This window comes from Panthera onca, chromosome C2 (assembly GCF_046562875.1).
Source record: "Panthera onca isolate mPanOnc1 chromosome C2, mPanOnc1 haplotype 2, whole genome shotgun sequence".
Lineage (NCBI taxonomy): Eukaryota > Metazoa > Chordata > Mammalia > Carnivora > Felidae > Panthera > Panthera onca.
Genome location: NC_138347.1, coordinates 74,091,244 through 74,162,155, shown reverse-complemented (window position 1 = coordinate 74,162,155; position 70,912 = coordinate 74,091,244). Strand labels below are relative to the sequence as shown.

Below are 70,912 nucleotides of genomic sequence, written 5' to 3'. Positions count from 1 at the left end.
AGTTGATGTACAGGTGTCACAAAATTTCTACCAAAACCCAGTAAATTTTTTATAGATATGGACAAGCTTATTCTAACATTTTCATGGGAAGGCAAACAACTTTGAAAACGAATAAACTGGGAGAAATCATTGTACCTGATTTTTAAGACAACATAACTACAGTAATCAAGAGAGGTAGATATGTAGATGAATGGAACAGAATGCAGAGCCCAGAAATAGACCCACACAAGTAGGGCCAACTGGTTTTTTAATTAAGGTACAGAAGCAATTCAAAGGAGGAAGGCTAGTCTTTTTAATAAGTGGAGCTGGAGCAAATGGATATTCAAAAACAAAAGGAAAAAAAAAAGAACCTAAACTTCATATTTTTTACAAAAAAGTTAATTCAAAACAAATCATGGATTTAAATGTAAAACATAGGGGCGCCTGGGTGGCTCAGTCGGTTGAGTGGCCGACTTCGGCTCAGGTCATGATCTCACGGTCCGTGAGTTCGAGCCCCGAGCCGGGCTCTGTGCTGACAGCTCAGAGCCTGGAGCCTGTTTCAGATTCTGTGTCTCCCTCTCTCTGATCCTCCCCCGTTCACGCTCTGTCTCTCTCTGTCTCAAAAATAAATAAACGTTAAAAAATTTTGAAAAAAAAAAAAAATAAATGTAAAACATAAAATTGTAAAACTTTTAGGAGATAACATAGGAGAAAATCCTCAGGATCCAGAGCTTGGTGAAGAGTTCTTAGACAAAAAAGCATCATCCATAAATTTAAAAAACTGATAAACTGGACTTCATGAACATTAAAAAATTTGCTCTGCAAAAGACACTCTTAAGAGGTTGAAAAGACAAGTTACAGAATGGGGAAGATATTTGCAAACCACATATTTTACAAAGAACTCATATTTAGGATATAAAGAACTCTGGAAACTCAAGAGTAAAAAAAAAAAAACAAACAAAAACAAACAAAAAAAAAAAACACCAACAATTCAGTTAGGAAATGGGAAAAAAGGCTTGAAGACATTTCACCACAGAGGGTATACAGATGGTAAATAAGCATATGAAAAGATGGTAAACATCACCGGCTATTAGAGAAAAGCAAATTAAAACCATAATGAGATATCACTACACCTCTATTAGAACAACTAAAATTTTAAAAATAGTCACAATACCAAAAACCTACAAGGATGCAAAGAAACCAGATCTCTCCTTCATTGCTGGTGGGAATGTAAAACGGTATACAGTCACTCTGAAAAAACAGCTTGGCAGTTTCTTTTAAAACTAAGCACAGGGGGGCCTGGGTGGCTCAGTCGGTTAAACATCCGACTTCAGCTCAGGTCACGATCTCACACTCCGTGAGTTCGAGCCCGGCATCGGGCGCTGGGCTAATGGCTCAGAGCCTGGAGCCTGCTTCCGATTCTGTGTCTCCCTCTCTCTCTGCTCCTCCCCCATTCATGCTCTGTCTCTGTCTCAAAAATAAATAAATGTTAAAAAAAAAATTAAAAAATAAATAAATAAAACTAAGCACACAAACAACAATGAAAACAACAAAAAAGTTTTTAATAAAAATTTTAAAAAACTAAACACACAACCATAGCTGACAGCATTTGCATTTTGGGGCATTTATCCCAGAGAAATAAAAATGTATGTCAACACAAAAAACTATACATGACTGTTCTTAGCCTCTTTATTTGTAACATCTAAAAATTGAAAACAAACAAAATGTCTCTCAGTAAGTGAAAGGTGAAGCAAACAGTGGTATATTCATACTATAGAATATTGCTTAGCAATAAAAAAAAAATTGTAACTATTGATACATGCAACCATTTGGATTGATCTTAAGGGCATATGCTTAGTGAAAAAAGTCAAGCTCAAAGTCAACTCCTTTTATATAACATTCTTAAAATGTAAGGTTATAGTGATAGAAAATTGGTTGGTTGTGTCCAGAGATCAAGGATAGTAGGAGAGGGAGACGGGTGTGATTAGGAAGAGGTAACAAAACAGAGATCTTTGGGATGATGGAATAATTCTGTATCTTGCTTATAGTGGTGGTTATGTGAATACATACATACAATAATGATATACATACACATTGTACCAATGTCAAATTTCTGGTTTGTACTGTGTTGTACTGTAACCATCGGAGGAAACTGGGTGAACAGTAATTTGGGTCTTCTCCCCTTGTAACTTTCTGTGAATCGATAATTATTTCAAAATAAAAAGTTTAATAAAGCATTCACTGTATTTCTATATACAAGTAATGAACAACAGGGAATTAAAAGCTTTTGAACACTCCATTTACAAATAATGTAAAAAATATCTAGGAATAAGTTTAAAGAAAGATGTGTCAGACTTGCACTCCAAAAACTATAAAATACTATTAAAGGAAATTAAAGAAACCTAAATAAATGGAGACGTATACCACATTCATAGATTTCAAGATTCAATATTGTTAAAATGTCCATTTTCTCCAATACAAACCGATCTACAGATTTAATGCAATCTTAATCAAATCCTAGCAAGCTGTGTTGGAGAAAGTGATGAGGTGATTCTAAAATTACATGGAAAAGCGAAGAATCAAAAATAGTAAAAATAATCTTTAAAATACAAACAACTTTTGGGTGCCGGGGTGACTCAGCTGGTTGAGTGTCTGACTCTTGATTTTGGCTCAGGTCATGGCCCCAGGTCATGGGATCGAGCCCCACATTAGGCTCCTTGCTGAGCATGAAGGCTACTTAAGATACTCTCTTTCTCCCTCTGCCCCCTCCCCTGCTCCATCGTGCTGTCTCTCTAAAAAAGAAAGAAAGAAAAAAAAACATATATATATATATGTATAACTTACATTACCTGACTTCAAGTAATCCAGCATAGTAGCATTGGCATAATTACAATTACAAAATATATTATATATATTATATTATATAATTATAATTATAGACCTAGAGAACAGAACAGAGAGTCCAAGAATAGACTTGCGCTTACATAGTCAATTGATTTTTTTTTTGTTTTACAAAAGTGCCATAGTTCTTTAATGAGGAATGAGTAGTCTTTTGTTTGTTTGTTTTGAAGTCGGCTCCACGCCCAAGGTGGGGCTTGAACTCATGACCCTGAGATCAAGAATCACATGCTCTAGAACTGAGCCAGCCAGGCACCCAGGAATGAGTAATCTTCTTAAGAAGTGATACTGGGGATGCCTGGGTGGCTCAGTCAGTTGAATGACTGACTCTTGATTTCTGCTCAGGTCATGATCCCAGGGTCATGGGGATTGAGCCCTGCACTGGGTGTGGGGACCACTTGGAATTTTAGAATTCTCCCTCCCTCTCTCTCTCTCTCTCCCTCTGACCCTCTCCCCAACTTACACTCTCCCCTACCCCCCCCCCCCAAAAAAAAAGTGATACTGGATATCTGCATGAGGGAAAAACTAAATCTTAGATTTTGCCTCACACCATATACAAAATGATCAAAATGGATCATAGGCCTGAATCTAAGAACTAAAATAAAATTTCTGGAAGAAAACATAGGAGAAAATCCTTGTGATATTGTGTTGGCAAAGATTACCTAAACATGACCCAAACAGCGTGAGTCACAATATATATCTATATACAGAGATATAGGTATATATAGATATACCTATATCTATATAGGTGAGATATATATGATGAGATATAGATCATGTGAGATATAGATATGTGAGATATATATATACACATATGTATATATATGTGATATGTGATATATATGTGATATATCATGTATATATATATGATAAAATTAAAAACTTTTGTTCATCTAAGGACACATGTAAGAAAATAAAAAGACAAGCCACGGACTGGAAGAAAATATTTTCAAAATACGTATCTGGTAAAGGGCTTGTCTCCACAATAACAAGAAAGCAAATAGTGCAATTAAAAAATGGGCAAAAGACTTGAACAGATACCTCCTCAACAAAGATATGTGACTGCCCAATATGGACATGACCAATCATCGGGGAAATAAAAGGTAAAACCACAGTGAAACACTATTACGTACCCACTAGGCTGGGTAAAATGGAATGACCATCAACGCCGGGTGTTAGACGGAGAGAAACTGGAGTTTCATACACTGCTGGTGGGAATGACAGAGGTGCAGCCACTTTGAAAAGTGTTTACCAGTGTCCTGTAGAGTTCAACATATATCCATCATACAAGCCAGCAATTTTACTCCCGGCTGTTTACCCAAGAGAAATGAAGACATATGTCCCCACAAAGACTTGGACGTGAAGGTTCATAAGCAACATTATTCATGGCCACAGATGCAAGAGTCCAAATCTGGAAATAAGCCAAACGTCCATCCATTGGTGAATGGACAAGTTGTAGTTATCCTATGAAATACTTCTCAGCAATAAAAAGAAACAAAACATTGATTCAATATAGATGAATCTCCCAAACCTCATGGTAAGTGAAAGAAGTCAAATACGAAAGACAACACGATGTACCATTCTATTTACATCAAACTCTAGAAAAGGCCAAACTACAATGATAAGATTAGCAGGTGCTTGGAGCAGGGGCTCTAGGGAGGGTTCTGATGATGACAGGGCATGAGGGAACTTTGGGGGATGATGGATATTCTCTGTATCTTGATGGTGGTAGTAGCTAGACGACCGTGCACGACTGCCAAAAACTCATCAAACGGCACCCATAAAGTATGTAAATATTGTTGTGTAAACGATACTGCAATTAAAAAAAAAAAAGACTTTGACCTAAAAAATTGAATGTAGTTTTTGGTAACTTTTTATTATCATCAGCTATGCCCTGCTACCATATTGAACGGAGCCCAAACCGAAAGAGAACAAAAGACAGAGACACTTTACATGACAACAGGCCCTGCACCCTTATCTCTGGTTTTTCGAAATATTGGAACGGGTCAAAGAGCCTGGTTCACTACTTTTATGAATCATTGGTGGTCCAGGGACCCCACACTTAGAAACTACAGGAAGAGATGCTCTCCTGCTCGCAGCATTCTCTGAATGTGTAAACACGGAATTGAGAAACAGGACTTGTGCCCCTGGCTCCTGGCCGGAGTGTGAGGTTCATACCATACCATGGACTCGTGCACAAGGGGCATTTTGTGAGCCGGAGCCTGAGCAAGAGCTGCCTTGCCGTCCACTTGGCCAGGAACCATTTCTGCAGAAATTTCCTAACGTCACTTAGGAGGCAGCAAAGGAATGCCTTATTGGGCAGCACTAACCCACTTGGAAAGGAGGCATAATTAAACTGACATTGCCACTACACTGAAGCAATTTTTCAGATTTTCAAATCGGCTGGGATTCAAGGCAAAAACCAAAGATGGATGTGGTTAAAATAAACGTGAAAAGACAAGATTTCATCTTTTCCTCCCCTTCCACAGTCCCTCATGTCCCTCTCTGACACACCGAGTGAGGACAATGCAATTCAAGGGGCGCCTGGGGGCTCAGTCGGTTAAGTGCCTGACTCTTGATTTCCACTCAGATCATGGTGTCACAGCTCATGAGTTCGAGCCCCACATCGGGCTCTGTGCTGACGATGCAGAGCCTGCTTGGAATGCTCTCTCTACTTCTCTCTGCCCCTCTCCTGCTTGCTCTCACTCTCCCTCTCAAAATAAATAAAAATAAAACTTAAAAAAAGAATGCAATTTAAGATTTAGTGCATAAATTACTGTGCATCAGCAGCTGTACTAGGGACCAGGGAACCCCAAGAGGAATTAGACAGTGTTTCTGCAGCTGAGAAGCTCAGAGTAAGCAGGGAGAGAGGTGCATACTAATACAAAACGGACCAATGGGGCAAAGGACAGGACAATGTTTCACAGTGGGGACAGTCAGTTCTGACTGGGCTAAGAGTTTGAAGACTGTGGCTTCACAACAGTGACACTGCATAGGACCCTGAAGGATGAAACAGATTTAATAGGCAGAGGAAGTGGATAGATGATAGAGAGGAAATGGCAGAAGCAAAAATGATGGAGCAGGAAGGACCTCATGTGATGCTTGGGAGAGTGGTGGATATTTTGTGGGGAGGGGCTTAGGGCAGACAAACTGGAAAGCAATGAATGAAGGGCACTCAGTCCCTATTCTAGCTTTTTGCTGTCTGATTATCTCTGTGTTTGGGCCCCAAGGTCCCAGCCCTGCCTGTGCCCACAGGGCCACCCCTCAGGAGATGGAAGTCAGCGAAGCACCCTGTATCTGTTGGTTCCCAGAGAGCTGCCAGATGTTAACTCCAAATGAAGAATCCTCTTTCGAGCCAGACCATCGGTGACATTGGATCCATATAGTCAGGTCCACAAGGCCGTGAAATTCCCCGTGTTCTTTCAGGCTCCAGGTAAAGGGTCAATAATAGTCTTTTATGAGTGTGTGTGCATGTGCATGTGGGTATGCACAGCATAAACCCATCTAGCGCCTTCCACGTTAGTTACAAAGCATTTTCTCACCTGTCAACCAGTCGATTCCACCAATGCTCCCGTGAGTTAGAGACGCCGAGAAGTATGCCCCGTCTTATAGATGAGGAAACAGTCTGGAGCGGCCACTGGGTTCAAGGTTGATATCCCCTGTCACGAAGTGGCCACAGAATATAAACACAGTCTGAAGGGCAGGGGAAGGAGTGATTTGTTGGTCAGGTCTCCTCCTACTTTTTAAGGCTATTAGTCCTCCAACAAAATGTCCAAAAGTCCAGTTTTCTGTGGGCTTCGGAAAAGTTGCTTCTGATCGGATCAACAGGTCCCATGGAGTGTTAAAAGTCATATCCTCGAGCTTTTCCTACTCATGGCCATGAAATTCGCATTCAGTGATCAACTTATTCTCTGGATGACATGCTCTCATATTAATGCTAATTAATAATGCTCTTCTTCTCCTGTTCCTCTTTGGAACATCAAATCATAGGGCATTGATGCTGGAAGGACTTTAGAGGCATTGATAATGTGGTTTTAAAGTTTTTTCATTACTGGATAGACAGATTCTTAAGCATTTATTGTCACATTGACTCATAACCTGCGAAGTGGGTAACTGCCTGGATCGTTATCCCCCTCTTATTTATAAGTGAAATAACCAGGACAAAAAGAGGCCACGCCACTTCCCCAGGTCACAGAGCTAGGCCTGGAGCACACGTCTCACAACCCCACCCAACATTCCATCTACTACACTCAACTCCTCTCCCTTCCACCCTGCAGACTGCATATAAATTAAACCTGTGAATTTCACAAACAGGAACATGCAGGTCAAAGAAAAGCAGAGGTCTGGCCTTGATGGCATCCTGTAGAACGCCCTACTTCTCACACTCCCCACAGAGAGGGAGAAACATAAATACCCCCATCGTGCCACCATGAATGTTGTGGCTTGCCAGCCCTGTCGTAATTTAAATATGAGTCCAAGCCAATATCAAAAGGAAGGAGACCGTGTCTACCTACACATTTATGGGTAGCTGGCCACATTGTGTTGTCCTGGCCACAGCCGAGCCTGCTCCAGGGCATTCTCTTGAAACACATAATAGCATCCCCTGCTGACAGGCAGGCTCTGAAGCCAGCAGGCTGCAGCCAGAAGCAGCTCCCAGCAGGAGCTGGACGAGGCCGACAAGGTTACAGGTGCTTTTCATCCAGCCTCGCAGGAGAGCACCAACTTCCTGCTGCTAGAAATTTGTCTGCAAATTTTTGTCTTCATTCAAATCGATGGATGGAGGCCTGGAGACACCGGGGTGATATGATAACTTGATTAAGCCCCAGGACAGATGACATGGTAGCTCAAAGGCCATGTGCTCTCCTCCTTAACCTCTCCAAGGGAGACCGCTGGCTTTGCTGGTAATTGGCCCATTGTCCCTTCCACTGCATTTCCTACAGAAGCCCCCTAATCACCATGTCCCTGGGCTCCTCTCTAGGGCAGCCTTAAATACTCTCAGACCCATCAGACCCAGTGAACTATGAAAAATACCTGTCCAGTGTGACATACCAGAGCCATAATTTGAGAGGCCAAAAGTGACCCTTACTAGAAACAATTACTTGTTAAGATACCCTTACACCCTCCAGCCTGGGTGTAAAAGGCAACACATTAGGGATGAAAGCCTGAGATGGCTTTGTTTAAAGATGAGTTCAAACTTGTACAATAATTTTATTCTCTGGTGGAAATACACCCCCTCACCTTCCATTCTTTTCCAGTTCAGTGTCTCCTGTTGGACTACACAATATTGAGAGTGTTTTTGATCAGACTTTTCCAGATACTCTGGCAGACACAGAGGTACATCTGCCTTTGGTGAGCCAGTATGTGTACGTCATTGTTTTCTGGAATAGATGTGAGGTGTGGGTCTGGGGAAGCAGAGCACCAACCAGAATCGGGGTGGATAGCTGACAGATTAGATCGATCATTTATCATGGTGATAGGTTTCCCCCCCCCCCACTCTGTTTTAAAATCCACCAGCCTCTGTGCACTGATAGACTTAAAGAACTTTAGAGTTCAGAGGGGGTTCAAAAGGAGTCTCCTCAATCCTCTTTCTTTCTGTTTTCTTTGAGGAATATTGTAAAGGAATAAAATTTGGAAATGGGTTCTTTCTGAGGGAAATCAAGACACAGAACTGTCAGCAGCTCTCTGAAAATAAGGAAAGCACACCCTTAAAAGCTAAAGAAATGTTATTTTAAATTGTGATTCATTATGACTTATTGCCTGAATTTCCCTATAAGAGAGAGGGCCACGGTAAGCCAGCCTCACCATTTCTGTTTCGGTCATGGGAATGGAATGTCTTTTGAACTGCTAAAGGAGATAATTCCATGCCTGGAAGAAAAACGAAGGGAGGGGGAAGGGGCAAGAACGGTAGGGAAAAAAAAAAAAAAAGATCCTCGCGTTTCCCAATAATTGCAAAGGCCAGGAATGTGCCACAGTGGCATTCAGGGAAACGCAACCATGCGTCCCACGGTTGCGTGCGCGCCTCATTCCCCGGGTACCAGGTGGGCGCCTGTGGAGCCGCTCTGGCCATCTGCCAAGGACCCACGGGGCCCAAGCCTTCCGCGACTGCACCATTTTTTAAACCCTCGCTGTTGTTTTAGTGGTGGCCTCGTGGCCCCTATGCGCAGGGCGCGCCCGCGGGCAGAGCCCCGGCCTCGCCCAGGCCTCGCTGCGCCCGGAGCCTCCAAGCCCTGGCCCCGCGGCTGGAAAGGCCTCTCTAAAGGGGGCGTTCCGCTCGGCCCACTGTGCCGCCGGCCATTGTCCCCAATCGCCCCGCAAGGGGGCTGAGGAAGGGGTTTTTAAAAAGGTTTCCCGGGAACAAAGGGGGCCCAGGCTCCCGGCTTCATTACGGGCTCATCGGCCACACCAGCGGGCCCGCCCCTCGTCCGCACGGCCGCCCCAGGCTCGCGGCCGCCGCCCACTTTCCCGACCCGCCCTGCCCTCCTTGTCCTCTCTCCCCCTCCCGTTCCCCTCCTGGGCCCTCCTCCCCTCGCTCTCCCCCTTCGGTCCTCCCTCTCCTTCCCCTCCCCCCTCTCCCCGCCTTCTCCTCCCCACTCTAGCCTCCCAACCTCCTGGAGCCTCCGCCCCCCACCCCGGGAGGCTCCTAGCTGCCTGATAAAGGCCAGGCTCCTGGAGAAACCTCGCCCCGGCGCTCTGCACCTGCTTCCTTGCCCTGGTGGAGAAGCTCTAGGACCTGGAGTGAGAGGGGCATAGCTGCCGGAGGGGACACGTTTCTACGATCCTGGCCCAGTGAACACGGGCTCGGCCTGACCACTATCTGACCCTCCTCTGCCACCATGGCCGAGCGGACTTGGCTGACCATAACCACGAGTGGGGCTTCCGAGGGCCAGGATTCTGACCTAAAATATAGACATATGGCTGACCCCAGACATCCTCTCTGAGCCTCTCGTTGGGCAGAACGGAGAGAGGCAGTTTTGAGGGTGGGCAATGACGTATGCGCTGCTTCTCTTTCTGGTAGGTGCTGCAGAAATCCTAATTACAACGTCATTAGAGCAGGGAATGGACTGCATCCAACAGCAGTCACTTGGGAAGGTGCCTCCAAAGTGATGAGGTCTGGGGGGAGGCAGAGGGCAGGCCCACTGGATGCCCTTTTCCTGAGAGAAACCTTGCCCTAGATTCCCACCCTTCCCCCCACGGCCCCAAAACTAAGCCTGAGACAAGCCCTGTGAACAGGCGCTTCCCTTCCGGAAAACCCCAAAGGCCTGCAGACAGGTCAGATGGGCCGTTTCCAGGAAGCCTGGGTGTAAGAGGAGGAGGCAGACTTCCTGGATGCCTGGGAGGGAATATTCACTGACCATATGCCTTGCTCATTTCTCCCAGAGGATTTGGCCAGGGCCCACACAGAACCTGGGTGAGAGAACATTCACCATCAGAATAAGAGCACAGCCTCCCCCTGGGGAACTTCCCAAAGGACCAAAGAGCCCTTCACTCCAGCTTCTGAGTGCCGTCCTCTGTTGAGTTAGAAGGCTGCCTCTTGGGTGCCCACACAGAGGACTGGTGATAACACCGGCCGATGGGCTTGAGAAGGACACAAGTGGGAAGCACAAACCCGCAAGCAGCCAGGGACACCTAGACCTCCTGCCACTGTCTCAACAGCAGACTGTTTGCTCCTTCACACTTGCAGTGCGCCATGAAGAACGCAATTTGTTGCAGAGTGGAGCAGATGATGGTTCAGGCTGGAGATCGGAAGCCTAAGCCCGGATCCCAGGTCCCAGATCCCAGATCCCAGCCCAGTCAGGACTACCCCCTGGGAGTCTCGAGGGAGAATGTAGCACAGCGACCCTTCAGAGAGGTCAGCGCATGCCTGCTCCTCAATGCTGTTCATACCCGGCGTCAGTGATGCCCGCCATTTGTGGCACACCAGCTGTCGTGCTGTGGTCCCCAAAGGAGAATAGGGAAGGAGGAACAGTGTAGAGGGTCCAAAGCGCACCATCCTTTTCTTGCCGGATTGATTTCAGAGAGACCTACCTACTAACTGGTCTGGAGGTCCATCGCTTTCTTTGATGTGTATATATTTTAACCTCCTGGTATTAATTTTTAATATTTTCCTTTTATTTACACTTCCTCCCTATTTTTCTACAATGACCACGGATTAACTGTGAATTTTTTTTTTTTTTAATTTTTAAAAAAGAAATAAGAACCCCCTGGGTAGTCTGAGAACGTAGATATTCCAGTGACTGAGACTCCTAGCTGAGACTAAAACAGACTTTAAAACTACCCCAAGATGTTGAGGTGTTCGGGTACTCGTGTCCCAGCACGGGTGGGGCATGGACGAGGAAGGGTCGGGCTCCCAGCCCTAGACCCCAGGTCTACAGAGTGTCTCCATTTGTGCCCTCTCACTGCTGAAGGCAAACCTCCCAAAGCCTCCCAGCCTGCTAACTACCATGCAGCCTGTCCGGTATGAAGGGATACCATCCCAGAAGTGCAAGGAAGCTCACTGCAGTCTTCCTGGAGTGGGAAACGTGCCACGCGAGTTTTGCCCCCATCTGGGATGGTGGAGCGAATGATGGTCCCACTGTTGAGATGCTCCAAAAGCATTTGTGGTGAGCTGGCCTCAAACAAGGCGGGCTGCGGCCCGCGATGGATGATGTAACCCTGGCCGCCTCTCCCAGGCTGGCTTGAGAGAGAGGTGGAAGGCTTTCATAATGCGATTCCCAGCCCCGCTCAGTCAACCAGAGGCGGTGAAATTATCCGAGAGCCAGAAACCTTGCTCTGGCTGGTGCTCCGCGCTGCTCTCTTGGAAGGAGAATCTGTTTAATCTGGAGCAACAGGACCTCAGAATGAGTGGTATTTGCGTGTGCCTGGGGAAACGCTTTGGGGAGGGGGGGAAATATGTAAATATTTATTGGTAGTGGTTTTAAAAGTCTGGGGAGGGATCGGCTAAATGAAATTTAACATATATTTAATACTCTAATGCATTGCCTATAATGAAACAGTCGATTTTAAAGTCTCAAGTTTTGGGGTGTTTTTTTTTTTTTTAAAGCCCATGAAAGTTTCCAAATTAATTTTGTTCAACCTCCTGTCTTAACTGGATACTTACATGTTCACTGAACTGGTTTTGAACTCTGATTTTGAACTAGTGAAAAATCGCATTTCATTAGACTGGTTTCTGAAGCCTGTAAGATTTCTCTGTAGTGGGGTAGGGCCCACCTGTCAATTGTGGCTGGATCAGTGCACTGACATATGAGCTGATCTCCACGCCTCAGATTAGTTACACACATAAAACCAGCATTTCAGGTTAACGCCACTTAATTAAAAAAAGAAAAAAAAAACATTGGTCTTCGGCCCAATGCACTCTTTTTTGGAAGCCATAACATATTTGATGCTTAATAGGCACTCTGCGTCAGTAATGTTTGAATGATTGTGGATGATACTGGGCCTCTGGGACTTTAAAAAACAGAGTTAAGTGACCTATGACCTTTCCAGAAAAAAATGTATATTATATCTGTATTCTAGATCTTAATTGATCACTGTGGACTACTCGTCACTCTCTTTATCAGGATTGTCATTCAAAAGCATCATCACGATAAACATTATATTCATTTGATAGTGGCACAGCCCTTTATTCAATATCTACTCTGTCATTTGTGCACTCAGCAAACATTTATGGATTTCCTCCAGTGTGCCAGCTGCTATGCTAGGGACCAGGAATTGAAATGAATGGGCATCATTTCTGTTCTGGGGTCAGTTTTCAGTAGAAGATACAAACATGGGAGCAAATAAAGACGGTAACACATTATAAGTGTTAAAATAAAGAAGTAAACGTGAAGCCACAAGGAAAAAGGTATACACTCTGCCCAGAAGAGGGAAGAGAAAGTAGGGAAGACTTCCTGCAGGAGGTGGCATTGAGAATGTCTCCTGGCTCTCATCGTCACTTTCTGGGACTGTTCCTTCTGAATGGTTTCCCAGAGTCCACACTTTAACTCAAGATATAAGTGAAGGTTCTGACCTTGTGTACGAGGCCCCAAGCCTCCAGTTCTTCAGCAGGAGTGGAAAATAGCCATTCTGATTAAAAGCAACAGCCAGGGGCACCTGGGTGGCTCAGTCAGTTAAGCATCCGGCTTCTGCTCAGGTCATGATCTCACAGTTCATGAGTTTGAGCCCCACATAGGTCTCTGTGCTGACAGCATGGAGCCTGGACCCTGCTTCAGATTCTCTGTCTCCCTCTCTCTGCCCCTCCCCAGCTCATGCTCTGTCTCTCTCTGTCTCTCAAAAATAAATAAACATTAAAAAAATAAAAAATAACAGTGACAGCCAGCCGTCTCTGCAAGACATCCCCATGGACCCTCGGCCATCTACAAATAAAGGAACACATTTATTCACTCAATATTAACATTACGAAGAAAACAATAATGACCCTCAGGAATTCTGACTCCTATGCTTGGCTTGGTGACCCTGAAAGTGAAGTTGCTCTAAGCTTTTGTAACTAGACCACTTAGCCATGGATTTATCCAGGAAACCATCTTGATAACCCTCAGCTGTTGGGTACTCGTGGAACCCTCTCCTTCCTTCATTCATTCTATGGAAGCTCACTGAGCATTTACCACGCAGCAAACATTAGAGAAACAACAATGAACAAGACAGACAAAACATCCTACATTCTAGTGGAGGGAAAAGAACAATAAGCAAATAAATAAGGGAAATGCAGTGCATTAAACCTGGGAGAGTTAGTGGGAGCTGCCCACCCTGATGGGCATTATTTAGAATGGCCAGTACATGGGGCTAAAACCGACTGACCTTTAGTACATTTCATGATTATTCCTAAAGCTTCTACAGATGATGCATCTCCTTATGCCCTGAACACAGGGAAGTTTCCCCACCCCCACCCCACCACTGAATTGCTATGGCAAAATATCAGAGAATAATAAGTACAATGTAGAAAATAGAATAGGGATGGGGGATGGGGAATGAGAGTGGGATAGGTAGCAATTTTAAATAAGGAGATCAGGAAGGACTAAAGCAACGTTTGAGGAAAGATCTGGGAGGAAAAGAGTTCTAAGCAAAAGAAACTGTAAGTGCAAGGGTCCTGAGGCAGGAAAGAGTGAGCAAAGGAGAAAGCAGAGGGAGGCAGTCAGAGAGGTAATAGGAGGACACATCATACAGGCATCTACAGGCCTTGGGATGAATGTGGTTGACACTCGGAGTGAGATGGGAAGGAAGAGACATGATCTAACTTACTTTTGAAAGGGTTATTCTGGAAGCTGTGTGCAGAATAGACTGAAGGCAGGGAGAGGGTTGTGGGGAAGGGTGGAAGCAGGCAGAACCAGTTATGTCTTGTAATGCTCAAGCCAAGACATATTAATGGGTGAGCCCAAGGTGACAGCAGCAAAGGTGATGATCAGACCTTGGAGGTAGAGCTTACAGATTTGATGATTCACTCAAACTGAGCCTAGAAGAAGCCTCAAAGAGGATACAGAGGTTTTTTCGGACTTGCCATTAGCCGAGACGGGGAAAACTGCAGGCAAGAGAGGGTTTGCGTGGGGGAGGGGTAGGTGCGAGCAGGAGCTGGGTTCTGGAAGAGACCAGCATTCAGCTGCCCAGCAGAGATGCCTCATACACAGCGAGCTCCAAGGAGACACAGCCCTGGGAGTCAGCGTGAAAGCGTCATTTAAAGTCACTCGGTGAGTGAGGATAGATAGAGGAGAGTTCTGAGGACTGAGGCTTGATGTCCTTCTTTGTACCTCCTTTTTCAGGAAGCTGTGGAGAAGCTAGGGGAGGAGACAGATGGTGGAGCCAGAAGTAGAAGAGAAACCCCAGGAGCGTGGTGCGCTAGAAGCTGTTTGAGCAGCAGGAAGGGACGGGCCGACTGCGTCTAATGCTGCTGACGGGTCAGGCCCGATGAGGCCCAAGAAATGTCCGCTGGATTTAGCAAAATGAGGACACTGATGACATTGACAAGATGGTTTTGTGAGTGACAGTATGACAGGGGTGGACTCAAAGCAGAATGCAGGAGAGGGTTTGGAGCCACAGGCACAGGCTGCTGTGGTCAGAGTTTAGCTTGAAGGAGAAGAGCACTGAGGCCATTTTTCTCAGGGAGGAAGCGGGGTCCAGAGAGGGTATATTTGGGTGGAAGAAATGACAGCACAGTCCCCCACTGTCAGGAGAGACCCAGTAAGGAGGGAGAGAATAATGGAGCAGCATCCCTGAGCAGCCAGGAGGGTATGGGAGGGCTCGTGCAGGTAGGGGGCCGACCTTGGCCAGCATGGAACGTTCATCCTTCATCCATAGTAACAGGGCAGAGGTGGGGACAAGGGCACCGAGGCAGGCATGGGGCGGGGGGTGTGGTGTCTCTTGTCACCAGAGTTTCTCTGGTAGTGGTGCAGCATGTGTTCCAAAGGCACTTCCTGGAAGATGAATGATTGACTACTTAAATGAATGTTTAACAGGCCGATTATCACAGGACCTGGAACTCTTTCCTAAGTGGTCTCCAGCCAGATGCCCAGTGCCCTGCCAGTGCACTTGCATTCATAGCCATCAAACCTCAGGGCTGTCTGGGCCACTGCGGGACCACAGGCGAGTCCCTGCTCCTCCCTGTTTTGCTGCTGAGGCTGGAAGGGGTTGGCCTAGGCCTCCTGGTAAAACAACCAGTCTTATCTCATTTAAGATTAATGTGGCATATCATGCTTGTCTCCATGCCTCACTCTTTTTCTCTTTCCTGATCACTCTCATGCTGCCACGTTTATTGCCAAGCCCATCAAGGAGGCCACCACGGGACCCGTGTTACCACCTGATTGCACAAGGGAAAGTTCGAAAACCACAACACGTGACCCATTTGCTTTTATAGGCACATTACAACTCAGTGGCTTCGTCAAGCCCCAGGGAATGTTTTTCTATTAATATTACTAATATTCTATTCATATTACTAATAGTTGGAACCGTTTGGAATTTCTGAGTCCATGGAGGAGAGAGTCCTGCCTGGCCATCCTACAGGGCCCTTCAAGCGTGGGCGTGGGTCCTCAGCCAGGGACCACACGGCCTGGAGCCCACCACTGGGAAGCTCCCTGCCCCACTGCAAGCCACTGGGATCACTCAAGGGAGTGCCCAGGACTCTGCCATGTTATCTGGCCCAACCCCCTCCAATGCAGAACTGCTTATGTGGTCAGGTGGTCAGCTGGTCTCCACCTTCTGGGTGAACTATGGGTTTAAAAGCAATCTGCTGGGGGCGCCTGGGTGGCTCAGTCGGTTGAGCATCCGACTTTGGCTCAGGTCCTAATCTCACGGTCCGTGAGTTTGAGCCCTGCGTCGGGCTCTGTGCTGACAGCTCAGAGCCTGGAGCCTGCTTCGGATTCTGTGTCTCCTTCTCTCTCTGCCCCTAACCCACTCACATTCTGTCTCTGTCTCTCTCAAAAATAAATAAACATTAAAAAAAAATGTTTTTTTTAAATAAAAGAAATCTGCTGGAGAAGCAGTTGTCCCTCATGGCTGTGTGTTTCAGTCCCTTGATGTCCTCACTTCGCATGCTGGATTTCAGTCCACAGTCCTTAGGAGAGGGTGGAGGAGGGAGAGAATTGAGCCATCATCTTACAAACATGTGACACCCTGGCCTGGTGTTTGCATACTGGGGACGCACTTCCTCTCCCTAGCCGTCTCTTGGAAACCCCTGCAGAAAGGTGACAATCTTTGCCGCCAGGGCACCAGAAGAGCGGCTGACAGCCAGGGACAAGGCCTTAAATTCCTTTCCCATCGGGTTTGAGAGGAGGCTTGGGGTGGGGGACAAGAATTCAATTATTCAGTCAACAAATATTTATTAAGAACCTACCGTGTGCCAGGCACTGTGGGGAATAAAACCAGTAAAATTCCACATCTGGGGAACTTGCGTGCTAGCGAATGAGGCCAGGGCTCAGGCAGAGAGCATCAGGACAAAACGGACTGGGCCCGGGTTCGTCTCGCATGCACTCAGAGCGAGCGAGTGGCAGCGCTGGACCCCGGCAGACCTCCTGTTCCCTGACAGAGGCCCAGATGCCTCCCACCCCTGGCCTGTAGCACCGGATCTGCAGGGGACATCAGCCAATTCCATCTCCTCAGAGAGGCTCCCTGTCTCTGGCAATCAGTGAGATCAGCACCGGCCACGGTTGGTGGCAAACCCCGGCCTGCTCTGGGGGATCTGTGGGGTCAGCTCCCTGCCACCTGCTTCCTGCCTCAGTAGCCACAAGGGAAATACCGCCTTCTGGGGAGGTAGAGCCCATCACCCAGATAAGCCACCGCTGCCAGTACCAACCCTGAAACAGGAAAACCCACTTGCTGAGAAGCTGCCTCTCTCCTAGCTGTTTTCCTGGCAAGTCAACGCAGCTCGAACACCTGCAGATCGCAGGGCGATGGGTGGATTCAAGGTAACTCTCCTTGCTTTTTAAACACCCGCCGTCTCCTCTAATCCAAGGCCGCTTCCCGAATACAACATTTTTAGAGAAAAAGAAAACAAACTCAGATCTACCACTGTTGGCAAACACCAGACAACTTAGGGTACATCTTCTCCGTGTCAAGGGCAATCAGAAGAGGCCCTTGACATCTGTTTCCTCTAAGGAGCCTGTCAAAAACATAACGCAGGCCCGCATGCTGGCTCCCGGATCAGCAGGGCAACTGCCCACTGCCCGCGGTTCCTGGTGCTGCAACCTCCCAAGCTGGTGAGGAGGGGCAGTTTCCGGGGAGGGAGGGGGGTGTCCTGGGGGGGCTGTCACCTCCCCAACCCCTCCTGTGCAAGCTACTCAGATGGGTTTTCCCCAACCACTCTGACGAAACTTCTTCTCCTTCTTTCAGACTCCGCGAGTATACATTCAGTCCTTAGACACAACTCTGCAGAGACATCTTCAGGCCGGGCACAGGTCACTCTGCGACAGAATAAAATTTCCGAAGCTTAAAAAAAAAAAAAAAAAAAAATCATCAAAATACAAAGAGTGTGGCATGAGCTGAGCCCTTCCAATGCATAATTAGTTCTAGATGAAGGATTTTCAAATAGGGTAGGGTAAGGTAGGGGAAAGACATCATCATCTTTTTAGGGGGTTTTTCAAACCACACAGGCCACCCACACGCCCAGTTCCGGAGATTCTGGCACATGCCTCAGTGGCTCTCCAACATGAGTGGCATTGGAGTCACAGAGGGTCTGGTAAAACACAAACCACTCCGCCCACCTCCAGAGTTTCTGATTTAGTAATTCTGAGATTGGGATCAAGAATGCGCATTTTTTTTCTTTCTTTCTTTCTTTTTTTTTTTAATGTTTAGTTTTGAGAGACCGCAAGTGGGGGAGGGGTAGAGAGAGGGGGACAGAGGATCCGAAGTGGGCTGTGCGCTGACAGGCTGACAGCAGTGAGCCTGACACAGGGCTCGAACTCACGAACTGTGAGATCACGACCTGAGCCGAAGTCTGACTCTTAACCAACTGAGCCACCCAGGCGCCCCAAGAATGTGCCATTTCTAACAAGTCCCCGGGGGGATGCCGATGGTACCGATCCCCAGTCCAGGACCATGCTAAAATTCCTCAGATGTTTCGAGGTAGAAAATGGTGAAGAAGCATCGGTTTCAAAAAGAAACCATCTGCTTCTGTTTATTGCAAAGGAACAAGATCAAACTTCCTATCACTTCTCTTGCTGCTGAGAGATCCGCACACACAAAAAATATTTGGGGACAATGGCTTTGAGATGAGCATATGACCAAGACACTAGCTCCGTCAGAGCCAGTGGCTCTCTTCGTTGCAGACCACGGTCAGGCTGGAAAGTTCCCACTGGTCAGGGGCTGAAACAAGGCTGGGAATCACCAGCTGCTTTTTTAGCCAGAGCCTGGATGTGAGAATAGGGCGGAAGGAGGCCAGGAAGCTTGGCCTGTCCTGTGGCCATGGTCGGGGGCCTCTTAGGGGTCAGTCCTCAAGCCCTAGGGGAAAGCAAGGTGGACGCCCCTCGCAGACAGCCAGTCCCCTGCAGAGCTACCCTGGTCCCTGCAATAACTTTCCCCTTGGAGACGAACGCCACATTCTCAGAATTCAGAGGGGACTTCGTGGCAACCGAACTTACAGCTTTTAAGCCTAAGTCATGCCCTTGACCCCAAGGGTAGCAGTCACGATGATAGAGAAAGGAAGATGGCCTGGGGTTCCATGGAAGGAAAACCACAATCTGGGAGAAGAATTTTTTAGAACTTGCTTTCATCTCCTCTTATGGGCTCATCACATAAGAGGTTGTATTGCCTCATCACAATATGGAGGGGGAATGGATTTCTCCACTTCCTCCAGGGCTGGGAACCACATGGCAGAGCCTCTGGGGCCTAGCGTAGCACCTCGAATACGCTGGGTCCTCGGTGAAAGATAAACAAATAAATCCTTTAAATTTGGTTTACAAGTCAATGCCTCCCCAAAGGGGGCAAAAATACCATCACAGGGCAGAGCTGTGGGGGCCTGTGAGCTGTGTTCAGCTCAGGGGGACTCAGCTCAGTCTAACAAGGAACCCCACAGTCATGGGGCAAAGATTCCTTCTCCCTATTCTGTTGGCTCTCCCGACTCCATTGTAAACATGCAGTAATTGGAGTAATTGAGGCTATCACCCACAGACGGTCACCCTGAGCATTCAAAAACTGTCCTGTTATTCTTCCAAAGAGTTAATGACCTTCAGACCTTGAAAAGACCCTCTACTTTGGCTGGTTATCAAAATTACCGACAGAGGAACTGATTCCAGGAAACTGAGTCTTCTCCGTGGCGGTGTGTATGTTGGGGGCGAGGGGAGAAGTAGGCAGGGGAAGAAGGGCTTGTATTCACATCCACTCACATACATGCATGGCCAAACAAAACTAGTTATTAGCCGTTCAACCAGATGATTCATTTTCTGCTCAGTGCGGTGGGGGAACGGGGCACAGGAAGGAAAGTTGGCCACATGTGGAGTTAGTGACTCCCTGGAGATAAGCCTTTAGTAGCTTGCCTTTCGTCTTTTTTTGCATCTAACTTGAAGTGCCCTTCAGTAAGGAAGGCATGATATACGTGCCAGATGATTTTACCAGTGCTCTTTGGATTTCCCACATACCAGGGGCGCCTGGGTGGCTCAGTTGGTTATGCGTCCGACTGCGGCTCAGGTCACGATCTCACGTTCCGTGAGTTCAAGCCCTGCGTCAGGCTCTGCATTGACAGCTCAGAGCCTGGAGCCTGGTTTGGATTCTGTGTCTCCCCCTCTCCCTGTGCGCCCCCCTTCACACTCTGTCTCTCTCTCTCTCTCTCTCTCTCTCTCTTAAAAAGAAATAAACGTTAAAAAAAATGAAAAAAAATGAATTTCTCACATTCCATTGTACCCCAAGATCCTTCCACTTCCCAGACTAGTCTTAGTGGTGTCCTAAATGCTGGCCAAGATCATGATAGAAAATATTCATGCATTTAGCATAAAACTGTTGCTGACACACTGGTCCACTGTATCACCCTCCAGGAGCCCCTGAAAAAATTAGAACTCAAAGACAAGATAAACTTTATCTCCCCTAAGGAATCAATCTACTTCCTTTTTTTTTTTTTTTTTTTTTTTTTCTAAATTGGCTACTAGGAGCCTCAGAGTTCACTTTCATAATAGTTTTAAGTTTTGTATTTTTACTCCCCTCCTCCTTCCTGTGGTCCTGAAAATAGGACAATTTTAATAACCTTATTGAGTGTGTGTTCTTTGTTCTAAAGCACCCAATTTTTTTCATGTTTTATTTTTGGCTAAATTCAAGGTATCAGTCATCTTAGTGTAAGGCAGAGATAAATGCAAGATCCTACTCTCAGAGAAGAAACCAGCTGCATAAATGACGATTTTCCATAAACAAAAATTCCTGAAAACGATGAAGGGGTCAAAGTGGGGCACAAGCCGATGCTACAACAATAATCTTGTGCAAGGGGGCTATTCCTTCTCCAGACCACTATTTTCTTGCAATTTTCCATGAAGCTTGAGTTTTAGTCTCACACTGGCCTCAGAAGAAGATATTGGTTTTACTAAGACTCCTAGGAAAAGACTGTATCACGCTTAACTGAAATCCTTCTGCATAGGAGAGCTTGTTTAACATCCATTAGACACCTACTGTTGTCAGAATCCTGCCCAAGTTCTAGAAAAGGGAGCATCAGGAGGACAAAGAAAACAGTATAGGTTTTCTCCCACTTGCGGTCACCAGTGTTGATAAACGCCTCTGGAAGCAGGTTTGCCGGCAGCATTTCCTACTGAGAGGGCTGGTCAGCTCCTGGTTGGGTGTCCGAAGGCTTTAGATTCTCTTGTTTGCCCAGGCTTTTAGAAAATTGTCATGTGATTGGACTGGCCTGGTCCCTCAGGACTCCTGCTCTGCACGGCCCAGGTCACACCATTGGCCTGGCCTCAAAAGCATGCTGCGAACTCCCAGAAGGCTGGCGCGAAGCATCACCATAACGTGCAGTCCTGATTCTCTCCTCTAATCCTCCCCAGCCTTCCTTCCTGGAGCTGCCGTGTTGGGGGTTCTGGCACCAGTGGCCATGTGAGCTGTGCTGGCTGGCCCCTTTCCCTGACTTTTTTTTTTTAAATATAAATTTTAAAATGTGACTTTGAGATGAAAGCAAGAATGCCAAAGGAGGCCGATGCTTTCTTGTGTTCAATTACAGCCCTGGGGAGTACCCCACAGAAGGAGCCGCTCAGAGCTCCAGCCAAGATGAAATCTGCTTTTCCAATAAGCACTTCAAACAGCGAAGGAGGTTTTTGGCTACATTCAGCACCTGGGAAGCCAACAGTTAATGGGGCTGGGCACTGAGGCCGGGCTCCCAGCCATCAGGGGAGATCTGAGGTTGCCTTTACCGCCGCTTTCACAGCAACTGAAGTTACAAGACACTTGTCTGCTTCCCCCAGACAAGAGCACGAACCCCACCTTTGGACCTCATTGAGCAGATCTTCCAAGATTAAAGATTTCAGTACCCCAGTTAATTACTCTCCATACAATTTTTCTACGTTATTTTCTCAGGCCAAATTCTTTTATAATAAGTTCTAGGCATGGAATGGGCCACATTAGAAATGCAGATAATAATACAATAAGGAAATTGATGGCAGTGGAGATGACTGGTGAGGGAATGGATGGGCGGATGGATGGATGGATGGACTGATGGGTGGGTGGATGGATGGATGGATGGGTGGATGGATGGATGGATGGATGGTTGGACTGATGGATGGGTAGATGGATGGATGGATGGACTGATGGGTGGGTGGATGGATGGGTGGATGGGTGGATGGATGGATGGATGGATGGATGGATGGATGGATGGTTGGACTGATGGATGGGTAGATGGATGGATGGATGGACTGATGGATGGGTAGATGGATGGATGGATGGACTGATGGGTGGGTGGATGGATGGATGGATGGACTGATGGGTTGGTGGATGGATAGATGGATCGATGGATGGATGGATGGACAGACGGATGGATGGACTGATGGATACACAGACTGGCTGGTGGCAAAGTTGAAGCAGCATAGTGACATAAGTAGGGGAACCTTCAGCAGCTCCATTTCATAAACCTGGAAGTTGAAACTCCTTAAAGTGAATGACCTGCCCAAGCTCACCACAGTCAAGCCCAGTCTAGACCCCAAGTCTTCCAAGTCACACCCTTCTCATGACACCGGCCTGTAGCTTCAAGAAGCTGGGTTGCCCCTCGACTTGACAAAATCAACATCTTGCCCTGCACTAAGGGCTCTCCAGACCAGCTCATGGTCAGGGGTGTGTTTTGACTGCTTGAGTTACTAAATATTGGCCAATTATCAAGTCAGGATCCTGGAGTTTAGCGGCACTCTTTTTTGTTTGTTTTTAATGTTTATTTATTTTTGGAGACAGAGAGACAGAGTGGGGGAGGGGCAGAGAGAGAGGGAGACACAGAATCCAAAGCAGGCTCCAGGCTCCGAGCTGTCAGCACAGAGCCCGACGTGGGGCTTGAACCCACGAAGCGCGGGATCATGACCTGGGCTGAAGTCAGACGCTCAACCGACTGAGCCACCCAGGCGCCCCTCCAGCTGCACTCTTAAACTCCTAAAGTCACACATAGATTTGGGCCAATATTTCCTGAACTGTTAGGTCAGAGTCTTTTGCATGGAGAAAAAGCACCAGGGTGCCAAGCAGGAATTTCACAGTTTTGGTGTGCCTAAGTGACTTGTCAAAAAATACATATTCCCAGACCCCACTCCTGGAGGCTCTGAGTGAGCCGGTAGGTCTAAGTAGGTACAGGAAACACAGGGTCAAGAGTAAAACACTGGCCTCTCAAGTCTTGGTTCAATGCCACCTTCTCAGTAAAGCCTATCCTGACCATTACATTTAAAACCACAACCCATACACCACCTCCCTGGTCCCCATCCCCTCCCCTGCTCCTTCTCCTCACAACACTACACCTTCTGTCACGCCATTGCTGGAGACTGCACGTTTGCGTCCTCCCCACAAATTCATATGTTGAAGTCCTAACTCCAAATGCGATGGTATTTGGAGGGAGGGCCTCTGGGAGGTGATTAAGTTGAGGCGAGGTTATGAGGGTGGAGCCCCCATGATGGGATTAGTGCCCTTATAAGAAGGAGGGAGACCAGAGCTCTCTCCCCGCCCTGTGAGGACACAGCAAGAAGGCAGACATCTGCAAACTAGGAAGACAGTCCTTATCAGAACCCCAAATCTGCTTGCACCTTGATCTTAGACCTCTCAGCCTCCAAAACAGTGAGAAATAAGGGTTCGTTAAGCGACCCAGTGTACAGTCTTTTGTTACGGCAGCCCAAGCTAAGACAACTGTATAACGGATTTGTTTCTTATAATTATTTTGGTCTCCCCAGTAACGCAAGTTCCACAAAGGGAGGACCGGTCTTGTTTCCTGCTGAATCTCACGAGCCTGGATCAGTGCCTGGGTCGGTCCTATCAGTTTAACAGAACTGACTGAATGAAGAAGGGATTCCAACGCAGGGGGCCCGCGACACACTCCTGAGAAACCCTGGTCAAGGAAGAGCATGCTTTGGTATTGGCCAGACAAGAGTTCGGATGTCAACTCTATCCGCCTCCATATCACTTCAGGCTGTGTAAGCCCCCGGAGCATGAGTTCTCTCATCTGTAAATGGAGACAATACCCAAATCTTAGGGTCATAACACAAGGATCCAGTGAGATAACGGGGCTCAGAGCAGTGCTCCGTGCATTCCTTCCTTCCTTCATCCTCCTCTTCTGGGTGGAATTTTGCATTCAATGTCCTCTGAGCAGAAAAGGTGCTTGAAGCCTCCCAGGTGGGAGGGAAGTGTATTCTGCTTCGCATCAGGTGGAGAGAGGCAGGGAGGAAGAGTTCGTAGAGGTCACTGTCGGAGGGAGGTGATAAGTCATCCCTGCTGGCTTCCTCTGCAGCTCAGAGGACACGTGTTCACCGCCCTCCGTCCCCCATCCCTTCCCACCGGCAGAAGTGAACAAGCAGTGTCTGGGGGAAGCGGGCAATAAATCACTAGCTGGGATCAGCGCCCCCAAAAGCAGCACCATTCAAGATCCCAGGCAGAGAGAGCATGTGCTAGAGACAGCAATGTGGACACCCTGAGCAGGCATTCCTCGGGAAACAGCCCAGCCCATTTTCCTGGAGGCCCTTGGAACATGTCCCAGACTCTGCCAGCCCCACCTGGAAGGACTTAAACTAGAGCATGGCAGATTCGGGAGAGGTGGGGACAAGGGTTTCCTGATAGTGATCCTGGAATCGGTGGCTAAGGTCTATAGAATCTCTTTTCTCTGGGTTTTTGTGAAGCAGAGAGAGGATTTGCAGGCAGGCATACCGGAAACAGGAAATGTCTGTGCACGTGCACATGCACATGAACACAGATACATTCATTACAGACCCCAAAGGGAGGAAAAGAGGCAGCCCGCATAGGGTGGGGTCAGGGCCTCTTTCCACATGGGAAACAGGAAAGTGGTGGGACACACGACTCAGAGTCCAGAGCCTGTGTCTAAGCACTGGCTCTAACTGCTCAGGGACCTGGGCCAGCCCCCTCTTGCCACACCCAAATTTCTCACCCATATGCCATGAACACGGATCTCCGTGATCCTTTCCATGCTGATGGCACAGGAGTCCCTGATGCCAGATGGGCTGCTGGGGCAGCAGGGACACAAGTCCAAATGCACCAGTGTCTAGATATCCTTGCCCCCCACCCCCACCCCAGACCCATCTGAGATCCAATTCAAGGCTCAGGCCCTCACTATCAGAGGCTACACTGGAAGGAGCAGGATGTGTACTCCCCTGGCCTTCTGTCCCTCTTGAAGGCCATTGCGGGGCAGGCTAAATTCCCCGAGTCCTGGGGAGGCTGTTTCCACCCACACCCCTGCTGGATCGGTGACTCAGTGTTGCCCCAAGTTCAGGCTAAGCCCAGGAATGACATCTGCTTTGACAAGAGGTCACTCATCTGGATTCAAGGAGAAACTAGATTTCTTCAAATTAAACCCAATTGGTTCCCTTTGGATCCCAGCCACCACTCCCTCAACACTGCCTTAAAATGTCATACCCGGGACCTAGTAGGAGCTCGGAGGGGCCTTGGCAGGGGCTTCTGAGGAATTAGCTTGAAAAGGGCTCTGCCAAGAACCAGTTGTGTGACCTTGAGCAACTCCCTTCCCCTCTCTGGGCCTCTGTTCCCCTCTGAGCTGGCTGGCTCTCCGCCATCGGCCCAGTGTTGACACCCTCCGCCAACGTCCCTCACCAACGTCCAAGCAGCCACCCTCCTGTGGGGCTGCAGGGACACCCACCTCACTGGCTGGTCATGGCCGGGGGTGGATGCTGTGGGACTCAAACGAGAGAAACTAGGAACAGGTACTTGAAGGCAAGGCCAGAGGGAGAAATGAAGCCTGCTTCCTGCTTCCCAGAATTACCTCTTCCCCTCTGAGAAGGAGCTGTCGAAGCCATAACGGTCATGAGGCATCATCCAGACCAGAGGTAGTCAAGCTGTTTTTACCCACACAGTCTTTCTCCAGATGAAATCTCACACCAGTGAGCCCAGACACCAAACAGATTTGAGGGGGTGGGGGGACGTGCAGAAGCAGGGATGAAATGGAACGTTTATGATAAAAAGCAACACTGGCGTGGACGCTGGGAAAAGCAACTCCAGGGAAAGGAAGAGAGTCTTCAGCCAGTGAGGGAAGTTAGGACAGCATCACTGTACCTGCCTGGGCTCTCATCTCCAGAATAAATTCCCGCCTCTGCTTGAAGGGGTACTTCTTTTTTCTTTTTCTTTTTAATTACATCAACAGTCAGAACTCACCCAGCTCCCACCCACCAAGAGAGCCGATGTTGCTTACAAATGGCACTGCCTTATCTGTCATACGAAACCCGTGGCAATCTGGCCCCATCTATGCCACTCCTGCGTACGAAAACACAGTAGCCTGGAATATCTGATCCACACAGCTCAGATAAGACAGAAAAGGGAAGGGCAAGGCAGCAAGGAAGGAACTGAGCAGAGGAGAGTCAAGGAAAAGAAAAACTCCTAAGAAAGGTTTGAGTTGGTTCCTGTCGCTGACCTGGCAAATCCAAGGACTTGGGCCTGGGGGATTTCCTGGGACTTTCGGATCCCTGACAAGGCACAGAGCTGCTGGGGAAGATGGGGAAGGGCACTGGGTCTCAGTCCGAGTCGTCGTCGGAGGGGCGTGAACAAAGGCTCAGTACCCAGAGTGAGCCCGGCATCCTGCTTGGAGGAGGCGCGCAGTACGTGTGGCTGCGTCAAGCAACTTGTCTCGTGGGGCCGCAAAGGCCGCATCTCCGCTGCACGGAGCACTTCACTGACGCCAAGCGCAGCGGGGCCACGGCCTGCACTAACGAGGTACAGATGCCCGGGAGAGGACGGCCTCCGCGAGGAGCCGCTCCCGTGGGCACCGACCCCGCAGCCCTGGCTCTGCCCCTGCCGCGGGCGGGGAGGAGTCTGAGCCTCCCGCCGCCTCCCAGGCGGTGCGACAGCGCACTCTAGTGGCCACGGCTCAGGGAGCGTGTCTAGGAGCCCCGCAGGCCTAGGCGTGGAGCCTGACACCTCTCATACCTTCTAAGGTTCATCGGCCTCGCATTAGAGTCGCTTGGAAAGCTTTCAAAAATCTTAATGCCAAAAAGGCACCACATCCCAATTAGAACCCCTGGAAGCGGGACCTAGGCGCCAGTATTTGTAAAAACTCTAAGGGGGTGGGTCAGAGGCTAAAGGCAACCACTCTCGGTTTTTGACACAGGAACTCTATAAATCTATATGGACAAAAATAACTACATAAAAAAAATTTAAGGGGTCCCTGGGTGGCTCAGTCAGTTAAGCGTCCTGCACTTGATCTCAGCTCAGGTCGTGCTCTCCTGTTGCGTCAGGTCAAGCCCTCATCCCGGCACTGTTAGTGTGGAGCCTGCTAGCAAAATCCTCCCCAAAATCTCTGGATCAGAGAGCTGGATGGAATGTTCCAGATTATCTGATCCAATTCTCTTGCATGACGGATGGGGGAAAACTGAGACCCAAAGAAGGGAAAGAACTCGTCCAGGGTCAATCATCCTGGGCACCTCAAATTTCATACATGCATAAACATCCCCTCCTTCTCCCCAAGAGGTCACACTTGTGAGTTCTGATCTTTATCCACAAGTCAGGCACCTCATGAACTTGAGGAGGCCTGTGGAGGTCCACGGCCTTCTTGTCCTGTCTGCTTGGGGTGCACTGAGGCAGCGAGTGGAGACACAGGAAAACTGCAACAGAGCACAGTGGGAGGTGGCCTGTACAAGGTGACCCAGGAGAGGACAGGGTAGATAGAGATTTGAGTGTCAGCCCGATTTTTTGTTCATGATTCTCCTTCTGAATTGTCAAGGAAGAGACATCAGAGGCCGATCTTACACGTACCTATCTTGTAGACAAATGTGCACACACTGAGCAGCCTGTCTCCAGAGCGGGCTGAACGGCCAGCTCTGGCCAAAGTGCACAGTGGGTTTCCATCTTTAGATATAATTCATGCAGGCAGTCTGAGGGGCACACAGAGCCTGGGTGGAGACTAGACAAACACACAAATAAATGACAATGAAATAGACATCACAAGACTGGAGGTTTTGATGTCCATGGGAGTGTTAGGAAGGATGGCATTTGGAACAGGTGGACACTGGGAATGCACAAAGTGGGTCAGAGAAATCCGAGAGGGCTTCCTGGAGGCTGTGTGGCCCTCATAACTGGGGCGTGATGGAGCTTGGACGTGATCCCTAGCTTGTCCGAATTTGGACCTCGCACTTCTAATCGCTCCTCTACTCTGTCCTCCAAAGGTGCAGAGACGAGACCCACCTCATGGCCTGTCTGGAACCCGTACACACGATGTCTGGCTGGAAAAGGTCCAGGCCGAACAGAGAGTGAGGAGCGGGAGGTGGGGCTTGGATATAAAGTTGATGAGTTTGAGCTTTATCCAGGATCCCACTGGAATCTGGCCTGTGATGCAGAAAAGCGACCTTGGTAAAAAGTTCCGGGAAGGCTGAGGCTCTTCAGAGCCCAGCATATTGCTGATGCCTACAGCTCCAGCTTTAGGGGGCTTTACGAGATTATAAAATTTCATTCCCCAGAATCTGGGGGGAGTGCAAACAATCAATTGCAATTGTTAAGTAAAACTGGGTGGGTACTTGTTGTCCTCTGGTGGTCTTTTACATTCCTGGCTACAGCACACTGTTCTCAGCTTCACAGAAAACAAAGAGACTGAAATTAAACATTAACCAGGATCATTGAGAATGTCAGGGAATGGTAAGCCCTGGGGTTAGGAGAAGAACACCTGACTCTCTGGTGGCTGTCGTCCCAACAGGAAAGGGACCTGGGGGCAGGCCCCATCTGCAGGGTGCAGGGGGGCGGGAAGCACACTAGCCCTTCAGACAGAGGGAATCTAATACAGAGGACCAGTCACACAGCAATGTAAAAGCTAAGAAGCCGAACAGGGTGTGGAGGCAGCACAGAGGTTAGCCATGGTGAGAAGCCACCAGCATCATCTAGGGCAAGAAGGACAAAAGAGGGAGGCTTGTACCGGGAGCCAGGAGCCGGGAACCACCGGGTCCTGCACAAACCAAAGCAGGCCTGTGCAGTGCAGTGCGGGCTGAGGCCGTGTGGAGGAAGCCTAGCGCAGGGACAAGGGACGGAATGGCCTGGCTTCTCTCCTCGCCCACCCTCCCACCTCGCGCCTGCTATTGGCCAAGCCTACTTGAAAGCCCAGAGATCAGGACGCCTGGGAAATGTGTCCCCAGCACAGAAAGCAAGCAGAGAAGGCCAGGACTCTGCGTGAAAGCGGCAGGCCAGTGCCTAGCAAGGGCAGAACAGAGTAGGCAGCTGAGGGGAGGACAGTGGGAACACAGAGAGCATGAGGCGCCTCCCCGAAAGGACAGCTAGTCCACACTGAAGACATGGACTGGGAGGGCTAGCAGATGTGGACGGGTCAGCATGGCTCTGTTGGAGGTTTCCCTGGCTGAGGCAACAGCTGACTCACAGCTAGGCCACACTGTCCCAGAGCCGAGCCTCACGGGTGGGGCCGGGCAAGGTGCTGTCTGGTTACTCAGTGATATCAGGGACACCAGACGGTGCTGTGGAAACGGGGCTGTCCTGGAGAGGCTGCTAGGCTCATGGCAGCGGCCAGTCCTGACAGCAACTAGCCGTGCAACTTTGGGCAAGTGAACAGTGCCTCTGGGCCTCGGTTTCCCATATGTGAAGAACGTACCCTCCCGCCTCTCCCCCCAGTGGGAGACTGGAAACCATACAGAGGCACTCTGTGAACAGTGAGGCTCTAGCTACTGCAGGAAGACCCAGAGTGCCAAGCAGATGCCAGACCTGGCCAGGGCTCAATGATGCCACCGAGGCGCTGGGGACGAGGGCTGGGTTGAATCTGACGCACTCCTGGGGCCTCCTGGGACTACCTACACCCGCAGAGAGGCTGGTGCCATCGGCCTGCTGCCGACTGCTGGACTCGAAGGCTAGTTTCTGGTGAGTTTTAACCGCCCGGCCACGCCTCTGGCCTTTCTGTTATGACGAGCCACCCTATTGTAAATGACTGAGAAGGCAGAGTGGCAGGTGAGGCCCCAAGGAGAGACAGACTGTGTGGTCCCTATGAGGCCTGTGACCCCATCCCTGGTAGCAGGGAGGCAAGCAAGCTAAGAGTAAGTACCCTTGACACCATGGATGCCGGTGGGTGTGCAGGCAGGAGCCGGGCCACCGGAGGGCCAGGGAAGGGCGTGAGAGACGGGGCACAGGAACAGCGCGGCACACGGGTGCATCTGTGTGTCTGCACCATGGCTGGCTGTATCACAAGGACAGAGAGACGGCGACAGTCAGTGTTCTCACTCGACAAGGTAAACCTACACTTGTTTTGTTTTGTTTTGTTTTGTTTTGTTTTGCTAGACAACGAATCGAAGTGTTGAAAAGCTGACCTAAAAAATGTAATGTGCGCTCACCTTCACACCCCTCACATAGATGGGGATGACTGAGCCCTGCTCACAGGGAGGCCCGGTCCTTCCCGAAGGCCCGGCCTCGAGAGCTCCGCCCAAGCACTCACGTTATCCCAGCGCAGCACGACACGTCGTGTCCCCACAGCCACGCCACTCACCTGGGATGGCTGGGGATGGGGGGCAGAGCAGAGGACACTGAACGGGGGCCTTTCAGCAGCCGGCGTTGACCCACGGACACGTCCCCCACATAAAGTTCAAACTCTTCCTTTCCTGATACAGCGGGGGGTGAATTCCTCACCCCCTGCCCTTAGCGCCCCGCTCACAGCCACTGGCAAGCGTGGGGCCCACTCTGGCTCCAGAGAATGCAGGGCGGGAAGGGGTCTTTGAGGTCCTCTTGGGTTGGAGGCCTTGCCCCGGTCCCTGAAATGGTGTACAATACCCTGTGCACCATTTCCTGAGAGAGGGGCCATAGCTTCTGTCAGGTTCTGAGAAGAGTTGGCAGACCCGGGGGGTCACGAACTCCAGGTTGAGCACCCCCCACCCCCCCACTCCACAGCCTCGTCCCCTGCCATCCCCACCTCACACAAGTGGCTTCAGCACCACGGAACTGCTTGCAGTTACCAAAGTCTCCATGCTTCGTCAACATCCTGGTGCCTGGTGGTGCTGCCTCGCTACCTGGAGCCCCTCTCCGCCCCCCTCGCCGTACATCTTAGCTTTACCAGTCGTTAAGACTCAGTGCGAGCGTCTGCCCTTCCCCCCTCTCCCATAGAGCACGGCACATGGTATTTTCCGAAGATGGCCACTCCCATGCACTTGTCCCATCCCACCTCCTGGCAGTGTGACTGACATTGGTCCTGTGGAGAGGTGGGTCTCAGGCCCTCCCCTTGGGTCTGGGTCTGTCTGGTGAGAGCTCTGACCCGTTGAGTGTAGGGGAAGTGAGGCTTTGTGACTTCCAAGGCTAGGTCAGAAGAGGTCAGCCCTTCCACTTGGTTCTTACTCGTATTCGTGTTCATTCTCTGTCTCTGTCTGTCTCTCTCTCTCAACACCTGCTCTTGGACCCCAGCCACCATGCTCAGGAGGCCCCCGGGCCAACAGGTCACAACAGGTGTGCCTTCAGGTTATCCCATGATGGCGCCGAGACAAAGTGTTCCCGCCATGCCTGTCTGCGTGCTGACCCGCGGAAACCCAGAGAGGTAATAAATAATTGCTGTTGCTTGAAACCACTCTGTTTTAGGGTAATTTGCTGTGCAGCAGTTGATAAAAGTACTTCTCTGGAGGCCCATGACGCCTGGGCTTCTCTCTGCCAGCACATTTTATCCATGAGCTGTAACTGTTGGCAGACAGCTCTGGCTCCTCGCTAGACCCTGAGGACCCAGGGCCCAGACCACCCGCCATCCCCACATCCCGGGCCAGCCTCCCTTCTGGGGCCCCAAGGGCACTCAGCAAACCTCTGCCCAACGAAACCCAGGAACTAGCAGGAAGATGATTCGTTGTATCAAAAATGAACTCCTAGGGGCGCCTGGGTGGCTCAGTCAGTTAAGCGTCCGACTTCGGCTCAGGTCATGATCTCACGGTCCGTGAGTTTAAGCCCCATGTCAGGCTCTGTGCTGACTGCTCAGAGCCTGGAGCCTGTTTCAGATTCTGTGTCTCCCTCTCTCTCTGACCCTCCCCCGTTCATGCTCTGTCTCTCTCTGTCTCAAAAATAAATAAACGTTAAAAAAAAATTAAAATAAAATGAACTCCTAGCTGAGTTACTCCTCTAAAGGTGGCAGATACGTGATTTTTATTCACTTTTTAAAAAGTTTTTACTTATTTACTTTGAGAGAGACAGGGAGCAGGGAAGGGGCAGAGAAAGAGGGGGAGACAGAATCCCAGAATCCCACTGACAGTGCAGAGCCCGACGCGGGGCTCAAATTCGTAAACCATGAGATTATGACCCGAGCTGAGATCAAGAGTCGGACGCTAAACCGACTGAGCCATCCAGGTGCCCCGGGAGATATGTGTTTTTTAGATGAATTAAGTATCTGAGAGAATATATTCATTTAAACCTTGAACGCCTCACGAACTGGTCACACTAACCTTGGTCTCCTACGGCTTGCAGACATTCATCTGTGGAGTAAACAGATGAAGGACATAGAGGGACCGATGGCCGCCATGTCCCTCCAGCCTAAATGACCTCAGGGAACCACCAAGTTGTATTTACAGCTCACTGGATTCCACAGTGTCCTTCTTCTCATGGAGCCTCACTTTCTCCCTCCCCGCCGCTGCCCCGGGGACTCTATAAGACCCCCAGAGAGAACCCCCCACTCCCCGAGGCTGTACCCCACAGGGAGCCACCCCGAACACAGAACACCGCTCTGCAGTCACAGACCAAACCATTCTCCACGGCTGGACCCGATTGCCACACGGCCATGGGGGCAGATCCATAGGAATGACAAGGCCCGTGTTGTAAAGGGAACGGATCCCACTGGCACTCCAGCCCAGACCTGTGCCTGCACACCTCGCCCCATGCTGGCCACCGTCAGCCGGGCTGCTGCTAAACCACCGTGCTGAGCCCGGCTGCATGGGCCTGGGTGGCTGAATCAGCCACAGACACCTGACCGGCTTGGCTCAGCCCTCAGCACCCGGAACATTTCTAGGCCTCTTGACTTGCAGCGTCAGTTAAGCACAGGAAAAAAAAAAAAAAAAAAAGCTCGGGTAAATCAAATAGGATGAGAACCGGCACTATGGCTACCAAAAGATACACGCGCGCACAGAGCAAAACCAAACAAACCGAGAAGACAAACACACAAAAACCGTCAGCGTACGTTCCCCAAGCCAATGACAAAGAACTGGTTTTGGGTGACTTACTATTTGGGGCTGTTGGAGTTCCCTTGCCCGGGACCAAGAGTACCAGTCCATTTATCTGTGCTCTATTTCACCAATGTCTGCTTCTATAAATATTTAGGGGGTCCCAGTGTGTGTCCCACATGCACACGCACACACACCTCCCTCTGGATAAAGAGGTCTCTGGGTTGAGATGCATTCTGGAATCTTTCCTCCCACACCTACCGGGTCTGGTCACTGTCTTTGAGGCCGACATTCCTCACGTTGAGGGATGAGCAGGCAGAAGGCCGCAGGCCGTGCACCAGCCGGGTCAGGTTACGGGGAGCTGTCAACCTGGTTTCTGACACCCTAGCAGGGCCATAAATAACCACAGTGGAACTGCAGCGGGCTGCCGGGGCCTCCCCTGCAAAGCACGGCCGTCCATCAATCTCCCCTAATGACTGCTTGGCATTCAGGCTTCCGCCTCGACCCGACCCCGGCCCCAGGCATTCTTTGGGGGTGCAGCGGCCCTTCCCAGGCACAGACTGGGTCATCCAGGAGCACACTGCTTTGAGCCGTCCCCGTGCCCTGCCAGTATACTTTATGGATGCCGGAGACAGGCAGGAAAACCCTCATCGCTCAAAACGCCACCCCTTCCTGGATGGGCTCCAGAAAGCAGACCCACAGCCGCATCCACGAGGTGGATCTGGTCACGGTGGATCCTACACCACAGATGACCCCACACAGCAACCACAGCCACCCCGTTCCATATAACAGCTACTACTCCAGGCAGAAATCTGGCCTTTGTGTTCTCCGCTACGTGGGTGGGCAAAAGCCAGATGACAGCGGAGCTCCACTGTTTACTCTCCTTTGGCCCTGGTCTCAAGTGGCAGTTACCTTTTATTCTTTCATTCGTACCTTTTGTTCTTAAACCTGGTTTGTCTCGACTATCTCAACACCCTCAACACCACCTAAAATCACATACCCCGCCCTACTTCCTCTCTGCCTCTCTCTCTCTCTCTCTCTCTCTCCCTCTGTGGAATTCTTGTGATGGAATTTACATAAGTAAAATGCTCGTGTGATTCTACCCTACCACCGAAGAAAACAATCTGTCTCATCAGCAGCCTTATAGCAGAGTTTTAATCGTATGCTTCTAGAAAAAAAAAAAAGATGACGCGATTGCTAAAATGTGTACCGTTCGTCAGTGCATATGTGCCATAACGTTAAGCCTCAGTGACCAACCACGCCACTTGTCAGTGTATAAGGGGAGAGGTCTTACAGAGTCTAACCCCCTCACTTATATATGGGAAACCAAAGCTCTTAAAGTTACAGGGTTGGATAGAGGACTCGTGTCTCCTAGGGTCTGGTGCATTTGGGGTCAGGAATAGCCAAAATCAGTTCTTCCCAGAGTTCTTGGTAAAGCCCCACCCTGCACCGGGCTCAGAGTAAAGCCTAACTGTATTGGGCACCAGCAAAGCTCCTCCAGATCCCCGGGGCCCCTTTTTCTTGTTCTGTGTGCTCTTTCTCGGCCTCTGGGTATTTTCACTCCTCACCTGAGCTCCTGTGCCTCTTTGGAGAGCTGTCCCCAGGCTGCTGGGGCTGCTTCGCATCCTGGGGAGCAGGTGGGATGCGGGGGACTTGTCCTTAGCAGTGGCTGACTGATGAGGGGTAGAAAGCCCAGCTCCTTGCCTTGGGTTGGGGCAAACTGAGAAACAGTTTGCACTCCAGAGCTTTCCTGCTGGATTGGACGGGAGGCTGACTCTCCACCTGAAATCACATGCTGCATGGCTTCCTGTCCTTGTCCTGCTTCTCTCACTGGGATCATTTCCTTTCAAGAAATCACTGGGGCACCTGAGGGGCTCAGTTGGTTAAACGTCCAACTCTTGGGGCGCCTGGGTGGCTCAGTCGGATGAACGTCCGACTTCGGCTCAGGTCACGATCTCGCGGTTCGTGAGTTCGAGCCCCACATCGGGCTCTGTGCTAATAGCTCAAAGCCTGGAGCCTGCTTTGGATTCTGTGTCTCCCTCTCTCTCTGACCGTCCCCCGCTCATGCTCTGTATCTGTCTCTGTCTCTCTCTCTCAAAAATAAATAAACATTAAAAAAATGTTTTTAAAAAAAGCATCCAACTCTTTTTTTTTAAATTTTTTTTTTATTAACGTTTTTTTTTTATTTTATTTTTGAGACAGAGAGACAGAGCATGAACGGGGGAGGGTCAGAGAGAGAGGGAGACACAGAATCAGAAGCAGGCTCCAGGCTCTGAGCCATCAGCCCAGAGCCCGACGCGGGGCTCGAACTCACGGACCGTGAGATCGTGACCTGGGCCGAAGTCGGACGTCTAACCGACTGAGCCACCCAGGCGCCCCAAAAAAGCATCCAACTCTTGATCATGGCTCAGGCCACGGTCTCACAGTTTGTGGGATCAAGCCCCATGTCAGGCTCAGGGTAGAGCCTGTTTCAGATTCTCTCTCTCTCCCTCTCTCTCTGCCCCTCCCCAGCTCGCACTCTTGCTCACACACTCTCTTAAAATAAGTAAAATAAACTTAAAAATAAAAAATAAAAAATAAAAAGAAATCACCTACATCTGGACCCTCATCTCAACGTCTGTTTCCGGGGAGCCTCACCTAAGACATCGGGAAACATTTGTGGAATGAATGAAGGGATGGACCCTCATACCAGCCCAGGAGACAGGCAGATGAAACATAATGTGTGACTAGGGGAAGGTGTCACACGAGGGAAGCAGCCCTGGCCCAAAGACGGTGTGCGGAGGGCTGAAGCCAGGATTAATGACAAGTGCCCAGGTGCCTGCACTTACAGCCACTCACGTAGGTACTGCACCCACAGCACCCCCGTGACCATACCCACAAGCACGGGTTCTTCCACACTCCCAGGGACGCCCCGTGAGCCCACAGCCCGCTTGCATTGCCACTCTGGGTTGGCTCATCCGGATAACTGAGTACTCGCGCTGTTGATGGATACCTCATCCAACGTTTACACCGCTTGGAGTTCACAGCTGCTGCTGTAGACAGAGGGTGCTTGCGGCAGGTGCCTCCAGCCCGCCCATTCTCAGCGACAGCTTGGGCACGTGGGAGCTGCCCGCCTTAAAACTGGCTGTCACTGTCTCTCTGCCCCTTGGCCTTCCCCAGGGCCACTTCCAGAAGTGGGGATGAAGGGAAGCTGGGGGTAGGTGCGGGGCGAGTAAGGGCAGCTCCGGGACCTTCTGGGTGCTTCTCAGGCAGGTCCTTAGGGACTTGAGCCCCGTGGGCAACAGCAGCATCCACAGAACATCCTTGTGTGGTTTGTCCTTCTGTAATGGTGCTGCTTCCTGGGATTCCCTCCCCATCAAACTACATCCAAGTTCTTGCCCCAAGTTCTGCCTTCATGAGCACGCAAACCAAAACCATATTCTTCCTAATGTCCACTTTTCCCGGGCAGCTCAGGGTCATGGCCACCCGCCTCAGCTCATTACCCCCAGCTCTGTGCTGGAGTGATGTGTTGCCTCGGGAGCTCGGGAGGTGCCCTCCGCTAAACAGCCCGGGCTGGTGCTCTTTGGGAGTTTGTGTCTGATTTTTGCCATGTTTCCACCTCTTTCTTTGTTGCAAGTCTCCAGCAGGACCTCCACCCTCCTCCCAGTTTGTGATTTTTGCCTTTAATCTACCACAGTCTGGAAGCCATATGACCAAACTTGATAGATTTGTGTCTGACATAAAAGTGAACGGACTCTGAGTGGAGGAATGTTCCTTTGAGCAACGCACAAGCTTTCATCTAAGGCACTGGAAACTTCTTTTCGCTGCTTGGGAGATGTTTTTATTTTTTTCCTGGTTTGGAGCTCTAACTTGGAGAGTGTAGTAGTTGGGAAGTGAAATTTTGCATGAATGACTCCTCCTATTTCAATTTAAATACGGGATGTGTTTGTGGGCAAACGCAGTGGGTCTAATAATACTTATCGCAAAGGCCCTACGGCTTTTGGCTTGCCATTTATTAGGATATGCTCATCTCATAGATCCAATTTTCAAAACTCTAGGAGACTTCACCAATTCGCCAGCTTCACAGATGTCAAAACAATATCGTACACAAAGAATAGTGGCTGACACACAGATTTGAGAGCAAAAATGAATTCAGTCCAGGGATTGAATACAGATCTCCCCGTCTGGTCTCCAACTCTAAGCCAGAGGCCACTTCTCCTCTCCCGAGAAGTCACATGCCTGCTCTCGTGGGTGGGAAAAGAGACGTGCACATCAGCTGTGGCCCAGGAGTCTAGCTGCCCCCCCCCCGCCCCCCCCGCAAGGCTGAGAGTTTCGACTCTGGCCCGGGCCCTGTTCCCGGGGGACCCACCATCCCCCAGGCCAGGTGGGCAGACCCGGGAGGGCAGGGGCAGAAGGTTGGACCCTCCACACACCCATCTGAAGAGAACATGTGTGCACAAAGCCCCTGGTTACTGTCCCTAATCTTTTCTCTCCCTCCACACCCGACTTCAATCTCTATTCCCATTTACAAAGCCTCTCTGGTAAAGTGGAAATGAGCGGTGCTCTCCCATAGCGAGGGAAGGGAGAGCCACAGGCAGGGACCCAGGACCTCCACCTCCTAAGGGGAAAAGTGCCGGGAAATAATCCAAATCAGTAAAGACTGTGACGGTTCATTTCATGGGTCACCTTGACTGGGCTTGAGAACGTCCAGAGAGCTGGTAAAACATTCCTTCTGGGTGTGTCTTGTGAGGGTGTTTCCAGAAGAGGGGCCGGAATAGAACAAAAGGGTGGAGGAAGGGACAATTATAATCAGATCCTGTAGAGAATTTAAAAATTAAGTGTCCTAACAGCAATCAATTAGAAATAAAAGGTAGTTTAGGATAAAAGAATATTCATTTCCATATGCAAATGCCTCAGTAAGACCTCACTAGAGATCTGATGAAGCAGTCTGCAGCTTTTGCCTACTAGATACTGAGCAAAGGATCAATTTAAGAGAACTTGCTTTCTGTTTGTATTTGTCTTCTTGAAAATACGGGGTAAGCCTCGCCAAGGGGGTAAGATTTTCCAAAATGCTGAACACCTCTGATAAAATTGCAAAGAAAAAGCCGTCTTCCCAGCACGTATATGCTAAGGTGCCGTCCTGGAAAACCAGAAGTGTCCCATCAGGGAGGACAACTTTGTGTCCACCTGTGAAAGGGTCAATGACAGCGGAGACCCCTACAGGATTTCACCCACAGCAGTGCCTGGCAGCCCGCTGGCAAGTCGTGGGCGACGCGTGACCACTCCCTGTCGCGCGGGGCTGTCCCACGGTGCGGGACACGCAGCATCACTGGGGCAAACGAGAACGCCCCAGCGTGTCCGGACGCCACCGGACGCCCCTCGGGCGCGGGCACCGAGCGGCCTGGCCCTTGCCCAGAGTTGCAGGAGACAGACGCCTCGGCAGCTCCGTCCGCCTGCCCGGGAGCGGCCCCCGCGCCACCGAGTCAATGTACCACTCTGTCTCTCGCAGCGGACCGCGCAGCGCCCGCGCCGCTTCGTTAGGCCCCGCGAGGAGAGCCGTTCCTCCAGTGTGCCACAAGGGGGCGCCCTGGGACGCCGAATCGGCCCGTGTTCCGTTCGTGAAATGTGGAAAAGTCTGCAGATGGGGACGTGGAGGCAGGTTGAAAACACAGGGTGGGAAAGAACTTGTTGGGCTTACACTGTGCTAAACTGTCTGATCTTTGGCATTGCTGTCCAGCTTTCCAGCATCCCCGGCAAGTATGCACAGTTTGTCAATGGCTTCTCCGGTCCTCCCAAACAATACAATTTCCACATGCAGACAGCAATTTTAATGGCCTCCCAGAAACACCAGTGGAAACAGGTTGGCCAGTTCTTGCCTCCTGCCACCCCCACCACACTTCTCTAGAAATAATAATAACAGATAGCATTCCTGGGAGCCCACGTGTCATTGCTCTGGCCACCTTACATGAATGCACTTATTTTCTCTTCACCAATAATAGCACTGTGCCGGTGATAAACAGGATGGATGAGGAAACCGAGGCACAGAGAGCTATGGTAACTTGCCCAAGAGTACACTGCGAGCAAGTGGCAGGGAACCACCGAACTGTGGAAGGTTCAAGACATCAGGGCGAGGTGCTTTGGAAGGAGGTGCTTTGGGACGACTTAGCCTTTCCTGTACTCCAGGAAAACAAGGCAGCATGCATCCAGCTTGTTTGTTCAAAATCTACCGGGGGCAGAAGGATGGTGAAATAAAAAAAACACCAACGAGAAAAAAAAAAACCCTATGAAATATTTTTACATTTACAAGCTTTGGGGCTTGTTTCATTCCTGAATTCATCCGGAGCATCACAGGAGGTGGGTCTGACTGCCTCGAGTGTAGCTACAAATGGCTGTGAGACCCAGGACAGGACAAAATCGAGCCCGAGTTTTCAACCTTTGGCTGAATATTAGGGTCCCTGCAGGAACTAAAAATGAAACAGGTACCTGGGTCGGCCCGAGGCCACCTGAATCAGAATCTCTGGAAGTGGGGCCCAGGTACCCGCTGTTGGGGTTTGCTTAACCTCCCCAGGTGATTCTGAGGTTCAATCCACATTGAGAACCAAACTCCTTTGTATAGCTGAGGAAAGGCCCGGAGAGGCTCCATGATGTGCCAGAGGCTGAAGGTTAAGGAAGTGGGGGGAGTCAAGTATCCTGATTTCTATTCCAGAACCCATCAAAAGCTTTACTGCTGCCCCAGACTGGGACGGCTCCACAAGGGGACAGACAGCAGGGCATGAGGACGCTTGGGGGGTGCGGCACACTCGGAGCCTCTTCTCTGCTTCCCCCCGTCTGAGCTGGAGGGAAGCTCACACCTCCTGCTTCCCGGCAAGGTCCTGTGGTCAGTGGTCAGGACTCCTACCACTGCAGACTCAGCCCCGACCTCCCTCTGGCCCTGAGGAGAACCATCCGCTCCCCACCACCTCTGCTCCACTGTTTTCCCAACCTTCATCATGTGGTTGGGTCGCCAGATAAAACACTGGATACCGAGTTAAATTTGGATTCCAGATAAACTACCAGTTGTTCTGTAGTGTAAGTATGTCCCACGCAACATGTATAGGTTTATTTGTTTATTTGCAGAATCCAGCAGTCCTACCCGAAAGAACACGGTGCATCTGGGGTCAGTCACATAGCCAGGAGGGGGAGCAAGCAGCTTGCCCAGACCGCACAGCCCCTGGCCGCCAGCCAGTGCTCTTTCCCCAGCATCATTCAGCACAGACAGAAGTGATTATACTTTAATTGAATAAAGAGTTCTGGTTTGGAGGAAAATATAATTAAGAGAAATGTCCGCTTGATTATTTTGTTCCTTTATCCCTGGCCATCGACGCATGACAGTTTGGACCCTGGGCTGTAGCTCATTCATTGGATGGAGGTTCGTGAAGCACCAGATATGCTAGGTGTGACGATGCTTTACCCAAATAGTGTCACCCCCTGATGGCCGCCAGCAGCCTAACGCAGCCAGGCCTCCAGCCTGGGCTGTGCCAGCAGCCTGGGGCTGGTGTTACACGGCTGTCAGACACCCAGGGCCTCAGCCTTTCTGGGATGGCAGGGTTCCCCAGCCTTGGAGGACCGATTGGGATTATGAAACCAAATGCTTCTGGGAACTGAACCCGGTAAATTTGGGAGAGAGTCTGTTCCTCCGGCAAATCTGCTGAACTCTATCTTCCATCACCTTAGAATCTATTGTGATTTTGATCTGAGCCTCAGGAAGTGTGGGGTTTTTTTAATTTAATTTTTTTTAAGTTTATTTATTTGTGTTGAAAGAGAGAAGGCATGAGAAGCCCCTGAGAAGGGGCAGAGAGAGAGGGAGAGAGAGAAAAAATCCCAAGCAAGCTCTGCACTGTCAGCACAGAGCCCGATGCAGGACTCGATCCCACAAACTGCGAGATCATGACCAGAGCCGAAATCCAGAGTTGGACGCTTAACCGACTGAGACACCCAGGTCCCCCAGGAAGCACGCTTTTTTTTTTTAAATTTTTTTTTAACATTTATTTATTTTTGAGACAGAGAAAGACAGAGCATGAACGGGGGAGGGGCAGAGAGAGAGGGAGACACAGAATCGGAAGCAGGCTCCAGGCTCGGAGCCATCAGCCCAGAGCCTGACGCGGGGCTCAAACTCACGAACCACGAGATCGTGACCTGAGCTGAAGTCGGACGCTCAACCAACTGAGCCACCCAGGCGCCCCGGAAGCACGTTTTTTAAAAGGGCATCCCTGGACATGAAGGAGGAATTCCACTTCCTTGTCTGCAACTGACCTCTTGCTCCTCCCGTCCCCCAAATCTGTTCCTGTCCTTGGTTAATGGTTTCGCTGTCCTCCCCGCCACCCAGGAGAGAAAGCTGGGAGTCACTCCACTCACATGCCCCCTCGTCTGATCTCTCCCACCAGACCTCAAGTGAGTTCCTGGAGGGCCTGCCATACGTCAGATTCATTTCTCCCTCCCCCACCGAGCGGTTCTCTCAGACCCATCTGCACTACACACAGAGAACCAGGTAAGACGCTGCACTGTGGTTCCCTGGGCTGGGAATGGGGGAGGGAGAAATGGCGAGAGGGGTACTCATGGGCATCCACCAACTGGTAGGCCGTGGAGATGAAGGCCGAGCAGAGACTGGAGAACACGCTCAGCCCCTGGCCTTGGCAATCTGCTCCATGGGAATCCGGGAGGAACTGGGGACAGGGGTTTGGTCTACACATGTTTGTGGCTGCATGATTGTACATGGGAAGTATAATATCTCGTCAGGGGGCCAGAAAGACGGGAGCCCGGGATGAAGATTTAGGTCATCATGCATCGGACCCCAGGGACATGCATGAGATTCCCCAGGGAGGCTGACCATCAGGGCAGCAGCATGGAAGAGGTGGCCGGGGGGCTGAAGAGTGGCCAGGGCTATAAGCAAACCAGAGAAGCACTGCGGTGAACGAGTGGCCCACGGCGTCAGATGCCATCAGAAAGCTAAGAACCGAAGCACCTCCGTGCCAGGCCACCCAGTTCATGCCCCCTCCTCCCTTCCTCCTCAAGGAGCAGCCCCGTTTTCTGCTGGACGTGAGGGGCAGCGGGCTTGGTGTGGGGAGAGCCAGACAGCTCGTGTCTGCTCTCCTGAGGCACCATTCATCCTGGTTTCTCCCGGCCATGCTGCCAGAGGTGGCCCCTAATGACACAAGTGCCCCGCACAGCAGTCACACCTCTGCCCCTAAACCTTCCGGTCACTCCCGCTTCTATCACCTCCTTTGTTTTCCTCAGTGTCGATGAAAAACAAATTTCCAGGGAGAGAGATGGAAAGGGACATCTGGCCTTTGGACATCTGGATGTCCAAAGAGGGTAGCTTCCATGCTGTGGACGTGGACTGGAGGTTCCGGAACCTCAGGGCAGGATGAGAGTGAGATGGGTATTAGAGGATCAAGAAACACCAGGGAGAATGTTCTTTTATTCTCCAGACCGTGGTGCAGCTTTAACGGCTGCTTTGCAAAGCTTGAGGAAGGCCGAGGCAGGTCTCGGTAGGTCGCTCAGCCTCTGACCTGGGGTGGTAATCATGGAAGAGGAGGAGGAGGACGAGGGGACCCTGGCTGGTGGAGCTGGCCGCGTGGCCTCCTCTCCCTTGGAGATGTAGCTCCGTCCCTCTGAAAAAGCAAAGGACCAGCTCCCCCTCCGCCCCCACTTCCCGCCTGGTCAGGCCCCGGGAGTCATCCATGCAGGCTCCCGGCTCGGTGACCCTATACTTAGTCTCCCCCGGGCCGAGCCTCGATAGACACAGTGAGCCTCACGGAGCCGCAGCTCGACCTCAGGTCCCACTCCTGACTGGCATTGTGGGTCAGTCCCGGGGAGCCCGACCCCTGCCTCGGGGACAGCTGGATGTTCAGCCAGCGACACCGGGTCTCGTCGCAAGCGAGCACCACGGTGCCCTCGGGGTTGCTGTAGGTGCACCGGCTCCCGGCTGCCCTCTCCTCCGCTACCAGATCCCAGCTTTCCCCGGGCTCCCTGTCCTCCATCCTCGGGGCCTGGATGCCCAAGCGGTCCCGGGTGACGGGACACACCAGCTGTTCCTCCTTTAGGGCGGGCAACACCTGGCCCTTCAGGTAGGCGGGGCCAGCACAGTAGGTCTGGATGTTGAAGAGCCGGTCGCTGTACTGGTTCAGCCAGCTGAAGAGGTAAGCCAGGTGGCAGTCGCACTGCCAGGGGTTGCCGTGCAGGGCCAGGTTGAACAGGTTGTAGTTGGTGTCAAAGATGCCCTCGGGGAGCGTGGTCAGCAGGTTCCTGGAGAGACTGAGCAGCTCAAGCTTGGACAGGTTCTGGAAGACGGCTGGGTGCAAGGCTGTCAGGTTGTTGCTGCCCAGGTAGAGCTTGACCAGCCCCTCCAGGTCTCTGAAGACGCCGGTGGGGAGAAAGGCGATGGCGTTGTGCGAGAGCGTGAGGGAACCGAGGCTGGACAGGTTGGCAAAGGTGCCCTCGCCGACAGCCTCCAGCTGGTTGTAGGACAGAGACAGGCTGACCAGGGCGGGGGTGTGAGCGAAGAGGCCGGCGGGCAGCGTCCGCAGCGCGTTCCCCTGCAAGTTCAGGAAGGTCAGGTGGCCCAGGGAGGAGAAGACGGAGCCGGGCAGGTGCCTGATGGTGTTGTGCTGCAGCCACAGCTTCTCCAGACGGAACAGCCCCGAAAACACCGTGGGCGGCAGCTCGGAGATGGAGTTGCCGTCCAGGAAGAGCTCCTGGAGGCAGCCCAGTTTGCCAAACACGCCCTGGGGCAGTCTGGAGAGCGCGTTGCTGCTGAGCCTCAGGGTCTGCAGGCTGCCGAGGGGGTCGAACAGCTCCTCGGGCAGCCGGGCCAGCAGGTTCTGAGCAAGGTTGAGGGTCTTCAGACAGGCCAGGGGCCAGAAGAGCCTCCCGGGCAGGCTCTGGAGCCGGTTGCCTTGCAGCTGGAGAGACTCCAGGGCGCCCATTTGGTGGAAGAGGCCATCGGGCAGGGCCTCCAGCATGTTGAAGTTGAGGGTGAACTTGCCCAGCGAGGTCAGGTTGGAGAAGGTGTCGGTGCTGAGGTTGGAGAAGACGCTGCCAGTGATCTCCAGGTCCTGGAGCCTGGGCAGCCCCCCAAAGGCGTCCGGCCCCAAGTGGCGGAGCTGCGTGTTGAGGAAGACCACCTTGGTCAGGTTGGGGCTGCCGCTGAAGGCCCCAGCTCCCACCGTGGCGAACGAGGTCTCTACGAAAATGACGTCTGTGGCGTGTGGTGGGAGGTCTGGCGGGATGGCAGCCAGCCCCTCATCGGAGCAGAACACCTCCCCGATGAAACAGTCACACCCCTCCGGGCAGGGCTGGGCGTGCCTGGCCAGGAGCAGGAGGCAGGCCCAGGGTAGCCAGGCTCTGGGCAGCATCTCCTGACCCCAATGGGAAGAGAAAACAGAAGTGACACCTTAAGGGCAGTGCAGCATGGTGGCCAGCGCACCGCTGGGTCAGCCAGAAGACCCGGGGGGGTGGGGGGAAGGGACGGGGATCAGCTGTCAGGGAGGCCACCCGTTGGGGCAGCCGTTTGTGTTTTCAGTGGTTGTTCCCATACTGCCTCTGGCAGCCTCGTGAGGTCAGCAGGACCAGCATTCTGACCTCCTGACAATGCGGGTGTCATGTGGCCTGTGCCCAGTCACCCTGCAGGTTAGTGGCAAGACAGCGACCCAGGCCTCTGGGACTTCCCATGCTCTTTCCAGATGAGAGAAAGGGCGGAAATGGGATAAAAAGGCATGAAAGACAGGGTGTAAGGAGAGCATGGGTATTTTTGCCCATGGAATTTTTTAAGGTCATGGGCCAAATATGGGCAGATTATTAGTGAGTTGGAAATCTTTAAACCGTAACTCTTCCTGAGCTTTCAGACCTCAGCACATTTCGGACCCTAATTATGAGGAGATTTCACCGTCTGCTCCTGTGCATCCGCTGAAGGTGAGAGTAGCAGAAGGGACAAGACAGGTTCTTACCTCAAATGATCCCTGCTCCTCACTACGGCTGCCCAGTGCTCTCCTGCCCACCTGCCTGTACCCCCCACCTCGGAGCCCCTGGAACTCTCCAACATTGTGTGGACAAAGAGGGTCCCAGCTGCAGGGATTCCACAGACCAGTAAGTTTCTGTTTTCAAGGGAAGAGGACTGAGTTTTTAGTTAACTAAAAAAAAATTTTTAATGCCAGCATCCAACCACAGGATTGGATTGGCGCTGCGGGTCATAAGTGTGTTTTAGGGTTCAGTCTGTTTTGTATGTGAACTATCAGCCAACATGTAAACATGGAGGAATCTCACATTAAAAGTCCAGATTTCAGGGGGCCCCTGGGTGGCTCAGTCGGTTAAGCATCTGACTTCAGTCCGGGTCGTGATCTCGCAGTTCGTGGGTTTGAGCCCCGCGTCAGGCTCTGTGCTGACAGCTCAGAGCCTGGAGCCTGCTTCAGGTTCTGTGTCTCCCTCTCTCTCTCTGCCCCTCCCCTGCTCACGCTCTTTCTCTCCTTCAAAAATAAATAAACATTAAAAAAGATTTTTTTTTAAAGTCCAGATTTCAGGATGATTTAGGGGCTGTGGGCTCACATTCCCACATGACAAGACCAACTGGGGCTTTGTTGCCCCATTAGGGGGTGTGCAACCCGCCCCCCCTCCAGGTTGCTAAGCCCCCCACCCATCGTTTCCATGGCTTGTAGTGGCCCCAGCTCCGTGAGTTTGAATACAAGCTCCATCACATTCTAGCTGTGGGACCGTGGGCGTCTTACTTCATCTGTAGCGCCTACCATGTCAGGGGAATTGCGAGAACTCAATCAGAACAAATAAGCAAAATTTTAGGCCAGTGTCTAACATGGAATGAGAAATTAATAAAGTATGTTATGGTTCAAGGTTACAAGCCACCTTGCATCATTACTCATCATTACATCATTACTCTTTTAAACACCAAAAGAGTGGGAAGAGCAGAATGCCCTTTAGACAGAATACATTTGACTTTACCAAAAAAGACAGAAAAGAAGTTAGGAAGGGAGAGAGGAAGGAAGAAAAGAGACAAGGGAGAAGGAAGAAATACAGAAACAACCTGTCCCCAGTAAGCGCTCACAATTGGCTTGGTTTTGGAGAATCTGGACCCCAACGGCCTCTTTGCTGGCTGCTTCTCTGCTGCCCTCTGCTGGCTGCCTCTTCCATCCCAAGATTCCACTTCTGGCCAAAGGGCTCCGTTTGCAAACACAGTGTTTACAAAAGCCCCCTATACCCTCCCCCCATTCAGACACTCAATAACTCAGTTTTTCCAGGAACTTTTCTGCCGAATCAATAGAGAAGGGACCATTTGTCCCACAGAAAGTGCATACCTCCCTTGAAGCTCCTCTGATGCTTGCATAGACACTGAGTTGGCCACAGGAGGTGGCCGGGAAGGACACATAGTAACTGCGCCTGCCTGCCACTCAGGCACAGGCGGGAAAGTAACAAGCGTCAGACGAGTGTGTGCCCCCTGGTGCTACAAGGCTTAGACCAGCGGTTACAGAGTTCAGCTTGAGCACAAGACTTTATTCTCTTGAGGTCGTACGTATAGGATATGGATAAGAAGCAGAGGTTCTGGAGAAGGATGAGGCAGCCACTGCCCCACCCCCACCCAGGCTGCCCCTAGGGATCCTGACAGAAGACTTCATTGAGCCCAGGAATGAGGTGCTTAGTGGTTGCTTCTCCATCTTGACAGCTAGCTGGGCCCTCCAGAACGGTGGCCTTTCATGGCTGTCCTTTTTTGTGAGATGAGGCTGCTCATCTCTGTGCTCAGCGTCCAGCACGGTGCTGACTTACTGTGGACTTGGTTAGGGTTTGTGGCCCCAAACGCTTCATCGCTGCTATGAGCAGCGTGGGAGGTAGATTTGCCCTTCCCTAGCATGGTTCAAGCCCAAGTGAATGACCATCAGCCAGGCCGTGAGAGCAGACTCGAAAGCTTCCCCTCCAGAGAGTAAGAGAGGAGAACAATTTTTATGTTAAACGTGCCATAATGCATAAAAACGCATACTGCGCCAGTATCCTTCCTTGCAAACCCCTTTAGTCTTTGGTTCTCAAAGGCAGTTTCCAGAAAGACTTCCACTAGTATGGACATGAAGGCCCTGGAGTGAATATATACAAGGGACCTCACGTGCTGTCTGTCCCCAGATCCCTAAGGGCATGCACTTCCGTGACATAATCAGCATAGTGAAAATGGACCTGGGAAGGCAGCCCACACGAGCCGTGGCCCCTGGGTACCTGAAGCATGATTTCAAATGTGGGCACCGGGGGGCCTGGGGGGCTCAGTCAGTTACGTACCCAAGTGTTGATTTCGGCTCAGGTCATGATCTCGTGGTCATGAGATCCAGCCCAGCATCAGGCTCTATGCTGGGCATGGAGCCTGTCTGAGATTCTCTCTCCCTCTGCCCTTCATCTGCTTTCACGCACACTCTCTCCCCTCCCTTTCTAAAAAATAAAAAATAATAATAAAATATAAAATAAAATAAAATAAAATAAAATAAAATAAAATAAAATAGGGGCATAGCCTCCGGATGGCTATGTCCCTATGGTTTTGCAAACTTCTCACCCCTTGGAGGTGTCATGGTGGGAAGAGGGCCAGAACAGGGCCTCTGAAGTTCAGGAAAGAAAGAGCCCCGGTCTGGGGGGGTTGGAGGAAGCAGGGGACAGCACTCACAGTGAAGGTGTGGAACACTGACCACTTCCAAATGATCCACTCTCAGCCCGAGACTCATTGTCACCACTCTAGAATGGCTAAGAGTTTGTGCTCTGGAGTCAGACAGCATGGGTTCAAATCCTGTCTCCATCCCTCATTAGCTGTGTGGCCTTGGCTGAATTACTTAACCTCTCTGTGCTTCAAGGTCCTAATCTTCAAACCAGCAAGCTTCAATACTACCTTCCTCATGGAGTTGTTCTGAGGATTGAATGAGAAAATGTGTTGAAAGCTACAAACCCAGAGCCCTGCCCACAGTGAGTGTTCAGCAACAGAGCGTTAATGACCCTGATTATTCTGAGTTCAGGCCAGTCCCAGCTTTGTTCTGAAGTGGTCACAGAAGTTAGCTATGGAAAACCTGATGAGATCGTCCAACCACCCCATTTATGGACCAGCGAGATGCCTTTCTGTAGCACTTTTTCTGGCTCTTTCCTCCCAGCCAAGGGAAACATGTAATTGCTTTGTCTTTGGTTTAGAAGAGCACAGATTTTGATGGCTCTGGCTAGGATGCCCTGGACTTGGGCCCCTTCCTCAACTGCCCTTAAGAGCAGGTCACCGGGGGCTCTGGAGATGGGAAGTGCCCCTGCCTAGGCACCATGGAGCCTGGTACCAGAAGGGACTGTGGGGCGGCAGCCAGAAGATTCCTGCTTCTCATCCGAGAAACCACCTCTGCATTGATGCAGAGACCAGCCAATGCCCACAAAAACTGTTCCATGCCCTTAGCAAGCCAAGGAAGTCTGGCTTTGGTGGGGGCAGGGAGGGCGGTTCACTGCTCGCAGATGAACTTTTTCCTCTTCTCAAGTTGCTTTTGGGTTGATACATTTCTGTGTGTGCCACAACCCAGTCTCTCATCCACCACAAAGCCAACCCTCACTCCTTCCAGAGGGTGATGGGAGCCCAGAGCCCCAGCCCCAAACCTCCAGCGGCTGCTGCTATACTCAGAGATGTCGACACTGGTGTCTGCATGGCCAACAGGGCTGCCTTCTGCCTCTTGGGCCCCAGGGCATCCGAGAGCAGCAAGAGGGGCTTCAGAGGTTGGAGCCACTGACTGCTTCATCCCAGTCCCCGGGGAACGCCTGCCACTGCCTGGATCCCAGCCTCCTTTTCTGGGCTCCTGCCTCCACCCCAGCCAGCCGGCCCTCCCCACCCTGCTGCCCACTGTGTCCCAGGCAGGGGAGTAGCCCCTCGGGGACAGTTTCGGCACTCGTAAATTGAGAACAGTCACGATAGTAACACTACTACCTAAATTAAGGCTTTGTTACAGTTAGTGCGGTAATCACGTAAGAGAACTGGTAATGACGTAAGGTAAGTGACATGGTGATATAAGAAATATACATTTGTGGTTCGAGCCCTGGGTCGGCCTCTGTGCTGACAGCTCTGAACCTGGAGCCTGCTTCAGATGCCGTGTCTCTGTCTCTCTCTGCCCCTTCCCCACTTGTGTTCTTTCTTTCTCTCTCTCTCTCTCAAAAAAAAAAAAATACACATAAAAAATTGGGGGCACCTGGGTGGCTCAGTCAGTTGAGCGTCTGACTTCAGCTCAGGTCATGATCTCATGGGTTTGTGAGTTCAAGCCCTGTGTCAGGCTCTGTGCTAACAACTCAGAGCCTGGAGCCTGCTTCGGATTCCGTGTCTCCCTCTCTCTCTCTCTGCCCCTGCCCTACTCTCACTCTGTCTCTCTCTCTCTCTGTCTCTCAAAAATAAATAAAAATTAAAAAACAAAAAAGAAATATACATTTGCTCTCTTTATCCTGGTTCTTGACACAGCTCCAAAAACCCTTGAAGCTTCCTGAGAGATAATAGGGGGCTTCTTTTGTTATTCAGAATCAGCGCCTTTCAACCCACATCTTTATGTCAATGAAGTGACTCTCCGTGGGCCCCTAGATAAAGTTCAGATTGTGTACCAAGTATTTGCTTGGGTAATCTTTGAAAAATAGAACTGTGGGTGATTTTACTTTTTTCCTTTTGCTTTATCATATATGTTTTACATTCTAAAAATATAACAAACCAGTGGCTTTTGATATAAGGTCAAAAGTTATTATAAAAATTCAGGTCATCCTGTAAAACACACAGCACAGTTCCAAACACATAATGGGCTCCCTTGATTTCTCTCCCTCCTTGCAATTACACTGCAAAAGCCTGGAAGAGCCCGTCTCCCAGCTGCCATGGTGTTCTTGAAGATAGCCAGCCTTGTGAAATCAGACAAGTTGTGAACTGAGCACGGGGTTTCCTCGAACGCTTTCCACAGGGTGCCACCTCTAGCTTCTGCTTCTACAGCCCTTTTCATTTTAGAATGCCCCCAAGACTCCCCATCCTGCCTGCACCCCCCAGCCCGTGCAAGTCACACCTCCTACAGGAAGCCCTCCTTGACTGCATCTCCTGGGGATCCCACAGGCCATTCCCGTCCTCAGTGGAACGCTTGGGTTCCTCTGCTCTAAATTCTGATCACTTGCAGCCATCTGACTGTGAGCCTCAGGGGGCTGGGCTTCTGTCCTCTCCAGCGGGTCCAACCTGACGGAGCGTCCCCAGCACCGAGCTGAGCCCGGGCGAGGTGCTGTGTGCTGAATTGAACCACAGGTGTCTGTGGCTTGTGGCACCCTGTACATCACGCCTTATGTTCCTTCTGCTTAGTGGAGTCGGGGGGCACTTGAGCTCTGCCGGGGCTGTGACCTGGGTTCAAATTCTGACACTGCTACCTACAAGCTGTGTGGGCTTGGCCAGGTCATCCAGCCTCCATTTTCCCCTGCATGATTATAACCCCGTCCCTCAGGGTTAAAATTAGTATTCGATGCGTAAGTTAGATAGTAAATATAAAGCATTTAACACAGTACCTGGGCAACAGTAAATGTTCAATAAAAGGTAGCTACGTACGTATTTTATTCCTAGAGGGACTATAGACTTTATCAACTAAGCCAGGACTAAAACAGGAGCTAAGGATAATTATGCCAGGGTGACATTAACAAGGCATAAGCGAGGCTGGAACCAGACAAACCTGGGCATGTGGTTGTCTGCTTATCCCCACGGTTCACTATGTGCCCCCAGAGCACAGGGACTGGGTCACCTTGATCTCAGGAAAGCCTTGCCTCAGGCCAGCACCTGACCACCCAGCTGAGCACTTCAGGGGCTTCTCCTCCCATGGGCACGGATAGTGCAGCCTGCCTGGAGTTGGGGACATGCTCTGAAACCTGGGAGAGTGGCCTTCCCCTCTCGTGCCCCACAGCCGGGACTGAGGCCAGATTCCTCCCATGTTCCCACAGACCCCAGGAGACCTACCGTGAGGGGCTGAGCAGGTGCACACTGGCCGCCCTGGCTCTTCCGGTGGAGCAGAAGGGTCTGGTGTGGTCTGTGATCAGTATGAACCCAGCAGTGCCAGCACGGATCAAAGTTCCAGGCAGTGGTTCCTCCCCTCACGTGGCCTAAGTGTTCCCGGAATGTCACCAGGGTCACAGGACAGGAGAATAGAATCTGGCACAAGGCCTCTAAAGATTACAAAATAACCCTGAACTGTTTCCATGGACAGATCCACACTGAGGCCAAAATCTGGCTAAGATCCCAGGCCTGGCACCTGCAGGAGGACCCCAGGGCATCCACTAGGCCCTAGAAAGTTTCCAATAGGCCTATCCCGAGGTGAGGACTAGGACTGGGGGTCCACGCCTACATCCTCTCCTGGTGAAGGGCCAGGCCAGTGCTGGGAGCCTGACCTCAGCCAAACAGCCAGCCACAGACATCTGCTGGGCTATCAATGACAGGAGACACTCTAAGAGGGCTGTGGGCTGGTTCCTTGGTTTGTCTGTTTCATACACCAACTTTCTAAAGCCTTTCTGGGTTAAAAAGGGAGAAGATAGAAGGCGGTGGATTGGGGCCCAATATGGAGAGGCATGCTTTCACCACAGGGCTAGCCAAGGATGAAAGACATTGCCTTGGGAGGCAGTGGTTTTCCTGTTTAGAAAGGTTCATCCAGGGGCTACAGAATGAGGCAAACTGTGTGTGGGAGGAGGGGGAGGAGGGGGGAGGGGGGAGGGGGCGGGAGGGGGGTGGGGGGTGTATATGAGCATATATATGTTTTTTTATTTTTTTAATGTTTATTTATTTTTAAAGGAGAGAGATGGAACATGAGCAGGGGAGGGGCAGAGAGAGAGGGAGACACAGAATCCGAAACAGACTCCAGGCTCTGAGCTGTCAGCACAGAGACCGATGCGGGGCTCGAACTCATGAACTGTGAGATCACGACCTGAGCCGAAGTCGGACGCTTAACCGACTGAGTCACCCAGGCGCCCCAAGCATGTATATGTTTTAAGGGATGCAGGGTGAAGGCATGACCCAGATAAGCAATCTCAGATGATTTTCAATGTCCAGTCTACCATTCAAAGCAGACTGTTGACTTTAAAATTCGTTGCATGGTATTAATATCTATCTCACTCCTTTTCAAATATTAACTAATATTTCATCAGCCAAACCACAAAGGTCTGATAAAATGTAGCAAGAAAACATTTTTCAATAGAGACATATTACAAATCCACACTTTGGCAGAGGAAAATGGGAGCGTGTCAGAGGGGAGAAAACCTGTGGACCTCCATAGCTCCCACCCTTCATAGCACCCGCCCTCCAAAGCACCCCCTCTCCATAGCTCCCACCCTCCAAGTCACCCGCCCTTCATAGCACCCACCTTCGTAGCACCCAGGCTGACAGAGGCAAGATGGCACATTGGAAGAATGGCCAGAGGCCAAGGGGTGAATGAAGGGGAGACACCTCTGGAGAAGACTCACAGCCAGGCTAGGGGAACAGTCCAATCTGCCCTGTGCTCTGAATAGGTTCTTATCACACTGACACTCATCTGCAGAAAGAGAGTTTGTCTATTTGTCAATATCATGGTGAACAAGAGAAATTGGGTATCAGTGGATCCGGGTTTGAATCCTGGCTCTTCACCTAATTAACCAGACTTCACACAAGTTATTTTATCTCTATAAGTCTTTGCATTCCCATCTGTGCAATGGGTGTGGTAGAGGGCTGATGTGTGTGTGTGAAGGGGAGATTTGCATTAGGAACTCTAGGGACCTTCTGGGAAATTGGATAAAGACTCTAACCCCTTTTTCCATTACCCAGAACTCCAGAAACTTGTCTAAGAGGCCAGGTCCAGTGGTGAAGGAAGGACAACAAGCGTTGCCCCAACCATTGAAGCACAACAAGCACACTATTGACCCCCATTCAGGTCCAGCTTCCTGGGACAAGCGTACACCTGGCAGAAGGGATCTAAGAGCTAAAAAGGGCCTGGGAAAATAACAGTTTGAAGCTCCTTTATTGGGCATAGCAGCGGGATAAAGGAACAACAGAGTCATTCCTCTCTGAAGCACTATGCCAGCCACTATGGCAGCCCCTGCCATCTGGAGACCTGAACGAGTTTTGGGGACACCTGGACATGTTGGAGGGAGCTAGTGTCTTCTGACAGCCTGTGACTCACCGAGCCTGGTGCTCAGCACTGATAGGAGTCCTGAGGTGTGCAGGAGAGTCCTGTCCGCCTGAGTCTGCGCGTGTGCGTGTGCGTGTGTGCATGTGCGTGTTCACGTGCACGGTCAATGAAGGCTGAGTGGACTTCGTGGCCTCTCTGGTGACATAGAAGAACCTCCAGTCTGGAGGTCTGGGGACCCGCTGCAGTCCAAGCTCAGCTAAGTTCACTAGGTGACTATGGGAAACTCATTTCCCCCTTGGATCTCACTTTCTTCAGGTTGAACCTATTCTTTTTTTTTTTTTTAATTTTTTTTTTTCAACGTTTTTTATTTATTTTTTTGGGGACAGAGAGAGACAGAGCATGAACAGGGGAGGGGCAGAGAGAGAGGGAGACACAGAATCGGAAACAGGCTCCAGGCTCCGAGCCATCAGCCCAGAGCCTGACGCGGGGCTTGAACTCATGGACCGCGAGATCGTGACCTGGCTGAAGTCGGACGCTTAACCGACTGCGCCACCCAGGCGCCCCAGGTTGAACCTATTCTTAAGACTCCTTCCAGCCACAGTGGCCTATAGATAGCATTTGTTACTCCATTTTTGTTCCCCCTCACTTTCAAAAGGCCTTTTCCCAGCTTGGAACCTACTGTCAGGGGCTGTCTGGGTCAGCCTTGCACGCATGTGACAGGAGTAGAATCAACAGGTGTGAGATTCCTTAGCCAAGACGTCCATAGAGAGCACAGGCGTCCTGTGTATACCATTTATTGTTGATTCTGTACACCACGGTTGTTACGGGCAGCGTCCAGCGAAGTTGGACCCCCAACCCTGCCCACCAGGGCTCACACTCTATAAAACCCTGGGGGCCTAGAAATCTCTAAACGCATCACCAAGCACCTGGGATTATTTGCAGTGATTCTCTAAGCGAGGCGAATATGATCTACTTTTGAATGCAGCATGAAGGCAACAGGTTGGTGAGAAGGAGCTCTCCGTAGGTGAGGGAGAGATCCAGGCTGGGAGGAGTCTGGCCTGGAGAAGCACCCGCCCGGCCCCCCTCTCCGAACCCCAGTGATGGCTTCTTCCTCAAGCCCACCACCACCTCCCCAGCACCCTGGATTCGGTTCTGACTCTAGGATCTGTGGGCTGAGCTCGGAGTGGTTTGTAGCTAAAGGCTGGGATACAGCCAACATCTGGTTACCGGCTCTAGTTACCTAGTTATCTCTAGCTGTCTGCTCTCCATAAGCTTCCTGAGTTTGGAAACAGATTCCTGAAACTGCTCCGCACTGACATCTGAAGGGTTGTGAACTTGTGTTGTTGCCCATGAAGAGTCCTGAGAGCTGAGCTGCGCCCTTAACTCCTAAAGAGGAAGAGAGCACACACACAGCCCCAACAGTTTCCATGAGAGGGGCCTTTTTTCTGTAAGGGACGGGTGAACTTCATGTTTTCCTGTATTGACCAGGCTTCTGGTCCACACACTACCACATGAGGTTCCCATGCCTGGGACTATAAGAAGCAACAGGAAAGTGACTCCCATTTTCTCGACTGATGAAAGTGCAGGACAGGCCACAAGGTCTCGTACAAAGTTTGAAGACAGAAAGGAAACCCACAGCCCACTGAATAACGTTGCGGAAGAAAGTGATTTTAGACCCATTTCAAAGGGATAACGGTAGTATCTATGCACAAGGGTGCTGTGAAGTTTAAAAAGAAAATGCTCGTTAAGTGCTTTAAAGGGTATCTACGCACTTAAGTAAGCATTGTTGCTAAACAGTGGTTCTAACTGGCTTTTATTATCTTTCCTGCAACATTAACATTAATGGAAGCTGCTAGTACCGACAAGGTGAAAAATTAAAGTGAACCCTGTGCCCTACCTCAGCCTTGGGGGACAAAGCAGCTCGCTCCAGCGCTGAGAAGTGAGCAAATGCAATGTCTTATTGGAAAGGAAACTCCACCCAGCTTTTCTGGTAGCTTCCTGACCAGACAACATGGTGCAGAGGCCAAGACGCCTGACGAAGAATTGGAGGCCCAGTGGCTCCATCCAAGCCACTCTGATGAAAGAAAGGGACAGGCAAGCCAGAGGGTCAGGTGAAGGGGACACACTGGATGAAGATGACTCCTTCCTCACCTCCCTGCCATCTCTGGCCCACTTGCACCCTTGTACAACGAGACACCGGAGGCGGTGCCACACCATGCTTCCTGTCTGGAGGAAAGCAGGCAGCTTCCCCTGATGGCCCCAGGATCGAATAGGGCAGCACCATCAGTGGAATGATGCCCATGCCCCAAGCTCTGGGCTCACTTCCTTTCATGCTCTGGCAAGTGTCAGTACCTGTCCACTAGTTGCTATAAATATTTTGAAAACATTTTGGAGGCCCAGATTTACCTTGGAGAGAAGATGTTTTTTGCCTTTGACAAGCCCTGTCTCTCCCAGATTCTCTGGAACAGAGAGTATAACACTACTAAGTGTACTAGTTAGCACATCCCTTCATGGACCCTTTTTGTTGGGAACCTGGTAGCACCGTGCTGCTAAGGCCTCGCGGGATTTCCCATTCATCTTGTGCTACAGAGGAAACTAGTAAGAGCCAGTCAGGGTTTCCGAATCATGATAGCATTGGCTGCAGCTCTTTCCTGGGCAGACATAGGCACCCGAAATTCTCCATTTCACTGTTTTTACCTCTCAACTGATAGACCAGTTGTCCAGACGAAGATGTGAGTTGCCCTGAGCAAAATTTCTTTACCAGTGTGAATGTGTGTGGAGCAGGAAGGGTGACAAAGGCAGGCATTTACGTGACTATTATAACCCCGGACCAAACAACTCCACTCTCATAACCAGGCCACAGGCACAAGGAGTCCCAGAGAGCCCCCTGACCCAGCGTGACCTCTCTGTATGCCCTGACGTTGCCTGCTGTATGTGATGAACATCCGTGTCTAGCTGACTGATGGGGGATTTTACCACACTAACAGGATTGCCGGGTTCCATTACACTTGGCTTTTCAATTAAAGGATCTCATCTCTGAACTATTTCACTTCCCTCAAATGGGGAGTGAAAATTAAAAACAGATATAAGGCATAGCATGCCCATAAAAGGACCAGGCAGAGGGGCCTCCGATCAGCAGCAGACAACTTGCTGGCAGAGAAAGGTCTTCTGCAGTCGAGATGCCTCTAACCTGGCCATCCTGGGTGCCTTGGGGCATGGGGATCTAATAACATCTGCTGTCTAGGCCAGAATGTACCCACATCCTCTCCACCACCCCTGGCAGCTGGGCCTTTGCAAGGGCTGGCTGGCAAGGACAGTGAGAGGCTGGCTTGGCTCATGGGGACCCATCTCCAAAAGCCTCTATTCTCCAGTTAAAGCCCAGGATTGAAGATTCTAGTGATACTCTGTTTCTTGATGTGGATGCTGATTACATGGGTATGAACTGTTTGTGAAGATCCATCCAACAGTACATGATCACACTCCCACGTTTCTGTACGTATGCTACACTTCAATAAAAAGTTAAAAGAGAAAAACCCTAGGGGTGAACATAAGGGCCCCCTGGTACCTGGGTGCTTTCCCCATCCAGTACCAATAAGCTGATTTTAAATGTTTTTAGGGGGCAGACATTCTACATGATCTTATTCCCCAAGGGACCAAAATTTTCAAAGCAAAGTCTGCAGTTCAGAAGTATTCTCCACGAGGCTGACTTATTGCACTGGTGCCCTTCTTCCTTTTCCAGATAACGATCCCGTGAGAGATGTTGACAGCGGCCCTCTCCACAGGAACTGAGCGACATGGTCCCTCCTTGTCTCTTTCACAGCATCCGAAAGCCAGGGTGCTTGGCCACTCTCAGGAAGCCAGTTGAGTGGGTGGAAGCCGTCTTTGAGGACAGAACTCACCCTGCCTTCAGGAGCAGAACATTGAGGGAGACCTTTCATTTCAGGGGACAGGGGACAGCCATGCCACAGGTGGGGGGAAGCGAAGGAAGGGGAATCAACTTACATCATACTTGGGAGAGGAGCTGCCCCCCCCCCGCCGGGGAGAACTATTCCCACAAAGTGAGCAGACATGAGAACGGAGTCTACAGAGGCCAGCAGGGCCGTGGACACAGGGAAGCTTGTTCTTGGAGGAGAGCTGGTGAGGCTGCGGAGAGGGGCTTTCTCGAGTGAATTAGACATGAATTAGAAACCCCAGGGGGGTTTTGCCATGGCCAGTTCGATCTCCCTGGTGGCTAAGAAGGCCCTGCAAGAGCTGATTCTCCTGTAGTTCTCTATAGGAGAACCAGGCAGGTCAGGAAAAAGTGGGGGGGGGGCCTTTCTCTTGGGGAGCAGAGAGGAAGCAGGGGATGGCTCTGTGGACCCAGGGGTGGAGGTGGAACAATGAAATTCCCAGATCTTCCAGTGGTCCCACTGTCCCCCAGCTCCGCCTCCAGCCCGCCTCTTCAACACTCGTTGGGTGCCTTCATCTGCATCAGGACCGCATGGCTCCTCTTCCTGCAGCAGCAACAGCAGATGCAGGCAGCCAGGGAACAGGCCAGGGCAATGATGCCAATGACAATGGCGGCAATGGCCAGCCCGCTCTGGGCCTGGGTCATGCCCCACGTACCACGGTCTTCGGTGACCTCAACGGTGGTCAGGTCAGTGTAGTCCTCCACGGAGCTGGTGAACTCAGTAGTGGAGGAGATGGGGGTGGTGTCGGGGTAGCTGGGTGTGTCCGGGTACTGTGGTGTTTCCGGGTAGCTGGGCACCTCGGGGATCACTGGGACCTGGACACTGGGGACAGCAGCACTGACGCTGACGATGATGAGGGACTGGCCTCGGACACTGGGTGGGCTGAAACATACCGGGAGAGTATCTGTCCCCAACCTGGGCTTGTTGAGCAGAAGCCAATTGCGGAGTGGTAGGATGTCTGAGTCGCATCTCCAGGGGTTGTCATAGAGCCTCAGCTCACACAGGTGCCCCAGGTGATCGAAGATGCCCATGGGCAGGTTCTCCAGCTGGTTGTTCTGCAGCTGGATGGTCATGAGGCCATTGACATTGGCAAAGATATTCCCTGGGAGCTGTCTGAGGCGGTTGTTCTGCAAGGAGATGTTCTGTAGATTGACCAACATGCGGAAGACATTCCCGTCCAGCTCTTGCAGCGCATTGGTGTGGAGGGACAGCTCCCGCAGCTCCACCAGCCCATTGAAGGCGTCTGGGGAGATGTAGTTGATCTGGTTACGACTGAGAATCAGGACCTGCAGCTGGCGGAGGTTGCTGAAGACGTTGTCAGGCAGAGAAGTGATGTGGTTGTCGTAGAGCCAAAGCTCACGCAGGTTGTGCATGGGCCCAAAGATCCCCGGAGAGAGCTCCTTCAGGGAATTCCCAAAAAGCGTGAGACGGTTGAGCTGGGGCAGCTGCATGAAGATGCCAGGGGGCAACTGGGAGATGTGGTTGTTGGACAGATAGAGCTTCTGGAGGTTACGGTTGTTGTGGAAGAGGCCAGGGGAGAGCATACCAATCTGGTTCTGCTGCAGGGCCAGCTCCTGGAGGTTTCCACACCCATCAAAAGTGCCCATGGGGATTTCTGAGAGCCTGTTCTCATACAGCCGGAGGACCTGGAGGTTGCCCAGGCGCTGGAAGACCCTGGGCGAGAGATGGGTGAGGCTATTCTTGCCGAGATTGAGCTTGGTGAGGCCCACCAGGTGGTCGAAGACACCATCAGGGATATATTCCAGGTGGTTGCCGTGCAACTGCAGCTCCTTGAGGTTGCTGAACTGGGAGAAGTGTGCCGGCTGGATCTGCACCAGCTGGTTGCTGGACAGAAGGAGCGACTCGAGGTTGTCCAGGCCCTGGAAGAGGCCAATAGGCAGCACCTGAAGCTTGTTGTTGGCAAGGCTGAGGTAACGCAGCGAGCCCAGGCTACGGAAGGCACCAGGCACGATGTGGGACAGCTCGTTCTTCTCAATCCTCAGGGCAATGAGGGCTGAGACGTTGAGGAATGGGGACTCGTTGAGTTCGGTGATGTGCGTGTTGAGGATCTGCAGGCTCATGGCGTTCCAGGGCAGGGGAGTGGGCACTGCCACGATGCGTGCCCCAGTGCACTCCACCTGGGAGGCCCTGGAGCAGGTACACTCATTTGGGCAGCCATAGTAGGCCAGCCCTGCACTCCAGGCTTGGCAGCCCACCAGCAAAAGAAGGTAATGTTTCAGCGACATGGCCTCTGCAAGGGGAGAGAGCACACGTGAGTCAGGGTCATCTCACCAACACTGCTGTTAGTTTTAAGCCCACGTCAACCTTTGGTGCCAAACACCGGCTTGCCTTTGAACCCCACAACCACATGCCCTGCCATATGCTACTTACGGTCCGGTCAGCAAGCCCCTTCACCTTTCCCACATGCCAAGCAATTCCCCCACCCGGAGTGCTCTTTGTCCTCATCTAAATCTTCCCCATACTTCCAAGTCTAGCTCAAATACGGTCGCCTCTAGGAAGCTTTCCCCAGATTCTGTGAGTCAGCATTAGTTGCCCTCCCACGCAGGTGGTCTTCCCAGTGTCCATTATGGCCATGCCACAGCTGGACTCGTTCGGAATTCGTTGCGTCCCCATCTCTGTCCTTCTCTAGTCAATAAGTTTTTCAAGGGCAGGGATGTTCATCATTCATCCCCAGAGATTCCTTCAGGCAGGAACAGTATCTTGTCTGGGTTGTACCCTGGATCCAGCCCCCTGGATCAGACGCATCCTTGTATCCCTCACAGCGCAACTAACTTGCTGGTTGAACATGACCTCCTCGGGAGGAGCAGATAGGAAATGAGACCTGGCAGAAGATGCTAAGACCATAAACATGGACCTCTTCTGGGAAAGCAGCAGCAGCCAACAAAGGTAGGATGCGCTGCTGATCTGGCAGAAAGGACGAGAGGGCAAGTTCAGCTTTTCCTCTGCCTGGCACTTCCCGGCACTGCCCTGCCCCATCACCACCACTGACAACCTGGCCCTTCGGTACCCCTTCCCGGCTTTAATTCAAACCCTTCCCAGTGAAAGGAAATTATCTATGCCACTTCCTGTCTCTCTGGAAGGAGCCAATGCCTGGGGTCTACCTTCTGGGTACTAGTTCCAGTTTCCACAAAGAAACTTTGAGTGGCCTTGAGTAAGTCCCAGAAAACTTGGGATGCACTTTGAGCTGAAAGGTGGTAGGGCCATATGCTCCCACAGGGCATGGTGCTGATCTGGGAATGGAGCCCAAACCCATGAAAGGTTCGATATTTGAGGTCAGAGGTGATATTTAAGATCAGAGGTCAGAAGTGATACATATACAGATATGTGTACATATATATATATATATATATATATAATTAGATATATAACGTATACAATGTGGTGGAGCCATGAGCTGTGGGCACTGAGCCCTACGTAGAGTTAAGAACCACTAACTAGCTGTTTGACCTGAAAGGAAACTTGAAACCTTCAAGCTCAGCTTTCTCGTGTGTTAAATTGGGAGGATAGCCTCTGCCCCTTCTTGAGGCTGCTGGGAGGAGCAAACAGAAGAATGGATGTGGGGGTGTCCTGCACAGTGTTGTGCAAATGCGTGCGGTTGTTCAAGGTCATCCACGACTTGGACTCTATAGACTCATGGAGGCAGGAAGGCCTCAAAGTGTTTTTAATCTTGGAAATCTTACTCAGGGGGATTAGAGATTTCTGAGTATGTGTAAAGCAGTATCTGTAACTTCCAACTGAGGTTCAAAGGGGTCTCTAACTTCCAAAGGGTGAAGAACGGCTGATCATACATCCCCACTATTTTCTGGGGATGAAGGAAGCAGGGAAACTGAGGCTCGGAGCTTAAATCCGGGACCTCCAGATTCTTGGGTGAGTGCTTTGAGTGTTAATGCAATGCAATGCAGGTCAGAGCAAGGAATCTGAAATGATGGCATGTGAGGCATAAACTGGCTGGGTGGGGAAGGTATTTCTCTAGCCTCTCTTCCTGAACTCATGGAGTCCAAAGTCTGGCCCATAACTCAGAATAATCCAGGCTTCCCAACCTGGCCTTAACTCCGTGCACCCTTTTCCTGCCCTCTCAACAAACCTACTCTGAGGACAGAACCCAAGTTTATCTTTCCCCACCCAGACCTTGATTTTTCATTTACTCACGGCCCATCCAAGCCCCGACCTGTTGTATTTTTGCATTAAGGACTTGAGTAACTATGTAACGTGTTGGAGAAAAGAAAGAAAGAAAAACTTGGCCACCAGAGTCTAGATGCAGAGGAATGGGGTCCGATGAAGCTATAGACACATCCAGAAGCACAAATTTGTATAGACAAAAGAAGGTCCAGAACTTAAGAGTAGAAAATGAACAGCCTAAACATGGGGCACAGGAAAAGTGACTCAACATCCACCCCAGGGGAAAGACTTAAGACTTTTTATTGATAGTAGCAGAGAAAGAAGACTGGCCAGAAAAACTAATGTCAATCTTAGCCTGCATTAACAGAAGTATTAAGTGTGGAACAAAGAAAGTGATGGTCTTCTTCTACATGGCCCTCATCAGGCCACACCTGTGCTTCTGTGCCCCAGCTTCAAGAAGGCCAATAACAAACTGGTCCCTTGAAGGCCCTGTAGAGAGGGGTAAGAGGACGGTGAGGGGACCTAGAAATGAGAACCTCCGAGCACCTGTTGAAGGAACTGTGGATAGATACCTGGAAGAAGATAGGAGGAGGCTATAAGCACTTGCCAAGAACACATGAAGGACTGCCCTGGGACACAGAAGGCAGCTTTACTGTAGCTCCAGAGGTCAAAAGTGGTGTGCAGAAACTGTAGGGGAGCACATTTCAGCTCACCACTGTCTGAATCAGAATGGACAACCCATGGAGTTAGTAAGCTCCCCATCACTGGAAGTGTTCAAGCAGAGGCAGACCAACTCTCTGGAAAGGATGCTGGAGGGGAGATTCCTACAGCTGGGAGGGTATTGAACTGGATGACAGCTGATGTCCTGTCTATCCCCCAAGATTTTGGGATTCTAAGGCTGAGTCCAGAGCAAGGATGTGAGATCCATATACCCAGCTAATTGTGCCTGTGCTCCCAAGGGTCTGTGTGGACAGGTGTGGGTGTTGGCCCATCTCCTTGGTACATGTGTGTGTGAAAGACTTACCCCCTGGACTGACTTAACAAAATGGGGCGCCTGGGTGGCTCAGTTGGTTAAGCGTCCGACTTCAGCTCAGGCCAGGTACTCACAGTCTGTGGGTTCAAGCCCCACGTCGGGCTCTGTGCCAACAGCTCAGGGCCTGGAACCTGCTACGGATTCTGTGTCTCCCTCTCTTTCTGCCCCTCCCCCCCCCCTCATGCTCTGCCTCTGTCTCTCTCTCAAAAATAAATAAACATTAAAAAATTAAAAAAAAAAAAAAAAGGAGAAGCTCTAAATGCTCCTGGTAATGCGATGTGCTTCATTTATTTTTAATGTCTACTTCTATGCTCACCATGCTTCAAAATGGTGCCGTGGTCCCAATGTCGGGGACTAACTTAAGTGCCCACAACCTGGCAAGTCCAAGGCAGTCCCTGTCAGATTTCCCCATCTGTAAGTGAGGGTGTGGGATGAGATGCCCTCTGAGGAAGCCATCTCAGACCTTCCCTGAGTCTGCATTCCCCAGCTGGGGCGGGGGAGAGGTGGGGAGGGCATCATGCCAGTCTCAGGAAGGGCCCAGGGCCAGGGGAGGGTGCCTCACGGCTTGAGAGGAAGAGAGAAAAGATAATTCCCTTATGGGAACAGAGCCACTGTTGTTTAAAATGGACCACACTCAGCTTGACAAATATTGCAAGAATTTGCAGATTTTCCTTCTTATAAATCCTTATGTCTGCGGAGTCCGCCCCAGCGCCACACGCAGCAGCTTCCTGTTTTCCAGCACTTGTTCCCGCCACAAGGCACCGACTGCTCCAAAGGACCTCCAGAGGACTCACCTCCAACCCAGCTACAGAGCCCTCAGGGGATGGAGGGGCCACAGGCGCAGGGCCGGCCAGCCAGCGAGTGCTGCGGCCATGCTCAGGAGCCCGGCACACAGCAGCCTAATAGCACACGCTGCCCGGTGCCGCTTGGCAGCTGTGACAAATGCCAGTTAAAGACCCACAAAGCTACCCTAATTATACCCTCCTCCCCCAGGCGGCCGAAGGCGTCCTCAGTCACTGCAGCGACTCAGCCCAGCCCCTGTCCTAGGAGGAGGGACAGCCCGGGGTCTGTCGCCGGCCCAGGAATTCAGTAAGCCAAGCAGACGGACAGGCAGCTCACCCGGACACCCTGACGCGGTCCCTCCCCAGGAGTAGAAGCACTTGGCCCAGGCACTTTGACTGTGAGTCTCTTCAGCAAGAACTGCCTGTGACTCATGAGTGAACACATAATTAGCGTTGAAGCCCTGGGCTTTGTTGGTTGGTGGGTTGGCACTTTTTTGGTTTATTACCATCATTCACATCCCCTAAACATGAGGTTCCCTGGGAGGAGATGCCTTCTTATTGCAATGCCACGGAGCAAACTTCTGGAAAAAGCCTGGGAGACAGATGTGCGACGCTGGTCTTGATGTTAAACTGGAGTGTGAGTTTAGGTACATTCTCCAGGCCTCCTGTAAAGACTTCCAAGGGCCCTTGATAGCTCTGATATCTTCTGACTGGAGACAGAAAGGAAATCTGGCCTGAAGCCCCATCACCTGCCTTCCCTTCCATAGACCATGCAGGTTACCCTGAACGGCTGGCAACGCTACCTGGCCTAGCCCCTTCATGCCAAGACTGAGGAACTCATACCCATTTTTTCAGGTCTACCTTGTTGCAGAAGTTTCCCAGGCAGGGCAACCCCGCTTCTTAATCAGTGCATCTTCAAATAGCCAAGAGCCATTTCATGGGATTGTGGAGCCTCTGGTCCTGACCCCCTCCAGTGCACCTGGGGAGACTGAGGACCCGAGAGAAGATCTCCTTCCCTGGTCTGTGCCCTCTCCCCACAGAGGTCTTCCCCTAAGCATGGCCTCACCTGCAGTGACATGTTGCCCCATCCAGCCGAGGGAGATGTCAGGCTTGGAGCTGTTGAGGGGTTGTCTTCCCCCACCCCCAGCAACTCTGCCACCCCCTCCAGCCAGTATCAGCCTCTATCAAGTTGCTCATCAGTGCTTGGTCAACGGGCTTAAAGCCACTGATTGAGAGGCTCAGTGCATCCAGACGTCCCCATCGCACTAAACGGGGGGTAACCACCCTACACCCCAAATCAGTAGATAAAAATCACCTGGAAGATCCTGGGATGCTTGTTGAATAGAAGTAGCATTGCAGCTGTGGGGATTAAATGAATCCTACCCACAAAGCACTGAGAGGCATCTTTGGCACAGAATGAGTACCCAATAAATGTCACTGATAGTTACTGTTCGTTCTGCTGTTGAGTAAAACCAGGATCTCGCGAGACTCCACCCACAGAGATCCTGATTCCTAGGCCTGGGTGGGCCCCAGACTCTCCAGTGTTTAACAAATTCCCCAAGGGACACTGATGTAGGTGTCCATGGTCTATACTCGGAAGCACTCATTGGGGTCTAGCCCAGCTCAGATACATACTCCTGACCTGTGTCATTTCCTGCCAAGAACAGAGAGACTGAACTCAGGATCAAGGAGGCTGAAGGCCAAATCACAGACCTCGCCCAGAGACCTCTACCAATATTCCCTTCCCTGGCCCTTTCGTCACCGCTGTCAGAAATCTGAGATTTGTGCTAATTTGAATGTAGCAGTAGAGGCTATTTCCAAAAGCAGCACTTAGAGCCCAGGGCATCGGAGGTGCAAGGGCCTTTTGACTATCCTGTCAAACCATCTGGTCATTTTGTAGATGGGAAAACTAAGGGGCCCAGAGGAGGAACGGACTTGTTCAAGGTCACACAGTCAGTTGAAGATTCCTGACATCCAGATCAAGACTCTGCCTAACTGTAGAGCTTGGTGAGCCCCTGAACCTTATCACGAGGCTTCAGGACCTTATCCACCACGTGTCTGGCAGTGCCTGAAAGGGGGGAAGAGGTGGCTTTAGTCCCTCTGTCCTAAAATGATCTCAGGCTCACATGCAATCCACCCTCCAGCTGCCCAGCATTATTAACCAAGATCAAATACCCCTCCCTACTCCCAGCCTGCACTGTTTGAGGGATGTCCTTCCTTAAGGCTGCTCTGATGCTCATGTTGGCTCAATTTCACCTGAGTGGCCTGGAAGAGCAGAGGGCAGGGACAGAAGGGGTTGCCAGAAGGGATTAATCCCATAATCTGAACACACAGCCCCCTCAGGGTTTTACCCAAATTAGGAATGCTCTACCCCAAACACAAAGCATGCTGGAGCCCCAAGGGAACACCAGCCACCCCCTCATCCCCCACCTGACTCAATTGTTGACCCCATCTCTCCTGGTCCTTCAAAGCCAAAACATTCTTCTCTTGTTTAAAAATGAACATGAGTAAGAAAAAGCAAGTCCTCTCCAGCCCCAGGGTTAGGGGAGGTAGGGCTTCCTGCAGAGGCCAAAGCAGGCCTGTAATTAGCTCACAGGAAGGGGCAGGAGATACTAACAAAGTTGCCAGCAGAGCAGGGGAGAAGCTCCCACTCGACCGACGCTTTTATGAAAGAAGCCACCGGCTACAGCCCCCTGCTCGGGGTGACACCCAGGGGACCCAAAACAGACAGAAATGGATGAACCTCTTAACAAAGCATCTTGGAAAAAGTTTCTAAATCCTATGTCCCAAAAGCCCCAGAGAGGCAGTGAAACCAGAAGTTATAGTCATTCGTTCGTGGTTGGGATTTAGGGAAGCAATTTGCCATGTGTAATCACAGCCTCGGGAGCATGTGCTGGCAGGACCGAGTGGGGACAGCTTCTCCCCCATCTCTCCTTATTTCTCGGCATCTGGAACTACTCCCATCTGTAGCCCAGCACCCCCGGCATTTACGGAGCAAGCCCAGGTAGCCTCCAATGCCCTGACTTTCTGTAGGGTCTGTTCACAACGCTCCCCCCTGGCCCTGACCTCTCTCCCAGGCCTGTCTCATCACTGCCGAGCCCACCCACTGACTCAAGACCACAGGCAAATGGGACTGTCCGATCCTGACTGTACCCCAGATGTCCCATCAGTGCAGTGAAAGAAGTGATACCCGTTAGAGAATTTCTAAATTATGGAGACGGTGGCACCAGCATATCTGGGAGTCGCTGGAGATCCAGTGATATAATCCCAGAAGGTGCTGGCACCTTCAGTCTGAGTGACACCTTAATCCAAGAGCATCGCGGCCTGCCCTGAGGTAATACATCTGGCCCTGGAGGTAGACTGGCTCTCTCACACTTCAGCACAGGGGGGAAGCTCTAGAAAAGTTCTGCTTTTCCACAGTTGGTTCCGTGGCCCCACTCCTGCCTCTACATTTGAGCAGAGATGTGGGTAAGGGTGCCTCAGTCACAGGATTTTACATGCACACCCAGCCCCGACTCCCAGCTCAGAGCCAGCAGCCCCGGCCACCCCCAGACACATCTGGCTGGCGAGAGGGCAAGGCTGCAAGCCGCCTAAGCCACACACAAACTTAGACCCCGAAACGATGCTCAGTCCACAGCCGAAATCCAAATTGGAGATCCGAACTAGGCGGGCACTTCTGCTGAAGCCACTTTTGTAGCAATGATAAGGCCGGGAAAAGAGGACAGATCTGTCTTCTGGGAAACCCTCCACTGGTCCTGGACAGACCCACATGCCAGGCAGGCCACTGGCGGCCACCACAGTAAGTGCTGGGGGAAAGGACGCGGGTTCAAAATAACCTGAACCTTGGAAAAAGAGAACCTCTTCCCCTAATAGCACAGTCCCAGTGATAATTTAGTTAACTTTCGGGGCATCTGAAAACTACCTGCGCAGCACCGCAGACGGACCTCATGGGGCGGTAAGGGTAAGTGGGGCAGGGGGCCTGTGGCCCCAGGCTCGCGGGGGTTTGCCCTCTCCGGAGAGCATCCCCAGGCACCCCGCCAGCCTCTCCCCGGGACGCCGGCCGGCCGGACGCGAGGTGGGGGACAGAGCCGGGGCGCTGGCCGGCAGGAGGGAGGGAGGGAGGGCGCGGCGGCCGGCCTGCCCACTTACCAGCAGCTCGGCGCCCGCCCGCCGTCGACCAGAGGGAGCCCGAGAGCAGGACGCGGCCGGCTCAAGGCGGCAGCATGAGTGCGGCGGGCCCAGCACTCCCCGTATTTAAACGGTCCGGGCGTGAGTCACCGCCGGGGGCAGTGTCGGCGCGGTGGCGGGGAGGGGCCGGGGCCGGCGGGCGGCCCAGCCGTGGGCACAGCCTCTTCAGAGATGCAGGGTGCGGGGGCTTCTCCTGCATGATTTAGTTGTGTGTTGTTTTTTTTTTTTTTTCTTTTCTTTCTTTCTTTCTTTTTTTTTTTTTTTTTTTTTTTTTTACAGAACACGTTCTCCTCCTGCCTCCAATGCTCCATTGAGACTCAGTCGCTGCCTTGGCCATTTCGGCTCTGGAAAAGCTCCGTGGCTGTAGAAAAGCATTGATTTTTTTTCCCTTTTTCTTTGAAATTCGGAAGTAATTTCAAATTTACGGATAATTTGCAAGAATAATACAAGGAACACTCTTCTGTGCCTAACCCAATTTGCTTATTTGTTAACATGGTGAGAAAAGCATTTAAGTTCCAAAGAGAGATAAAGTACCCTCCAACCGTGTCCCCCCCTAAAAGCAAAGTTTCATTTCCCTTCTGGTATCATCCTCCGCTCCCTGGCTGCCGCCCCGCAGAGATAGGGGCATGCAGTCAAGGGGCATATTTAAGAATGAGAGGCTCCCTGTGACCTTCACCTCTGCATTGGAGCCCACTCCCGGCTGCCCTAGTGGGGGACAAGAAACCATTTCTGTTCTTGGTATCACCAAGAGGACCTGGGGAAGAAGAGAAAGAAGTCACAGTTTATGGGGTGAGGAGGCAGCCAAACCCTAGCATCTTCTCCAAGATGCAGTCTCAATAAGGCAGGAACTGCGCTGGGCTGAGCCACGTGCCCTTCCCTGGCTCAGTTTACCTTTTCAGCCCAGTGGGGAGAGTGATATTTACACACAATGCCTCATGGAATGCCAGGAGCCTTAATTAATGTTTGCACTGTGCTTTGAGATGGGCGATGAAAGGAAGATATAAAACTGCATAGTGTTATTACCGAAATAGTCACTTGGGTGGCTTGCGATGGTCAAGCCCTACAGCCTGAATCATGTCACATTCCTCCTCACTGGTGGCACCATGATTCAGAGCCAGAAACAAAAAGCACCCTGTCCATTAAGTGACATGAGCCCAAGAGGGGCAGGCACCGCTTGGAGGGATCTCCCCACAGCTCCTAGCCCTGGTTCTTCAACGACCAACCTCCCTTCCAAATAACATTCTGTGCGGAGAACACCCTCCCTCTTACTACCCAGGCACCTTCACCTCCCCAAACTGGAGCCGTCGACCGCCTTTTTGTAGAACCTGGAAGAAAAAAAATATCCCCTCTTTACCTTCTTTCCTTCCTTCCTGATTCTAACATTCAGCCACTCTGCACTGGCTGCCGAGGTCCGCACAGGGATGAATCAGATACTTTTCTTGCCCGTGAAGAGCTGAGAGAAGGACAGACATTTATGAAGCACCTACTGTGAACCATAGAGCCCACAGGCACCTTATTACATCTCTACAGTATTTTATCTATACCAGGTTTCTAAATGTTGCCACTACTGAGATTTGGGGCCAGAGGATTCTTTACTGTGGGGAGCTGTCCCAGGTACACGCATTCCTCAAAGATATTGTGGGTTCAGTTTCAGGCCACCACAATAAAGCCAGTATCACAGTAAAGCGAGTCAAATGAATTTTTTAGTTTCCTAGAACGTATAAAGTTGCATTTACACTCTACTGTAGTCTATTAAGTGAAGAATAGCATCATGTCTAAAACAATGTACATACCTTAATTTCAAAATACTTCATTGCTAAAAAATGCTAACCATAGGGGCGTCTGGGTGGCTCAGTCGGTTAACTTTGGCTCAGGTCATGATCTCGCGATCTGTGAGTTCAAGCCCCGCATCGGGCTCTGCGCTGACAGCTCCGAGCCTGGAGCCTGCTTCGGATTCTGTGTCTCATTCTCTCCCTGCCCCTCCCCCACTGTGCTCTGTCTCTCAAAAATAAATAAATGTAGAAAAGATTTTTTTTCAAAATGCTAACCATCATCCGAGCTCTCAGCAAGTCATAATGTTTTTGCTGATAGGAACCTATGCCTCAGTGTGGGCGGCTGCTGATTTGTCAGGGTGGTGGCTGCTGAAAACTGTGGCCTCTGGTGACTTCTTAAGACAAAGCAACAACGGAGTTTGCCACTTCCTTTCACGAAAAATTTCTCTGGAATACGTGGTGCTGTTTGATAGCAGTTTACCCACAGAACTTCCTTTAAAATCGGAGTCAGACCTCTCAAACCCTGCCACTGCTTTATCAACTAAGTTTATGTAATATTCTCAATCCTCTGTTATCATTTCAACCATCTTCACAGCATCTTCACCAGAAGTCTCTTCCATCTCAAGGAACCACCCTCTTTGCTCATCCCTAAGAAGCCACTTCTCATCCATTCAAATCTTATCAAGAGGTTGCAACAATCAGTCCCATATTCAGGCTCCACTTCTGATTCTGGTTCTCTGGCTATTTCTACCACATTGGCCGTTCCTTCCTGCACGGGAGTCTTGAGCCCTCAAAGTCATCCATGAGGGTTGGAATCAACTTCTTCCAAACTCCCGTTTATGTTGATATTTTGACTTCCTTCTATGAATCATGAATGTTCTTCATGGCATCTAGAATGGTGAAGACTTGCCAGAAGGTTTTCAGTGTACTTGGCCCAGATCCATCAGAGGAATCACTATCTATGATGGCTAGAGCTTTCTGAGATGTATTTCTTTAGGACTAAGACTTGAAAGTAGAAATGACTCCTTGACCTGTGAGCTGCAGAATGGATGTCAGTCTAGCAAACATGAAAACCTCATTTCCCCTCTCCAACAGAGCTCTTGGGTGACCAGGTGCTTTGTCCATGAGCAGTCATATTTTTAAAAGAATCTTTTTTTTCCTGAGCAGTAGGTCTCAACAGTGGGCTTAAATTATTCAGTAAACACGTTGTAAACAGATGTGCTGTCATCCCAGGTGCTGTTATTACATTTACAGAGCTCAGGGAGAGCAGATTTAGCATAATTCTTAAAGGCCTTAGGATTTTCGGCATGGTAACTGAGCACTGGCTTCAACTTCAAGTCACCAAACAAAAGAGTCAGCTTGTGCTTTCAAGTTCTGAGGCCAGGCATTGACTTCTCCTCTCTAGCTATGAAAGTCCTAGATGGCATCTTCTTTCAAGAGAAGGTTATTTCGTCTACATTGAGCATCTGTTGCTTAGTGCAGCCACTTTCATTAATTATCCAAGCTAGATCTTCTGGAAAACTTCCTGCTTCACCTTGCACGTTTATATCATGGAGATGGCTTCTTTCTTTAAACCTCATGAGCCAACCTCTGCTAGCTTCAATCTTTAATTGTGCAGCTTCCTCTCTTCTCTCAGCTTCATAGGATTGAAGAGAGTTAGGGCCATGCTCTGGATTAGGCTTTGGCTTAAGGGAATATTGTGGCTGGTTTGATCTTCTATCCAGACCACTCAGACATTTGCCATATCAGCAATAAGGCTGTTTTGCTTTTTTTTTTTTTTTTTTTTTTTATCATTCATGTGCTCACTGGAGTAGCACTTTTAATTTTCCTTCAAGAACTTTCCTTTGCATTCACAACTTGGCTAACTCTTTGGCACTAGAGGC

General features: G+C 50.7%; 2 protein-coding genes across 3 annotated transcripts; both read right to left on the bottom strand.

The window, feature by feature from the left end:
* Positions 1-41,232: 41,232 nt before the first annotated feature.
* Positions 41,233-51,158, bottom strand: CPN2 (carboxypeptidase N subunit 2). 2 transcript variants are annotated; one of them, XM_060639555.3, is made up of 2 exons: positions 51,031-51,158; positions 41,233-44,440 (listed from the first exon to the last, which is right to left on the bottom strand). In XM_060639555.3, exon 2 carries the CDS (start codon positions 44,435-44,437, stop codon positions 42,794-42,796), a length of 1,644 nt encoding a protein of 547 aa, XP_060495538.1. In that variant the 5' UTR covers positions 44,438-44,440; positions 51,031-51,158; the 3' UTR covers positions 41,233-42,793. The 2 variants fall into 2 exon arrangements, with proteins under 2 accessions (XP_060495538.1, XP_060495539.1); XM_060639556.3 differs by having other exon boundaries at positions 41,233-44,437.
* A 2,791-nt stretch (positions 51,159-53,949) lies between these two features.
* Positions 53,950-67,299, bottom strand: LRRC15 (leucine rich repeat containing 15). The gene is made up of 2 exons (XM_078453117.2): positions 67,219-67,299; positions 53,950-59,365 (listed from the first exon to the last, which is right to left on the bottom strand). Exon 2 carries the CDS (start codon positions 59,358-59,360, stop codon positions 57,606-57,608), a length of 1,755 nt encoding a protein of 584 aa, XP_078309243.1. The 5' UTR covers positions 59,361-59,365; positions 67,219-67,299; the 3' UTR covers positions 53,950-57,605.
* Between the last annotated feature and the right edge of the window lie 3,613 nt (positions 67,300-70,912).

Bases quoted from the DNA above. Each gene is read 5' to 3' on its own strand.
- CPN2 (XM_060639555.3), bottom strand. From the start codon at position 44,437: ATGCTGCCCAGAGCCTGGCTACCCTGGGCCTGCCTCCTGCTCCTGGCC.
- LRRC15 (XM_078453117.2), bottom strand. From the start codon at position 59,360: ATGTCGCTGAAACATTACCTTCTTTTGCTGGTGGGCTGCCAAGCCTGG.